Raw genomic sequence first — 72,089 nt, 5'->3', positions numbered from 1 at the left:
CACACACATCCATGCCCGAGGCAGGAACCGTAGCGGTCGCGTGGTTCCAGACTGAAGCGCCTAGAACCGCTCGGCCACACCCTAATTTCAGTCATGATTCCAGGTTTTCAACAATAAGAAGACTACTGAATTTACTCTTCTAAGGTTGACGATTGAGAATGATTGCTCTCATCCATTTCTATTCCCGAATAATGAAAGAATAGAAACCGCTAGTTTTTTCAGCTGATTATAAGTAAGAAACACTATTCTAGTTCTCAAAAATCAACATGTCTTCGTTTCACCGCACTCGCCCAAAGATATAGAGACATAAACAACAACTTCTTATGCAGAAATAGAAATAACAGAAACCAGTCATATCTGCCAGCCGACAAACCTGGCATTCCTCGGATATTCATTTTGCCAATTTTCTATTAAATAAACAAAAGATAAGCTGCGTTTGTAGTATAATACACTGGATAGTTTCTGTATACTAGGCGGAGGTTTGAGTCCTCCCTCGGGCATGGGTGTGTGTGTTTGTCCTTAGGTTAATTGAGGTTAAGTAGTGTATAAGCTTAGGGACTGATGACCTTAACAGTTAAGTCCCATAAGATTTCACACACATTTGAACATTTTTTTGTATGCTAGGCGTAAATGCTTGTCGCGTCTATATCGCGATTTGTAAGCGTGTCTATGGCAAGATCTCTTCATAGCTCTATAGATAGAGATCGTTTTCGTCCACTGCTGTTTGCTCTTCGCAGCTGAAAGCTGTCAAAAGCAATTCCAGGTGTCATGGCCTTCCTTCAGTTGACTCAACTGTCTTAGCAGTAAATAATAGACATATTACAATTTCACGCACGATGCGGCGTTTTTTTTCAGGCGTCTCAGTATTTATGAGGTCATATCTCTTGAACTATTTTTCTTACAGAGATATATTTATGGAGGTATGTTCAGCGGCATGTGTGGATACCGTTCGGAAAATGTGTTACAAATACACTCCGTAGCAAAGAAGCAATGAATTTAAAATCGTACAAGATGCGGCAGTTTTTCACGCATCTCATCGTTTGTGACGTCGTATCTCCTGAAGGTGATTCTTACCACGACGGCGTTTGTTGCGAGCCGGCCGCTGTGGCCGAGTTGTTCTAGGCGCTTCAGTCTGGAACCGCGCTGCTGTTACAGTCGCAGGTTCAAATCCTGCCTCGGGCATGGATGTGTGTGATGTCCTTAGGTTAGGTTAGGTTTAAGTAGTTGTAAGTCTAGGAGACTGATGATCTCAGGTGTTAAGTCCCATAGTGCTTAGAGCCATTTGAACCATGTTTTGCTTGCTGCGAGTGAGTTTCGTTGAGATTAGTCCAGCGGTTTAGGAGGAGATGTGGTCACACGCACATTTATTTTTATAAAATATTTGTATTACTTAAGCGTGTATTTCCTTGTCACTATCATCGTTTGTTCCCCTTATTTCCAACACGGATTTATTACGACATCGCTTTCTAAATGATTTCTTGTTAGTTCATGGCACAGTACACAATTATCTCCTCCTCTCACTGGATCGCACACATTTTTACACGTTTCACAAGAAACAGTTCCACACTTGAGCAGAATACAATTTTTTAAAATTTTTTCCCCAGACATGTGTCGTTGAAGTTACAGCATCATTAGTGGGTTTCATATTACCTTCTTTGTACCACCTGCAGTGGATTTCCGGGTTTTATGTAATTCAGTGCCATTGTTTTGCTTCAGAATTTGTCATTATTGTTGGCTTCCACTTTATCTTCACTGCGAAGGCCTGGACGAAGTACACAAAAAGTTACTCACTGCAGGCTTTTACAGTGCATGATCAGACATGGTGAGATTTGCTGATGATCTCGCAGTGTAAGTGAAGATGCAGAACAGTTAGAAGCGATGCAGGCCCAGATGGAAACTATTTCTATAACATGAAAATATAAAGGTTAAACAGAAATCTTAGTGGTGAGCAGACAACTCACCGTTGCCCATTTCTCACTTAACAGTCAGCGACTGGAGATAGTCGAATCCTTTGGCTATCTATGAAGTAAAATTAAATCAGACATAAGGTCTAGGAAGCATATTGCAAGCCGAATCAACCAGGCAAAAGCTGCTTACAACAAAAGAAGTATCCTTTTCACGTCTAGCAGCATAGACAATCCGAGGAAAGAGCTCTTAAAGACGTTTGTTTGGAGTGTTCTGTAGGGAAATTAAACATGGACACTCGGAGAACCAGAAAAACATAAAATAACAGCCTTCGGGATGAGATGCTACCGCAGAATGTTGAAGATTTCCTAAGTGGACAAGATGTCAAACGAAGACGTGCTCCAGAGAGTGGAGGAAGAAAAGCCTTGTCTCTAGAAGGGTCACATGTCTCGGCCATCTGCTGAAACGTGATGGTATCATTAAAAATATCGTTGAAGGGATAGTAGGAGGGAAAAATAAAAGAGGTAGACCGAGCCTGGAATACACGAACCAGACCACTGAGTACACCAGCTGCACCACCTATGCCGCTCTCAAGAGGAAGGAGAACTGCTGCTAACAAATCGGATGGTTGAAGATCTAAGAAGAAGAAACTAACTGATTACACCATGTCTCTTCAGAAAAACATCTTTTTACAGTTACAATACAGCGAAATATGCTTTATTGGTCCCTGAAGGACTTTCATAATTTGTTTTCCATTCACATCAGTGCCCATCATCAACATTGATAAAAAGTGCGCAAACTTTTCTTTCTGCATGGCTTCTGTTTCATCTGGCTAACCATGTGTGGCAATCTTTTCATTGCTGTTGGTTTGCATATTTTGTTCCTTGTATACAATTACGTGGTGAGGCGACAAATCACCGTTACCCATTTCTCACTTAACAGTGAACGACTGGAGATAGTCGAATCCTTTGGCTATCTATGAAGTAAAATTAAATCAGACATAAGGTCAAGGAAGCATCAGTGTCCGACATCAACATTGATAGATTGTGCGCAAACGTGTTAGTCGTTGCATCGGTGCACTAAGTCTGTTGTAATTTTTGTAATGCTGCAGTCCAATAAATGTTTGATTTGGCTTTTTTCACAGCAGTGTGAGGATCGTGACTGTACCCCAAGGAAAGTCTGCGACTCATCGATACTTCTGTTCTAACTACAACTCAATTGGCGACTTTATCGTTCCTTTTTCAAATATTCCAGTGGTGTAAACGTTTACATACAGATGTAATATGCAGTGTGGTTTCATTCTAATCTCCATATTATTCACACATATCGTCCATCGAGGGCACCTGTAGGGTACAGTTGATATACCTCCTTTGTCACTGTGACCTGATCTTCTATCGCTGTCAGTAATCCTTCAGTGTACGGGCAGCGACCTATGTGCGTTAACCATTTTTTCGGTGCTTGCTAATGTAAACCCCACATTCGTGGCCGATGTAAACTACTATCTCCACCTTACCGAAATGGACGCTACCACGAAAACCAGCCCGAATAACCGCTGGTGTCAGCACGTCGCTTTCGGGGTTCGGGTAGGTCCTCCAGCCCCGAATCGAATGCGATGAGCGTTCTGCAAGACAGGCACGTAAAGTTGTAGTAAAGGACAGCAATAATTTTGTGGAATTTAGTCACAAGTGAACGCAGAGAGTTGAAGAGGAGCAATGTGTGTGGAGGAACGTGTAATGGCATTTGTTGGATTGGTTGGTGGCTGGACTCGCAAGGGGCGCGCAAAATTACTTTCGAAGTCACTAAGAGTGAATTATCGACGCGGAAGATGGTGTTAGATGATCTTAGACTATCAGAGGTTCAGGTGTAAGAGTAACAAGTACTTACTACAGACCCTAGACTCCTTCAGAAAAGGATTCGGAAGGGTCTCTACAATATAGTGCTGTGTAAGGAAGAAAATGTAAGTGATGGCACTGCCAGTACGTTGTAAGTACAGTTTTTGCGGTCAGCAACCTACCAACAATTGCTCATTTGCACAAATGTAAACTGCGTGTATGATCTTATTGAGCCGTGAAGCCGTTTAGTTAGTAGACCTGTCGGGCGCCACTACCTTAAGGGAAGAATCGACTATCCCTCTTCTTGCGGCCCCCTTGCCAATAACTATGAGGAAGAGTCGGTATCTGTGGGCTGTGTCCACAGAAGCTCTTTGCTTACCTATATACACTCCTGGAAATGGAAAAAAGAACACATTGACACCGGTGTGTCAGACCCACCATACTTGCTCCGGACACTGCGAGAGGGCTGTACAAGCAATGATCACACGCACGGCACAGCGGACACACCAGGAACCGCGGTGTTGGCCGTCGAATGGCGCTAGCTGCGCAGCATTTGTGCACCGCCGCCGTCAGTGTCAGCCAGTTTGCCGTGGCATACGGAGCTCCATCGCAGTCTCTAACACTGGTAGCATGCCGCGACAGCGTGGACGTGAACCGTATGTGCAGTTGACGGACTTTGAGCGAGGGCGTATAGTGGGCATGCGGGAGGCCGGGTGGACGTACCGCCGAATTGCTCAACACGTGGGGCGTGAGGTCTCCACAGTACATCGATGTTGTCGCCAGTGGTCGGCGGAAGGTGCACGTGCCCGTCGACCTGGGACCGGACCGCAGCGACGCACGGATGCACGCCAAGACCGTAGGATCCTACGCAGTGCCGTAGGGGACCGCACCGCCACTTCCCAGCAAATTAGGGACACTGTTGCTCCTGGGGTATCGGCGAGGACCATTCGCAACCGTCTCCATGAAGCTGGGCTACGGTCCCGCACACCGTTAGGCCGTCTTCCGCTCACGCCCCAACATCGTGCAGCCCGCCTCCAGTGGTGTCGCGACAGGCGTGAATGGAGGGACGAATGGAGACGTGTCGTCTTCAGCGATGAGAGTCGCTTCTGCCTTGGTGCCAATGATGGTCGCATGCGTGTTTGGCGCCGTGCAGGTGAGCGCCACAATCAGGACTGCATACGACCGAGGCACACGGGGCCAACACCCGGCATCATGGTGTGGGGAGCGATCTCCTACACTGGCCGTACACCACTGGTGATCGTCGAGGGGACACTGAATAGTGCACGGTACATCCAAACCGTCATCGAACCCATCGTTCTACCATTCCTAGACCGGCAAGGGAACTTGCTGTTCCAACAGGACAATGCACGTCCGCATGTATCCCGTGCCACCCAACGTGCTCTAGAAGGTGTAAGTCAACTACCCTGGCCAGCAAGATCTCCGGATCTGTCCCCCATTGAGCATGTTTGGGACTGGATGAAGCGTCGTCTCACGCGGTCTGCACGTCCAGCACGAACGCTGGTCCAGCTGAGGCGCCAGGTGGAAATGGCATGGCAAGCCGTTCCACAGGACTACATCCAGCATCTCTACGATCGTCTCCATGGGAGAATAGCAGCCTGCATTGCTGCGAAAGGTGGATATACACTGTACTAGTGCCGACATTGTGCATGCTCTGTTGCGTGTGTCTATGTGCCTGTGGTTCTGTCAGTGTGATCATGTGATGTATCTGACCCCAGGAATGTGTCAATAAAGTTTCCCCTTCCTGGGACAATGAATTCACGGTGTTCTTATTTCAATTTCCAGGAGTGTATATATACGGGTTCGCTGGCCCGAGAGAGGAGGCTCCAAGTTTGGAGACTGGCGTTAACGTGGCGACAGGAGGCGGTCACGATTGTCATCATTATTATTTGTATGTTTTCATGTGTTGCAGAAGGGCATTGAATAAGAGAAACTGCTTCACCCGATAACGGGCGGGCTGCAGATCCAGGCCCTTGTAATTATTGTCATATTGTTCTTGTTTTGATTTGTCTTGTAAAAGCTTATTCATTTCACAAATTTGTTAATCTGTAAAGAAAACGGATTTATGATTATGTATTGTTAAATAAACAGGTTGTGTGGAAAGATTCAAATGGTTCAAATGACTCTGAGGTCATCAGTCCTCTAGAACTTAGAACTACTTAAACCTAACTAAACTAAGGACATCACACACAGCCATTCCGTAGGCAGAATTCGAACCTGCGACAGTAGCGGTCACGCGGTTCCAGACTGAAGCGCCTAGAACCGCTCGGCCACATCGGCCGGCTGTGTGTGAAAAGGAAGTAACATTGGTGGGTCCTCCCTTCCACGTTTTCCTTAATACCAGCAAATACCACGTCTCACTTACATGAACGAAAGAGAGGTCTGTGTGCTCCATTGCGTCTGAACGTCCGGTCATAAACAGTTCTACGTATATCTGATTTCCAGAAACTATTATAGTAGAGGAATCTGTTAATCATTCAGCGTCAGCAATTATTTTAATGATAAATTACATAATATTTAAGACGAAGGAGTTGCCATTTTAGATAAAGCGGAAGCTCTAATGGCAGCATTATTAGGCATCTTCGTACGTCACGGGGCAGTTGCAGTTTTTTTGAATGCATGTTTGGTCACAGAAAGCGAAGACTGACAATATTATGAAAAGGATAGATCGCTACTCACGTCTTTTGGCCAGGAGGCCTTCTTCTGAAATGGATAGCATACAGACACACACACACATTCACGTAAACACAGTTCACAAACACATATCCACTGTCTGTCGAGGCCAGACATAAACAGGAGTAGAGAATCAAAAATAAACTGAGTCACGTGTGCAGTAAGAGTATAATAGGAGTTCTTATTTTGAAATAATGACCAGATTAAAGGTATCGTTCTCATACGTAATGAAACAAGTTTTCTTCAAAGCATTTTCGCAAGGGAAATTACTTGAACAGTAGTTATATATTAAGAAAAGAAAAAGAGAGAGAAGTTGCTATCATTATAATATCTCTAAATCCAAAAAGGGTGACTCTTTTGAGGCTGTTATTGTTCTTAGTCTTCCCTTTAAGAAACATTTAAAACTCAGGTTAGTTTTCTGTGTAACAATTAGTCTCAATTAATTATTAGAGAACTCTAAATTTCAGTTATCATTGGTGTTTAAATACCAAAAATTTACTGTCATTCGTTCAGGACACTTCGTGCCAGTCCTATGGAAAGAAAAATAATATAAAGTATTTATTCTCGCTACAGATCAATCTGCATTGCTGCAACAGAGCGGCGCGACCACAGCTCTCTCTTATATTGCAAGTTTGGGTTTTCTCTCCGTTGAATCCTGCTTAGTCGTCGAATGTGGAGTGTCTAGGAAACCTGCTTTCTCCGATCGTTAGACAAACAATTCGAACAAATCCTATTAATTAATTTTATTGCGAATAGTAAATGACAATACTTAACTTTGAATATTACACAGATGTGTAGCAAGCAAAGGGTGCGAGACAAAATAAACAAGCTTCTTCAGTATATACAATTCCTAATACAAGTGAAATACTGCAGTTGGCTCTGCTATTCAGGTCGCTTGACGCTTCTGTAGAAATGGTCCGCGGTCAGCCGGGTGCGGCGCTTATGTCCTCTTCACATAGGGGCCACGGCTGTTGCGTTGTCGTCCTGGAGAGGGGTCGGTCAGGGTGTGATTGGGAGACGTCTGCTCACAGCCCGCTCTGCTCTATCGTGCCGACGCTTGACTTTACGCCGTAAGACACACTCAGGGTTCAACAGGAGCTTGAACACCGACTGGGCACTTCTTCCTCTGCTGGATTGCAGCTATCCCAAAGGATGCAAGAGCTAGCGCGACATTTCTTTCCTTGTGCAATTGTGCCAGTAGCTAATTAAACAGAAATGTCTCTCCAGCGTCCTCAAGTGTGTCGAAGAAGTAATGAACAACTTCTCCGTTCTCCAAGCGACTCCCAGTTTTATAAAAAATATGCCTTTGCTCTGGTAACAGCTGGGGCTCATTTTGGGCGACTTGAGCCGCCAACGCTGCGCGATGTCGCAACTGGGCTCCCTGAGCAAATCAGTGGATAACTCTCCACTCGTAGTGGGAGCGCCTGCCGAAATCAGACAGCTGTTTTCCCACCATTGAGAACATTTTGTCCTCAATAAGTTTCAGCGCTTCGTTGAAGTATATGTCGTCGCTGGCCAGTGCTGTCCTTTGGTACCAGTGTGAGGTTTCATATTTGCTGCAAAGTATCGAGAGTCGGCAGGTGCTCAGCTTGATAGCGAACAGCTTTCTGAACTTGGCCGGTGACCGCCACAATATGGCGTCCTCCATCGTAGAGTCTCAGTGGTCGTCATCTTCCAGTAGTCCTGTCGCTTCACTTGTTCCCTGGATCGTGGCTTTCGACATTGAGGAAAGCAAAGGCGTCGGCTTGACGCTTATAGGGACGCGAGAGCGGTAGTTCCAGACGTGGCGCCTGCTGCCCGTACCATGTGGCGTCACTCGCCCACGAGATACAAAAGCCATGGCGCGTACGTCACAGCACGTGACACCGCAGGTCTTACGAGAGCCAGCAGCCGTCTCCGGCAGGGAGCGAGTAACTGTTTCAGACGAGATTACAAATTCTTGACTGCATGTTGAAATGCATACAAGTTCTCGATAGCACACGACGAAATTAAGACCTTTAGTGGACACCTTTCCAATTAAATGTTGATTTCCCGTGGGCACTGCGCGAATCCGAGCGTTCCTGAAGTGTGGCGGACAAGTCGAATAGTGTGACGTCACAAGTTCGTTGCGAGACCCGTATACCTCGTGGGCCCAGGTCCCGCGGAGGGACGGAGCCGCTAGAAGCTCCCCGACTTGCCTTCCGCGCATGCGCCCCTCCGACCCTCTCTGGAGGTAGCAGACTCTGCCATTACATCCATATAAGCAGAACACCATGCCAGCAACGGAACTCACTGATTTCAACTCTTGATGACGTTGCCGGAGAAAGCTATCGAATTAAATAAAAATTTAGTTTCGACAGGGAATCATAGCTTTCTTGTCAAATGCCTTTTCGAGACTGATGTCTGAAATACTCCTCTGTGATACAGACAAGAGGGAGATTGAGTCAATAATTAAATCACTGAAGACTGAGGACTCTCATGGTTATGATGGCGTGTTTAGCAGAATATTAAAGTACTGTGCTGCAAATGTTAGCCCTGTATTTAGCCATATTTGTAATTTTTCCTTTAGGAATGGTCAGTTTCCTGAGCAATTAAAGTACTCAGTAGTAAAGCCGCTTTATAAAAAGGGAGAAAGGGATAATGTAGATAATTTTAGACCTATTTCTATGCCATCAGTGTTTGCAAAAGTTATCGAAAAGGCTATGTATCTAAGGATAATTGATCATTTTATATCACACGATTTGCCATCAAATGTACAGTTCGGCTTTAGAAGTCGTTTAATAACTGAAAATGCTATATTCTCTTTTCTCTGTGAGATACTGGATGGGTTAAACAAAAGGTTTCGAACACTTGGCATATTTTTTGTTTTAACTGAGGCATTTGATTGTGTTGATCACAAAATATTGCTCCAGAAGTTGGACCATTACAGAATACGGGGAGTAGCTTACAATTGGTTCACCTCTTACTTTAGCAACATGCAGAAAAAGGTCATTATTGACAATGTTGATATCTGCTGTGATGTGGGGTCTGAGTGGGGTACTGTGAAGTGGGACGTGCCCCAGGGATCAGTGTTGGGGCCACTCCTTTCCTTATTTATATAAATGATATGCCCTCTAGTAATACAAATAACTCGAAAATATTTCTGTTTGTTTTTGACACCAGCTTCGTTGTAAAGGATGTTGTGTGCAACATTGGCTCGGTTTCAAACAGTGCAGTACATGACGTCAGTTGGCTTATAGAAAATAAACTAACGCTAAATCACAGTAAGACTCAGTTTTTACAGTTTCTAACACACAATTCAACAAGACCTCACGTTTTAATTTCACAGAATGGACATATGATTAGTGAAACTAAACAGTTCAAATTTCTAGGTGTTCAGATAGGTAGTAAGCTGTCGTGAAAAGACCACGTTCAAAGATTTAATACTGCCATTTTTACTATTCGAACGGTATCAGAAGTGAGTGATCGTTCGACACGAAAATTAGTCTACTTTGCTTATTTTCATTCGCTATTGTCGTATGGTATTATATTTTGGGGTAACTCTTCTAATTCCAAAAGGATATTTTTGGCTCAGAAACGGGCGGTTCGGGTAATAAGTGGTGTTAGTTCACGAACATATTGTCGACCTCTGTTCACGAGTCTGGGTATTTTGACATTGGCCTCTCAATACGTATATTCCTTATTGTCGTTTCTTGTTACCAATATGAGTTTATTCCCAAGAATAAGCAGCTTTCACACGGTTAATTGTCGGCAGAAATCAAACCTGCACTTGGATCGGACTTCCTTAACCCTTATGCACAAATGTATCCAGTATACTGCTGCATCCATTTTCAATAAGCCGCCACTCGAATTCAAAAATCTTAGAAGTAATCCACGCTCTTTCAAATCAAAAGTGAAGAGTTTCCTCATGTGTCACTCCTTCTATTCTGTCGAGGAGTTCCTTGAAGAATTAAGCTGATTTTTATTGTATTGCTGATAGCGTTTACTTAAACTTATGGACTGACTTTTTTGAGGTTCATGAACATTTATGTTTATCTGTTACTACGTTTATGTTGTAATTTCATGTACTGAAAAGTTCCATGACCTTGGAGATTTGCTCCACAATTTGGTCCTACGGAACTTGACGAGTAAATAAAATTAAGTAAATAAAAAAGCTTGAATGTTTGATTCGAAATGAAGTCGCTTGTAAACCGAGATGATTTTATTGATGAATTTACTTTTCTTTTATATGGCCTACGAACCATTGTGACTCATCAGTCTCGCCAGAAAATAATTCTTTTAACGGATCGACCGACTAGTCTAATGTGGGAACGGATATCTTGTCCCCAGAGTAGCACATTCCTGCCGTTTCCTGCTTCCATTTCAGTACATCACAAAAGCTGCATGCCTTGTTCGCACGGTCAGTTTTGATGAGCCTGTGGTTAGTCATATCTAAAGTTGAATCATAGACGCAAGCACATTTTTTTTTTAAAATCTCCAGCTATTCATTGGAAATACTTGCCGATCTACATCTACATCTACATCCATACTCCGCAAGCCACCAGACGGTGTGTGGCGGAGGGTACCTTCAGTACCTCTATCGGTTCTCCCTTGTATTCCAGTCTCGTATTGTTCGTGGAAAGAAGGATTGTCGGTATGCCTCTGTGTGGGCTCTAATCTCTCTGATTTTATCCTCATGGTCTCTTCGCGAGATATACGTAGGAGGGAGCAATATACTGCTTCACTCTTCGGTGAAGGTATGTTCTCGAAACTTTGACAAAAGCCCGTACCGAGCTACTGAGCGTCTCTCCTGCAGAGTCTTCCACTGGAGTTTATCTATCATCTCCGTAACGCTTTCGCGATTACTAAATGATCCTGTAACGAAGCGCGCTGCTCTCCGTTGGATCTTCTCTATGTCTTGTATCAACCCTATCTGGTACGGATCCCACACTGCTGAGCAGTATTCAAGCAGTGGGCGAACAAGCGTACTGTAACCTACTTCCTTTGTTTTTGGATTGCATTTCCTTAGGATTCTTCCAATGAATCTCAGTCTGGCATCTGCTTTACCGACGATCAACATTATATGATCATTCCATTTTAAATCACTCCTAATGCGTACTCCCAGATAATTTATGGTATTAACTGCTTCCAGTTGCTGACCTGCTATTTTGTAGCTAAATGATAAAGGATCTATCTTTCTGTGTGTTCGCAGCACATTACACTTGTCTACATTGAGATTCAATTGCCATTCCCTGCACCATGCGTCAATTCGCTGCAGATCCTCCTGCATTTCAGTACAATTTTCCATTGTTACAACCTCTCGATACACGACAGCATCATCTGCAAAAAGCCTCAGTGAACTTCCGATGTCATCCACCAGGTCATTTATGTATATTGTGAACAGCAACGGGCCTATGACACTCCCCTGCGGCACACCTGAAATCACTCTTACTTCGGAAGACTTCTCTCCATTGAGAATAACATGCTGCGTCCTGTTATCTAGGAACTCCTCAATCCAATCACACAATTGGTCTGATAGACCATATGCTCTTACTTTGTTCATTAAACGACTGTGGGGAACTGTATCGAACGCCTTGCGGAAGTCAAGAAACACGGCATCTACCTGTGAACCCGTGTCTATGGCCCTCTGAGTCTCGTGGACGAATAGCGCGAGCTGGGTTTCACATGATCGTCTTTTTCGAAACCCATGCTGATTCCTACAGAGTAGATTTCTAGTCTCCAGAAAAGTCATTATACTCGAACATAATACGTGCTCCAAAATTCTACAACTGATCGACGTTAGAGATATAGGTCTATAGTTCTGCACATCTGTTCGGCGTCCTTTCTTGAAAACGGGGATGACCTGTGCCCTTTTCCAATCCTTTGGAACGCTACGCTCTTCTAGAGACCTACGGTACACCGCTGAAAGAAGGGGGGCAAGTTCCTTCGCGTACTCTGTGTAAAATTGAACTGGTATCCCATCAGGTCCAACTTGTCTTGAATAACAGCGACTTGGTGCTCTTCTGCCTCTTCTACTGTGTCAGAGGCAGTCAAGGAGACAATGCGTGCGGCATTCTCCTGGCGATGAGAAGCCACAACTTCGGCTGTGTCAGAAGCACCCTGACAGACCGTGCGCTCTTCCGTATACTGTCGTTGAGCAAACGACTGCCCTGCTTTCTCAACTACACGTCGAGACGCCGTGCGTTCAGCGTTCTGCTGACGCCGAGCATCAGTCTGCGCCGACGTTTCAGTCGTTCGAGATTTTGGCTGACGCTCTGCGTGCCCAGTTCTCCGCTGTTAAGTATGAAGTAACGGTTGTTGCCATCTAGCTGTCCCATAGCTCGAACTCGTTGTGAGCTCTGTGAAAGATTCCACTTGCGTTTGCCAGTCATTAGAAAATGGGATTGAACATCTGAGGTCATCAGTCCCCTAGACTTAGAACTACTTAAACCTAAATAACCTAAGGATATCACTCACACGCCGGCCGCGGTGGTCTACCGGTTCTAGGCGCACAGTCCGGAACCACGAGACTTCTACGGTCGCAGGTTCGAATCCTGCCTCGGGCATGGATGTGTGTGATGTCCTTAGGTTAGTTAGGTTTAAGTAGTTCTAAGTTCTAGGGGACAGATGACCACAGATGTTAAGTCCCATAGTGCTCAGAGCCATTTGAACCATTTGATATCACTCACATCCTTGCCCGAGGCAGGATTCGATCCTACGACCGTAGCAGCGCGGTTCCGGACTGAAGCGCCTGGAACTGCTCGGCCACAGTGTCCGGCGCCAGTCGTTAGAAGTTTAAACACTAATGCCTAAACTTAGGAAGTGATGTAGTAAGATATCCGACATAAACAACCTAACAGAATAACTAACCGCGCTAACAACAGTACAACCGAATGGATGACACAATCGGTTATCCAAAACAAATGCCAACTAAACGAAGGAAAGAAACGACAAACTTAACTGAGAAACAGACTATCGAGGTCATACAAACAACGAAACTGCCAAAGAAACTATGAATCACTCAAATGTAACCGGAAAAGCCGCGTCAGTGTCCGAAATTCAAACTTTCGATATGCTAGAAACAATCAAAATCACCAAAGAATCTGTCCATAATTGAAATCCAAAAATAACAACAAGTCAGACTTCAAGATTCACGATAATATCGCAATCCAATACATTTCCGCAATGTAGGTCCTCAACATAAATTCTTCTGAACTATTGAGACCATAGAAACAAGTTAAATCTACAAAAAAAAAATTGTAAATCGTTCAAATCCCAATAGAAAAGCCAAGTCAACATTTTAAAAATCCCTATCATATCACAACCCAATATACTTCCCAAACATTCTACGTGCTGCAAAATATTTTCATGCTCATAAATTACATTTTTACGGAGTTGGTGATGATTTTATTCTACAGGAATATTTCTGCTGTCCTAGATTTACACTGACAAGCCAAAACATTATGACCACTGCAAATTTGGATGCCGCCTGGTGGTCTTGAGGACACGTGATGCGGTAACAAATGCATGTAAGCGGAGCCGACACGGACGGGGATCACCCCAGCGAAGATATGGGCTGCTAATGTGAAAATCCACTGAGGTGGGCTACTTTGACAAAGGACGGATTATTATTACGCAGAGCCTGTGAACCAGTATCTCGAAATCGGCGTAGATGTCGAACGTTCACGTGCTACTGTCGTGAGCGTCTACGGAAAGAGCTAGGAGGACAGTGAAACTACCACTAACGCCAAATGGTTGGACGTCCACTACGCTTCACAGAACGTGGGCTTCGGAGGCTTGTCTGCTCTGTAAACTATGATAGATGGTGATGTGTGCTATCTCTGCAGAAAGAGCACTGTGTTGGTCCACACACAAGTGTTTCGTACGTGTTTACATGTTGACCCAACGACATAGTCAGGTACGATTCCAGTGTGCGTGGGACTATAGGAATTCGAACACCTTTTTATAGAAACGTGTCGGCTCTTCGTGTGAATAATATTTTTGCTACACAAGTGGTCGTCTCCACAAACGCCGTCATGGAGGTTAGTGGCGGCTCGAAACGTGTATCGTGCCACGGACGCAGACAGATGGGAGCAGTATTATGCATGAGAGACATTTTCTGCGCTTGTATGGGACTTGTGGTAGTAATCGAAGACACAATGACAGCTGCGAACCACTTGCATCCCTTCGTGCTTAGCCGGCCGCAGTGGCCATGCGGTTCTAGGCGCTTCAGTCTGGAACCGCGCGACCGCTACGGTCGCAGGTTCGAATCCTGCCTCGGGCATGGATGTGTGTGATGTCCTTAGGTTAGTTAGGTTTAATTAGTTCTAAGTTCTAGGGGACTGATGACCTCAGAAGTTAAGTCGCGTAGTGCTCAGAGCCATATTTTTGTATTCATGTGGATGAACTCACACTTCTCATTACTGAGAGACATTTGTCAGAAGTTAAAAACTAATCTCTATGCTCAATTTAATGCATTCATTTGACAATTAGCTTTCATGGATGACTTTTTAGTCACTCTACGCATCCCGTGGTAATATTAGCCAAGTTGACAATCCCAATGGAACAGTGATTTTTTTTTTCAGAATAAAAGGTAGCCTATGTGTTAATTCACGGTGCATGCTGTCTCCATTCCACAGTTCATCCAAATCCGTCCAGCCGCGTTGTCGTGAAAGATAATAAACGATTTCTAGATTGGTGCAGCGTACGTTTTATAACATTTGTATGTGCAGCAACGTCATCTACCCTCACGTGTGTGCATATTGGCAGCGGATACGATCGCTTATCGTAGCCACACTAAAAGCCTACCACATCTGCCTACGTGTAAAGGCATGACGTGTCTCTGTCGTACAGCATTTAAATGCGTCTCGTAAGCTAACTTATGAAATACGCCTGATGCTCAGCCGAAAATGTGCAACGGGCTTGTTTGGAAACATGAATTAAATATTTTGAGGATAAGCATTATATTTATTACGATCAATCGCATTATGTAGGACATATTACGCAATAAAGTCATTTTCACAAATACGACACAGTTCAAAAGTTGAAGCGTAAATAACGTTTTGTAAGAATAATTGTTGTTCCACATTTCGCGTTGTATTCTTCAAATCAATAAATCCTTCTACTGCACACTTTTAAAACTAGCCTGTGTGTTAAAATTCGGGCTATAAGCTAATTTCATTCCGGTCTTTTTTCCAAATCCGTCCATTCGTTTCAGTGTCTTTCATCCACGCACTTCGATAATAAAATAGACGAGAGCGCAGGAGAGAAAAATAAAGCCTGAAATTATCGCAGTGTACAACTGCACAAAAGCAGAAGTCGATACGCTGTATAACATGTTCGCACCTTCTCCACCTTCGCACAAGACGCTGGCCATGTGCAATATTTATTCGTATCCTGGATATTTCTGGAATAAACGCTCAAATGGCATTTACTAGAAATAACGATACCAATAATAAGGCCAGAAGACTGTTTGTACGAGAACCAGGAGATCAATTAATAGAACAAGTTATACACAAGAGAGCAGCTACGACATTCACAACCAAATCCATCAAACAGAAAGTGGCCAAGATGATAACATAAGAAGATGAAAAGTAAATATCTTCAGCAGAAAGACGACAGTTTGCAAACAGAAATGTGGACGATGAAAGAAACAGGAAAGGAAGAAGTAAAAAGTTCCCACAAAGTAAAGACGAAAGAACAAAAAGTTTCCGAGTGAATTACATAAAAAATGTGTCCAAGTAATATCGTGATACAGTGTAGAAAACGCTGAAACTATATGGAACAATATTGTTTAAATTAATATTAACAATGCATAAAAGTGCATAAACTTGTGGTAGAGATAAAGGTTTCAATACAATAATATTACAACATGATTTTTTGCACTATAACATTATTTAGGCTGTTAAAACTTTGAGTGTTTCTAACAGCCCGGTGACAGTACTAACGTTATAATAGAGACGCCAGTCCATGATGGTTAATCCCCAAGCCTGCATTCGGGCACATAGCTCATCATCAGTGCCATCTCATGTAGAGGACAAACAAATGAATGTATACATATCGATGTCTACAACACAAGAAAATTTTTTGTACAGTACCATCCAAGAAAAGGTTACCTACATATTGTGTGCGTCTATATGAATGGCGTGTATGTCAAGTATGAACTCTTTATGAGATTAAAATTCGATGTGGATCCAGAAAACATCGAACCCCAAAGATATTTAAACTCTAATTTTCTGTGTTAGCTCGGTGATACACATCGCATAATGTGTACGTATTGTACCAGTTAAATGCTAAACGGCCACACATCTCGATCGTATTGAACAGTACTGTAACGGAATGAAAACCGGAAGCTGGTGATAAGGGCATAGAGCCTTCTATTACAGGTCTTGCAATATTTCTGGTATCATGTTCAAATGAGTGTGAATTCCCAAGGGACCAATCTCCTGAGGTCATCGGTCCCTAGACTTACACACTACTCAAACTAACTTATGCTAAGAACAACACACACACCCATGCCAGAGGGAGGACTCGAACCTTCGACGGGAGGGGCCTCGCAATCAGTGACATGGCGCCTCTAACCGCGCGGCCAATCCGCGCGGCTGGTATCATGTATAGATACATACGTGACATGCCTTCACTATGTATACTGAATACAGCACTTGGACAAATGGCACATAAGGATAGAATATATCAAGTATACAAGGCTAGAATATATATACTGGACAGATAAAACTAAGTTTAACTGTCACGAGTAATGCTCTGAGGTACATGGACCGAATGCAAAAAAATCTGTCTACACCACCCAACGACGTTTTCAACTCGGGCACATGGATCTAAGGGTGAGCCAACGTACCATGTGAAATTTAGTCAATGCAGGAAAACTGAGTAAACTCTAATCCGAAGCTATTCTGTATATACGTCTTATTTCGTAACTCTCTCTGTTTATTAACGACGTTGTCCGGACTTTTCTTCGTGTGAGTTTCAACTCTATTTCCTCTACGACATTCAATAATCTGCCTCTGGCAATTAAATGTTTTTACGTGCACCTCGAGGTGTACAGCGTTTTAACAACACAAGCCATGGAGTACCAAGCATTTAAGGTTTTCACGGTTTTTGTTGGAAAAATCAGTTGCACAAAATAAATTTTATTTCTTGGTCGGTTTCAGTCACCTAGTGTCCTTCTTTAGAAGATTAGAATTATCCCATTATTAGCGAATGTCAAAAGCAATCAGGTATATGCAGCATATTACTGTAGTCCGAATATCAGTGCTCCAGCTAGGTGGTGCACTGTTATTCAGACCACAGTAATATGCTGCATATACCTGATTGCTTTTGACATTCGCTAATCTTCTGAAGAAGGACTCTGGGTGCCTGAAACCGGTGAAGAAATAAAATTTCTTTTGTGCAGCTGGCTGAAAATATTATCAACAAATATTCTTACAGTTGCTGAGGATGGATAAAGTACTAAGTTTTCACAGTTGTTATGTTTATTTAGTCGTTCTCCAGCGCAGCGTTTGAAAGTAGCTAACAGTTAAACCCATTTAAGACTCGCGCCGTAACAATTCGACAAGCAGAAACTGTTTAAAATTGCGAAAATTTTACAGCTGCGTAAGTCGTATTTTTGAATGTTTATAAGGGCTTTTGAAGGCTACTTTAAGATGAAGTAAATATTAGCAGCGGGAGTGCAGTCTTGTCAAAAGAGGAAAGAGGAGCGTATAGAGATACAAAGCAGTCTCTTGCCCTTGGAGTGGGAAACTGCCCCTAAAGGCAAAAGAATAAGCAATGATCAACGGTATGAGGATGCAGAAGGCAATGGGAACCATTGAATTAAAGACACAATACGTGTATCAAATGGTTCAAATGGCTCTGAGTACTATGGGACTTAACATCTGTGGTCATTAGTCCCCTAGAACTTAGAACTACTTAAAGCTAACTAACGTAAGGACATCACACACATCCATGCCCGAGACAGGATTCGAACCTGCGACCGTAGCGGTCGCGCGGCTCCGGACTGAGCGCCTAGAACCGCTAGACCACAGCGGCCGGCATTACGTGTATCCACAGGACATGTGGCCTGTAATTGAAAAAGTGTCCTGATGATCTCTCCATTGGCAAAAGACTCCGGAATGGTCGCCCATTCGGATCTCCGCAAGGGACTGCAAGCGGAGGTGACCATGAGAAAAATATCGAATAACCAAAGAAAGGATAACGTTCTACGAGTCGGGGCGTGGAATGTCAGAAGTTTTAATGTGGTAGGAAAGCTAGAAAATCTGAAAATGGAAATGCAAAGGCTCAGTCTAGGTTTAGTAGGGGTCAGTGAAAGGAAATGGAAAGAAGACAAGGATTTGCTCAGATGAGTATAGGGTAATATCAACAGCAGTAGAAAATGGAATAACGGGAATAGGATTCTTTATGAATAGGGAGGTAGGGCAGAGAGTGTGTTACTGTAAACAGTTCAGTGATAGGGTTATTCTTATCGGAATCGACAGCAAACCAACACCGACAACGATAGTTCCGGTATACATCCCGACGTTGCAAGTTGAAGACATAGAGAAAGTGTATGAGGATATTGAAAGGGTAATACAATACGCAAAGGGAAATGAAAATATAACAGTCATGGGGAACTGGGATGAAGTTGTAAGGGAAGGAGTATAAGAAAATGTAACAGCAGGATATGGGATTGGAACAAGGAATGAGAGAGGAGAGAGACTAATTGAGTTTTGTAATAAATTTCAGCCACTAATAGCGAACAATCTGTTCAAGAATCACAAAAAGGGAGGTATACTTGGAAAAGGCCGGGAGATATGAGAAGATTTCCGGTAGATTAGATCATAGACAGAGATTCCAAAATCAGATTCTGGATTGTAAGGCGTACCCAGAAGCAGACATAGACTCAGATAACAATCTAGTAGTGATGAGGAGTAGGCTGACGTTTAAGAGATTAGTCAGGAAGAATCAGTACGCAAAAAAGTGGGATACGGAAGTACTAAGGAATGACCAGACACGCTTTAAGTTCTCTAAAGCTGTAGATACAGCAATAAAGAATAGGAGGAGAAGAGGAGTGGACATCTCTGGAAAGGGCAATGACAGAAGCTGGAAAGGAAAACATATGTACAAAGAAGGTAACTGCGAAGAAACCTTGGGTAAAAGAAGAAATACTTCAGCTGATCGATGAAAGAAGATAGTACAAAAAAGGCATTAGAGAGGTAATTCAGACGTTGCGGTTAATAATGGAAGCAACACTAAAGAAAAATCAAGACCTGTTCATAGGACTGTCGACCTAGAAAAAACGTCTGACAATATAAAACGGTTAGAATTGAAAGGAAAATCACTCCATGGAGTCGCCAATCAATATAAAATGGAGCAAGATGTTCGAAATTCTGATAAAAATTATGGGAAGCTATAGGGACAAATGGGTAATATACAATATGTACAGGAACCAAGAGGAAATAATAAGAAGTGACGACCAAGAACGAAATGCTCGGATTAAAAAGGGTGTAAGACAGGGATGCAGTCTTTAGCCGCTACTGTTCAGTCTACATGGAAGAAGCAATAACGGAAATAAAAGAAAGGTTCAATGATACAACGTTGATGACATTGCTATCTTGAATGAAAGTGAAGAAGAATTACATGATCTGCTGAATAGAATGGAGAGTCTAAAGAGTACAGAATATAGATTGAGAGTAAATAGAAGAAAGACGAATGTAATGAGAAGTAGTAGAAATGAAAACAGTGAGTAACTTAACATGAGGATTGATGGTTACAAAGTAGATGAAGTTAAGGCATTCTGCTACCTAGGCAGCAAAATAACCAATGACGAACGGAGCAAGGAGAACGTCAAAAGCGGACTAGCACTGACAAAAAGTGCACTCCTGGCCAACGGAAGTCTACTAGTATCAAACATAGGACTTAATTTGGGAAGGAATTTCTGAGAACGCACGTCTAGAGTACAGCATTGTATGGTAGTGAAACACGGACTGTGGGAAAACCGGAACAGAGGAGAATCGAAGCATTTGAGATGTGGAGCTACAGACGAATGTTGAAAATTAGGTAGACTGATAAGGTAAGGAATGAGGAGGTTCTGTGCAGAATCGGAGAGGAAAGGAATACTTGGGAAGGGCAGGATGATAGGACGTTTGTTAAGACATGAGGGAATGACTTCCTTGGTTCTGTAGGGGGCAAAAACTGTAGAAGAAAACAGAGATTGTAATACATCCAGCAAACAATTGAGGACGTAGGTTGCAATTGCTACTCTGAGATGAAGAGGTTGGCACTAGAGAGGAATTCGTCGCGGGCTGCATGAAACCAAAGACGGATGACTTTTTTTAAAAAAAAAATAAAATAAAAGGGGGGGGGGGAGAATGGCTGAAGCTTCAACACTGGAGAGATTGTTGTGTGACCTGTCAGCCCAATTACGAAGTAAAAAGACATTATAAGAAACGTAAACTACTCTGTGGTTTGTGGGATGTGAATGCAACAGTGCCGGTGCCCCGGGGAAAGACAATGGGGGCCGCATTCGGACGTTCAGTGGCACAACGTCTGTCATTACATACCTCACAGACAGACCTCAGAGCTCGACACTCAATACGCTAGCGAAGGCTGCTGCTTCACCTTACTCCAGTTGCGCTGAATAGTCTCCAAACACGCCTCTAAGAGGCCGCAGCAGCAAGTCGCCAGGGGTAACGTGCGGTTCTGATCTTGTAGGCTTTCACTAAATTTTACAACGAAACTTAGCCGGGTGTTGGCTTGCCATGCGATAGTACGTGTAGTGTCTTAACAAGAAGAGGGGATGGCACGCTAGGGTATTGTTTGCTTCAGCGAGAGTGACGAACTGTCAGAGAAACGTATTCAGCAACTGCACTGTCGTTTTCAACACGTTTCAGACTCTACTCGTTCCATTTTCAGGTGGCAAAGAACGGTCCCATCTCAGCTATTTCTTTCTCCCACGCTAAATTATTATGCTCTGATACCCCTAGAGGTTGTGACATCTAGACAGAATATAATATATACAGGTTTTGAGATTACATCTGTGTGAAAGTGACTAAGATTAAATTTACATTTTGCGGCACGCCTTAACCTCAATTTATCGGAGATTTTTCACTGTTGGGAAATAATCACACATTACCACTTATGTGCAGCAGTTTTGAAGTATATATACTGCCGCTATACTTGCAAACCGGTTTGGTCCTTGCATTTCTACTCAATATCTCTTCTGTTACCTATAAGAGTGCATATAAATCTGAAAAATGCATAGTTCATAGTATGTCCAATAGCACCATGCCTAGTGAAGCACTGTGGTTTTTAAATGAATCTTTGAGGTGAGAATAACACTATTTTTACCGTAAAAATATCACTATTACATTACTAGCGACTCAACGTAGGGTTATAGGCACTGATTTCATGTGGCTAGAAATTTGGAAAATTAAGAACTTTCCCTTTAAAGGAAGTCAACATCAATCAATAAAATTATGGAACCAGGAAAAAAGTAAGCGAACTCTGGGAAAAAGTTCTCATATGGCCAATTTAAAAAAATGAAAAAAATAACAAAAAGTCTGCCTTACCACGTGTTAAATACAGGATACAAAGTATCAGATAATGTACTCTTGTGAAGACTTGCATGTTCCTGATGAATGAGGTGCACTGCGATTCACATACAGGACGTTTAAAAAAAACTGCCCATGTTAGAATAGGGCTCGAGCAGTGAGGGCTCCTTACAAACTTTGTTATTTATGTGGAGAATTCATCCATTCCTGGAATCGAGGACAGTGCCGATTTTTGCCTGTCATCCACATTGACACTGTCAATATATCGGTCGCAGGGATTTTAAAACTTTTGAGAATGATTTCATTTCAAGTTTATAGTCGGATAACAAATGAGAAAAGAAATAATTTTTTCGTATGATATACACTACTGGCCATTAAAGTTGCTACACCAAGAAGAAATGCAGATGATAAACGGGTATTCATTGGACAGATATGTGATTACATTTTCACGCAATTTGGGTGCAAAGATCCTGAGAAATCAGTACCCAGAACAACCACCTCTTGCCTTAATAACGGCCTTGATACGCCTGGGCATTGAGTCAACCAGAGTTCGGATGGCGTGTACAGGTACAGACACCCATGCAGCTTCAACACGATTCCGCAGTTCAACAAGAGTAGTGACTGGCGTATTGTGATGAACCAGTGGCTCGGCCACCATTGACCATACGTTTTCAATTGGTGAGAGATCTGGAGAATGTGCTGGCCAGGGCAGCAGTCGAACATTTTCTCTATCCAGAAAGGCCCGTACAGGACCTGCAACATGCGGTCGTGCATTATCCTGCTGAAATGTAGGGTTTCGCAAGGATCGAATGAATGGTAGAGCCACGGGTCGTAACACATCTGAAATGTAGCGTCCACTGTTCAAAGTGCCGTCAATGCGAACAAGAGGTGACCAAGACGTGTAACCAAAGGCACCCCATACCATCACGTCGGGTGATACGCCAGTATGGCGATGACGAATATACGCTTTCAATGTGCGTTCGCCGCGATGTCGCCAAACACGGATGCGACCATCATGATGCTGTGAACAGAACCTGGATTCATCCGAAAAAATGACGTTATGCCATTCGTGCACCCAGGTTCGTCGTTGAGCACACCATCGCAGGCGCTCCTGTCTTTGATGCAGCGTCAAGGGTAAACGCAGCCATGGTCTCCGAGCTGATAGTCCATGCTGCTGCAAACGTCGTCGAACTGTTCGTGCACATGGTTGTTGTCTTGCAAACGTCCCCATCTGTTGACTCAGGGATCGATACGTGGCTGCACGATCCGTTATAGGCATACGGATAAGATGCCTGTCATCTCGACTGCTAGTGATACGAGGCCGTTGGGATCCAACACGGCGTTCCGTATTACCCTCCTGAACCCACCGATTTCATATTCTGCTAACAGTCATTGGATCTCGACCAACGCGAGCAGCAATGTCACGATACGATAAACCGCAATCGCGATAGGCTACAATCCGACCTTTATCAAAGTCGGAAACGTGATGGTACTCATTTCTCCTCCTTACACAATGCATCTCAACAACGTTTCACCAGGCAACGTCGGTCAACTGCTGTTTGTGTATGAGAAATCGGTTGGAAACTTTCGTCATGTTAGCACGTTGTAGGTGTCGCCACCGGCGCCAACCTTGGGTGAATGCTCTGAAAAGCTAATCATTTGTATATCACAGCATCTTCTTCGTGTCGGTGAAATTTCGCGTCTGTAGCACGTCATCTTCGTGGTGTAGCAATTTTAATGGCTAGTAGTGTAATTAAAAATTAACAATTTCGGAATGTTCTCGCTTTGAAATCTTGTTGCTTGCCAAATTTCATCATTCTAGGACAACGGGACGCACCCTATAGGTCTCTGAGCTTTCGAGTATCATAACATGTCACATAAATGGCTGTATCTTTTGATTGCATTGACTTAAAAGCTTAAAATTTTAAATCGTCAAGGGAGAATACACCTGAGTATGTCACATAAATTTTAAGTTGATATGCGAAACTGTTCCAGAAAGAAGGGGCCTCAACAGAGAAACAGACAAAGGAGAAGAAATAAGAAAAAAATGTTCGTGTTATATAATTACAAATTAACAATTATGAGGTTTTTCAATCTGTCTTTAGTTTTGGTCGCATTTTTTGACTGAATTGACTTAAAAGGTTAAAATGTTTACACTTCAGGGGGACCATAAACCTTGATATATCACAGAAATTCGAACTTGACACGTCTATTTCTTGTTGAGAAAAATGGTTCTTAATAGTCGGACAGACAGACGGACAGGCCATTATAGAATATAAGGTTTCTGTTTGTTATAGTTTTAGGAATGTAACCTCAAAAAAGGAAGTGTCACATATTGTTACAGGAGGCAGCGCTGGCCAGACAAGAAGTAAAGTTCCTGCAAGTAAGTGTCCGGAAACCAGTAGCTGTCGAGGTACGGGCCGTTTTACTTTCGACCAGTAACCTCTACTATTCGGTATTTACATGCCATACTATTGCTGCAGTTCACTGCGCGTGTCTGAGTGGTTGTAATGGGCAGGACACTCATAGTAGCGCTGATACGACTGTAACGATGTGTTACACTGGTGCGCCAAACTTAAGAACGAAAGTTATTTTCACATGATGTGTCACAGCCAAGTAACACATCTTTATGATACTTGAACCTCAGGTAGAAAGAACCGTTACAGTGTAGTGCAGAAGCTGAGAGGAACAAATACACAATGAAACGAACAGAAACGTCACTTTTACCCAAAGACGATGACTGCACTGAAGTCGCCGCATCTACATCTACATCCATACTCCGCAACCCATCTGACGGTGTGTGGCGGAGGGTTCCTTGAGTACCTCTATCAGTTCTCCCTCCTATTCCAGTCTCGTATTGTTCGTGGAAAGAAAGATTGTCCGTATGCCTCTGTATGCGCTCTAATCTCTCTGATTTTATCCTCATGGTCTCTTCGCGAGATATACGTAGGAGGGAGCAGTATGCTGCTTGACTCCTCGGTGAAGGTATGTTCTCGAAACTTCAACAAAAGCCCGTACCGAGCTACTGAACATCTCTCCTGCAGAGTCTTCCACTGGAGTTTATCTATCATCTCCGAAACGCTTTCGCGATTACTAAATGATCCTGTAACGAAGCGCGCTGCTATCCGTTGGATCTTCTCAATCTCTTCTATCAACCCTATCTCGTACGGATCCCACACTGCTGAGCAGTATTCAAGCAGTGGGCGAACAAGCGTACTGTAACCTACTTCCTTTGTTTTCGGATTGCATTTCCTTAGGATTCTTCCACTGAATCTCAGTCTGGCATCTGCTTTACCGACGATCTACTTTATATGATCATTCCATTTTAAATCTCCTAATACCTACTCCCAGATAATTTATGGAATTAACTGCTTCCAGTTGCTGACCTGCTATATCGTAGCTAATTGATAAAGGATCTTTCTTTCTATGTATTCGCAGCACATTACACTTGTCTACGTTGAGATTCAATTGCCATTCCCTGCACCATGCGTCAATTCGCTGCAGATCCTCCTGCATTTCAGTACAATTTTCCATTGTTACAACCTCTCGATGTACTACAGCATCATCCGCAAAAAGCCTCAGTGAACTTTCGATGTTACCCACAGGGTCATTTATATATATTGTGAATAGCAACGGTCCTACAACACTCCCCTGTGGCACTCTTACTTCCTTCGGAAGACTTCTCTCCACTGAGAATGACATGCTGCGTTCTGCCATTTAGTAACTCTTCAATCCAATCACACAATTGGTCCGATAGTCCATATGCTCTTCCTTTGTTCATTACACGACTGTGGGGAACTGTTTAAACGCCTTTCGGAAGTCAAGAAACACGGTATCTACCTGGAAACCCGTGTCTATCGCCCTCTGAGTCTCGTGGACGAATAGCGCGAGCTGGGTTTCACACGATCGTCTTTTTCGAAACCCATGCCGATTCCTACAGATTTCTAGTCTGCAGAAAAGTCATTATACTCGAACATAATAAGTTCTACATCTGATCGACGTTAGAGATACAGTTCTATAGTTCTGCACATCTTTTCGACGTCCGTTCTTGAAAACGGGGATGACCTGTGCCCTTTTCCAGTCTTTTGGAACATTACGCTCTTCTAGAGACCTACGGTACACCGCTGCAAGAAGAGGGGAGCGGGGGGAAGGTCCTTCACGTAGTCTGTGTCAAATCAAACTGGTTGGACTTTAGAGTAAGACGGATATGTTTCTTTATAGGGTGTGTGGTCGTCGTGGATTGCAGTGCGTGCTCTGCAACCTACTACTAAGCTGCCCACGTGTTTAATAACGAGTTCTTGTGGTGGACGGGACGTCGTATTGCTTCCTCCACCAGCGCACTTGATAAGCGCCTGGTGGTCGTTGGTGCACGTGGACGTATTGCAGCATGTCTACCGGCACCAACAACCACCAGGCACTTATCGATTTCGTTGGTGGGGGAATGGCGCGCCCTGCCATAAGAATTCCTTACCAGCCTCGTGGTCAGAATGACAGGAAGTTGTCGTCCGTGGTGATCACAGGCCCTGCTAAGAACTACATCCCGTCTTTTGTAATGTCCAGCGGAACATCATAAATCGTGATGGCTTCAGTGTAATTATTGTCTTTGAGTAAAAGTGGCGTTTCTGTTGGCGATTTTCTTTCAGTTGTCCTCTGTACCATCAAGTTTCATCAAGCTATGTTACTTGGCAGCGACGCATCAGGCGAAAGCTACTTTCGTCCTTAAGTTTCGCGCACCAGTGTACATCAGCAAATTGAGATTATGCCGACCATGCTCTACGTCAGCAGAACAAGATTAGTCATTCAGTGCTGTGAAAAGAAACTGTGCTGTAAACAGTGCTGTGGGGGCCTACTATTGCACTAGAGAAGTGCTAAACATGGTATTACGTTATGATAGCAATCGCCAGGCTCATAAAGTGTTTGCCAAACAACATCCACAGTGCGTCATTCCATCTGGAAGGCTGTCCAGTGACTTGTAGAGACTGGACTGTTCGCAGCGAGGGCAACGGACCACGGTTGGCCTTGCACTGTTCGCAAGTGTGACATGGAGGAGCGTGTATTGAGAACTATACCCCTGGGTGGTGAGTTCTGCACAAGCAGTAGCTTTACACCGATGAAATGCAACTGTGCAAGGTCTTCAGCTAAAACACCACCTTGCCCGATTACGGATCTGCCATTGCCCCCTAAAACAAGCTGTTGCAATTCCACAGACTGGGTTTCATTTACAGATGGGGCAGGATTCGCAAGAGAAGGCGGATGGAAATCCTTGAGCAGTTAGTGAGGTGAGCCATCAGTGTATGGGCAGGAATTGTCACTGACAAATAGTTAGCCTCTTCCATCGCTTTACCATCCGATTAACAGGGGCAGCGTATCACCGATTTCTGCACGATGGAATACCAACGCATTTGCGATACGCTGCCCTTGCAGAAATATCTACATCTACGTCTACGTGGATACTCTGCAAATCACATTTAAGTGCCTGGCAGAGGGTTCATCCAACCACCTTCACAATTCTCTGTTATTCCAATCTCGTATAGCGCGCGAAAAGAATGAACACCTATATCTTTCCGTACTAGCTCTGTTTTCCCTTGTTTTATCGTGGTGATCGTTCCGCCCTATGTAGGTCGGTGTGAACAAAATATTTTCGCATTCGGAGGACAAAGCTGGTGGTTGGAATTTCGTGAGAAGATTCCGTCGCAACGAAAAACGCTTTTCTTCTAATGATTTCCAGCCCAAATCCCGTATCATTTCTGTGACACTCTCCCATATTTCGCGATAATACAAAACGTGCTGCCTTTCTTTGAACTTTTTCGATGTACTCCGTCAGTCCTACCTGGTAAGGATTCCACACCGCGCAGCAGTATTCTAAAAGGGGACGGACAAGCGTAGTGTAGGCAGTCTCCTTAATAGGTCTGTTACATTTTCTAAGTGTCCTGCCAATAAAACGGAGCCTTTGGTTAGCCTTCCCCACAACATTTTCTATGTGTTCTTTCCAATTTAAGTTGTTCGTAATTCTAATACCTAGGTATTTAGTTGAACTTACGGCTTTTAAATTAGAATGATTTATCGTGTAACCGAAGTTTAACGAGTTCCTTTTAACACTCATGTGGATGACCTCACACTTTTCGTTATTTAGGGTCAACTGCGACTAATCGCACCATTCAGATATGTTTTCTAAATCGTTTTGTAATTTGTTTTGGTCTTCTGATGACTTTATTAGTCGGTAAACTACAGCGTCATCTGCAAACAACAGAAGACGGCTGTTCAGATTTTCTCCCAAATCGTTTATATAGATAAGGAACAGCAAAGGACCTATAACACTACCTTGGGAAACGCCAGAAATCAATTCTGTTTCACTCAATTACTACGAACTGTGACCTCTCTTACAGGAAATAGAAAATCCAGTGTCATAACTGAGACGATATTCTATAAGCACGCAATTTTACTACGAGCCGCTTGTGTGGTACAGTGTCAAAAGCCTTCCGGAAATCCAGGAATACGGAACCGATCTGAAATCCCTTGTCAATAGCACTCAGCACTTCATGTGAATAAAGAGCTAGTTGTGTTTCACAGGAACGATGTTTTGTAAACCCATGTTGACTGTGTGTCAATAGACCGTTTCCTTCGAGGTAATTCATAATGTTCGAACACAATATACACTCCTGGAAATTGAAATAAGAACACCGTGAATTCATTGCCCCAGGAAGGGGAAACTTTATTGACACATTCCTGGGGTCAGATACATCACATGATCACACTGACAGAACCACAGGCACATAGACACAGGCAACAGAGCATGCACAATGTCAGCACTAGTACAGTGTATATCCACCTTTCACAGCAATGCAGGCTGCTATTCTCCCATGGAGACGATCGTAGAGATGCTGGATGTAGTCCTGTGGAACGGCTTGCCATGCCATTTCCACCTGGCGCCTCAGTTGGACCAGCGTTCGTGCCGGACGTGCAGACCGCGTGAGACGACGCTTCATCCAGTCCCAAACATGCTCAATGGGGGACAGATCCGGAGATCTTGCTGGCCAGGGTAGTTGACTTACACCTTCTAGAGCACGTTGGGTGGCACGGGATACATGAGGACGTGCATTGTCCTGTTGGAACAGCAAGTTCCCTTGCCGGTCTAGGAATGGTAGAACGATGGGTTCGATGACGGTTTGGATGTACCGTGCACTATTCAGTGTCCCCTCGACGATCACCAGTGGTGTACGGCCAGTGTAGGAGATCGCTCCCCACACCATGATGCCGGGTGTTGGCCCTGTGTGCCTCGGTCGTATGCAGTCCTGATTGTGGCGCTCACCTGCACGGCGCCAAACACGCATACGACCATCATTGGCACCAAGGCAGAAGCGACTCTCATCGCTGAAGACGACACGTCTCCATTCGTCCCTCCATTCACGCCTGTCGCGACACCACTGGAGGCGGACTGCACGATGTTGGGGCGTGAGCGGAAGACGGCCTAACGGTGTGCGGGACCGTAGCCCAGCTTCATGGAGACGGTTGCGAATGGTCCTCGCCGATACCCCAGGAGCAACAGTGTCCCTAATTTGCTGGGAAGTGGCGGTGCGGTCCCCTACGGCACTGCGTAGGATCCTACGGTCTTGGCGTGCATCCGTGCGTCGCTGCGGTCCGGTCCCAGGTCGACGGGCACGTGCACCTTCCGCCGACCACTGGCGACAACATCAATGTACTGTGGAGACCTCACGCCCCACGTGTTGAGCAATTCGGCGGTACGTCCACCCGGCCTCCCGCATGCCCACTATACGCCCTCGCTCAAAGTCCGTCAACTGCACATACGGTTCACGTCCACGCTGTCGCGGCATGCTACCAGTGTTAAAGACTGCGATGGAGCTCCGTATGCCACGGCAAACTGGCGGACACTGACGGCGGCGGTGCACAAATGCTGCGCAGCTAGCGCCATTCGACGGCCAACACCGCGGTTCCTGGTGTGTCCGCTGTGCCGTGCGTGTGATCATTGCTTGTACAGCCCTCTCGCAGTGTCCGGAGCAAGTATGGTGGGTCTGACACACCGGTGTCAATGTGTTCTTTTTTCCATTTCCAGGAGTGTATGTTCTAAAATCCTGCTGCATACCGACGTTAACGATATGGGCCTGTAATTTTGTGGATTACTCCTACTACCTTTCTTGAATATTAGTGTGACCTGTGCAACTTTCCAGTCTTTGGATACGGATCTTTCGTCGAGTGAAAGGTTATATATGATTGTTAAGTATGGAGCTAATGCATCAGCATACTCCGAAAGGAACCTAATTGGTATACAGTCTGGACCAGAAGACTTGCTTTTATTAAGTGATTTGAGTTGCTTCACTACTCCGAGGATATTTACTTCTACGTTATGTTGACAGCTGTTCTCCATTCGACTTCTGGAATATTTTCTTCGTCTTCTTTTGTGAATGCATTTCGGAAGGCTATGTTCAGTAAATCTGACTTTCGTTTATGTAGTCCCATTTTCTACGGATTGTGTGAAAGTACCTCACCGCAGCGTTTCATGATCTATGGATTAGTAGCAGAAGTCCGGTAGCATGACCTTCCCATTCAAGGAACGTAATTCCGTTGGATTTCTGGCTATGGGGGCACTTAAAGGTACTGGTGTATGCTCAACCCACCGACAATATGCAGACGTAACAGGAGCGCGTGTCCAGTGCATGTGGCGCAATACGACTGCAACCACAGACTATGTGAGTCTGGTAAGAAAGTCTCAATGATGCGTGGTAAAACACGGAGCACTGCCTGTAGCGTCTGCTAACGGGCAGATGGGAATGAGAGGACAGATTGGCTCATATCTTATCAGCATTAGTTTCCTGAAATGTCATTATAATTACTTTTCTTCCAGTTTTGACCATTACTATCTCCTATAGCAATACACACTTCTTTTCAAACGCTCGGTATTTACGCTGAGAATTCTGTCTGACCGCAGATTTTTGAAGATGCGACAGCAGAAGGATAAATAATGGCCTAATATTTATAATTGGTAAAACGACGTAAGTATACACAAGATTGGCTAAATGTTCCGAAATCTATATCAAAGATCTTGCACAACTCAAAATTACTGTATAATAGTAATCCACACTTATAAAAAAACTGTAAAACCGTCGTGTCTGCCTGTTTGCCTTTGAATACGCTGATCTCCAAAACTACTGGACTAATTTTAATGGAGCTGTCGCAGATAACTTGAGCACAGTTTGGGGCCCTGTAGAGGCTACAGTTCATCAAAATCGAATCTCGAAAGAAAACAAAGACATGATCTAAAATTTTCCTAAAACTTTCACGTCTCGTTGTCCGTCAGTCTGAACACGCTACTCTCCAGAACTACCAGACGGATTTTTATGGTTTTCACTGGTAACTTCTGGGCAGCTAGCCGCACTTTATATGATATATTTCATCAAAATCGGGTCACAGAAAAGATATTCTTATACATCATAAAAATGTACCGGGTGATCAACAAGTCAGTATGAATTTGAAAACAGAATAAATCACGGAATAATGTAGATAGGTATAAATTGACACACATTCTTGGAATGACATGGGGCTTTATTAGAACGAAAAAAATACAAACGTTCACAAAATGACCGACAGATGGCGCTTCATCTGATCAGAATAACAATAATTAGCATAACAAAGTAAGACAAAGCAAAGATGATGTTCTTTATAGGAAATGCTCAATATGTCCACCATCATTCCTCAACAATAGCTGTAGTCGAGGAATAATGTTGTGAACAGCACTGTAAAGCATGTCCGGAGTCATGGTGAGGTATTGGCGTCGGATGTTGTCTTTCAGCATCCCTAGAGATATCGGTCGATCACGATACACTTGCGACTTCAGGTCACCCCAAAGCCAATAATCGCACGTACTGAGGTCTGGGGACCTGGGAGGCCAAGCATGACGGAAGTCGCGGCTGAGCACACGATCATCACCAAACGACGTGCGCAAGAGATCTTTCACGCGTCTAGCAATTTTTTTTTGGTTCTAATAAAACCGCATGTCACGCCAAGAATGTGTGTCAATTTTTACCTCTCTATCTACATTATTCCGTTTTCAAATTTATACTGACTTTTTGATCACCCGGTATGCATTTACATTTATCCATATCTCCTCTGAAAACACTGCACCGATTTCAACCAAACTTGGTACACATTTCACTTACTGTCTGGAAAGAAGCACTGAGGGGACAAAAACATCTACCTATCTTTTGTATCCCGCCTGGAATGTGGCACGCGGGTCTGCTCCTGTAAACTGAAGGGTAGGCCGAATGTAGGAAGTGAGTAGGAGCAGGAAAAGGTGAAATGCTTCGGTACTGCTGGTAGATTTGACAAGTTAACTATAGCCAGAATTTGGATTCTGTAAGGTTTACTTAACTTTGGCTGAGATGAGTACGTAGGTGCGAAGCCGGATATATCAAAGCTCACCAAAGTTACACAGGCAAAATCTGTAGTGGCTCGCCCACTACGAAAATGAAACAATGTTGCTTGATCGTCTACTCGTAATCGGTAGAATCACCGAGCGAGGTGGCGCAGTGGTTAGACACTGGACTCGCATTCGGGAGGACGACGGTTCAATCCCGCGTCCGGCCATCCTGATTTAGGTTTTCCGTGATTTCCCTAAATCGCTCCAGGCAAATGCCGGGATGGTTCCTTTCAAAGGGCACGGCCGACTTCCTTCCCCATCCTTCCCTAATCCGATGAGACCGATGACCTCGCTGTCTGGTCTCCTTCCCCAAACCAACCAACCAACCGGTAGAATCTGGAGCGGCGCTCGTAGAGCTGCACAGCGCCAGCTTGAGGGCGCTGTCGTCGGTGTCTGTGTGTTAGTGCCAACCTAAGAACTTGTACCTACGCCATGGCATCGTAGCTATCGATACCACATCCCTCCCACTTAAAACCCCTAAAACGACGCGCCGTCGTTGAGTATGGCTTCCGATGGCGGGTGGAGGGACCCAGGGGCGGTGCAACTGAGGGGGCGGACAACGGAACTGCCGGTGCACGCTGTCCACCCGCGTCCCCGAATTGCTCGCGAGGGGGCGAGGAAAACGCCCCGTGGAAAACCTGCCCAGGCCGCGCACCGCCACTGGGTATGTTCGGACGAGAAGGTGGAGCAACGACCTCCATGGGCGACAGCGGCGGCGGCGTGACAGCAACCTCAGCGTCCATCGGTTCTGCCACCGCGGAGGAACACGGCGGCGGCGGAGAAGGCGGCGGCCGGAGGTGGGCCCGTGGCGGCGACGGAGGGGCCCATCCGGTGCAGGTGACAGGACCAGCAGCAGCGGCGACGGCAGGAGCGCCAGCGGCGGAGGCGGCGTCGGTGGAGTCGTGGGCTGAGGCGGCAGAAGCTGCGAAGCCTCCAATTCTGCTGGAAAACAACCAGCGGCAGAAAACCGAGGATGGCACAAACGGATCTGGTTCCGGTGTCGCTTGACAGAGCCGGAGGGATCAGAAATGCTCACGGATGCGGTGACCCACCACATTCTGCGCAATAGTGTCTCTAATCATTATATCTGCATATGAGCGTCCACATGAGCAATTAAAGTCACAATGATACATTAGTCCCTGAAGGTCCACTAACCAAGATTTATTGGACTGAGTAGGGCCATGCCGGAGACGAAAGAATTTGTAGTGAGCAGCTACCACATTGACACTATCATGGAGGTGGGAATTCAAAGTGTCAATCACTTTGTGGTAAGGTTTAGTTTCTGGGCGGGTGGTGGGAAACAATTTTACGAGCACACGGTGTAACACAACTCCCGCGTTGGCAATGAAAAAGGCAAGCCACTCTGTATCTAATATGTTGTATGATGCGAAGTGTGCCTCAAGCTGGGCGATGTATTCTGGCCAGTGTTCAAAGTCAGGATTGAAGGCACGAAATGGCAGCGCTGGAGGCGTCGTCTGCGTCGGAAAGGTAAAAATTTATCGCTTGCTATATTCTCGTTTTTCATGTAGAAAAACTGCCACATCTGGTATGACGTTTTAATTTATTACTTCTTTGCTACTAAATTTATTTGTGACATATTTTGCAGACAGTCTTCACATATAACACTGAACGTACCTGCAAAATTATGTCGTCGTACGACACATACTTAATGATATATGACGTCATAAACACGAAGCTGCGTGAAAAACTGCTGCATCATGCATGACGGTTGAATTTATTACTTCTTTGCTACTAACTCTATTAGCAACACATTTAGCAGACACAATCCAGTATATGCCGCTGAATGTAACCACAAAAGTATATCACTGTACAGCATAGAGAGAGGGGAAGGAGGTGACAGACAAAGGAAAGAGGAGGAGATGAACAGAGAGATGGGTAGGAGGAGACGGACAGAGATTCTTTGGCGGCGGGGGGGGGGGGGGGGGGGGTGTAGAGTGGAGCTGGTGTACAGAGGGAAGGGGGAAATGAGATGGACAGAGAGGGGAGGGGCAGGAGAGATGTACAGAAAGAGGAGGAATGAGGAGACTGACTAATAGAACTGAAATAAATACATACGAGGGAAACACCGGGTACTCAGCCGGTAGTAAGTACGAGAAACTGACAAGAGGAACGCCTCACATGCAGCCAACCAATTCGGCTCATATTTGATATGTCGCTTATGTATAACTTAACATGAATAAATAAGATTTTTTCGTTCAACACCTCCGTGTTTTTGAGTAAACCTCCCCTAAAGTTCATAATGTGGAATCGACTCAAAATTGACGGGATGGATAGATAATAGAACATTTTTCATAATGATACATGGGGCCCATAAATGCACAGTTTCTCAGAAATCGAGGAAAGTAACTTTTTCTACTGCCGTTTATGTACCCATAAGGCAAAAGCGGCTTCACAAAAGCTCCGCTCGGGTAGCGATCAAGGCCTCTGGCCGCGAAACAAACAGCCTGTGCTCGATTCCCAGATGCAGTCTTCGGTTTGTTTCTTCATTTGTATTTTTTCCGCAACGAAATGCTTAGGAATACGAGAGTTAATAAAGTAAGTAAATCAATTTAATGTGCTCGTACTCCGATTAAATTATGTTTTATATATTGTTTCAAAATGTGTTAACATTTCAATTTGTTACTATTATGGTGATTAAATAGCGCTGTTATAATGTCGGTAAAATTGTCTATATGTGGCGTAACATTGCTACAACTGATAAAACAATAAAAACAATCCAGCATCGTTATGCAAATTCAAAGCCGCATACGATCGTTATCTCACGAACTCGTTAAAACACAACCAAACTCACCGTGATAATTATTCGTGAAAATAAATATCCTCCTTTACACGCAGTACAGGCCAGGGCCTAATTCCACACAGTACCTTAAAATGACTGACAAATTCGTCATTGAACTACCAAGTCCAGGCCTCCAGCTTTGCTATAAGAAAAATTATTAAATAATCTGCTCTGACAGTATCGCGCCTGTAAAACAATGACGTAAATTTTAAACGTGCCCCGTAATGTCGGGGGACTGCAGAGCTAAAGCGATGCTGCTTTCTCTCCGCGGCAGACTATGCTATAATTGTGAAAATTGGGATTATTTGACGTACGTTTTACACTTCTACAAATAAAATTCAATTCACACTTTAACTTATTACCTATTTGACATCGGCTCAGTAAGTTACGTTGCATTACATTACAGACCTGTACAAGTAAAATACATGATAACGCTTTTCGGAAGACAATCATAGAGAGAGAGAGAGAGAGAGAGAGAGAGAGAGAGATCCTTTACATAATATAAATAAATCGGTTGAAGACTGCAGATGAACACTTATCAGTACTATGACGTCGTTTATTTTTAAGATCTATCATCATTGTATTTCTTTTTTAAACTATTATTTTCGTAGTTATTCGCGTGAAACACTGTTTTACGTGTTTCAAAGGCACACTAGATTTTTTATAGTTCATCTATTCCTCATTTCACTCGCAAAAAATATTACTGTTACATATTGGTATAGGGACGTAGTGTCACCAATAATAGGTAAGTACGCAAATCAGTTTCTCAAACGACTTGAACTATTAAAGAATTAAAATTTTGAGCCTCATTATATGAAAACAATTCCGAATGAGACTGCTTCGAAGACGTGCATTCGACGCACGTCATCACACGAGGGAGAAACTCTAACCCTCGTCACAGTTGGTAGTACATACAAAATAATACTTTCGTATACGGCGCAACATTCCATCGTATTGTCTGGAAAATTTTTGCTGAAAACTTAAGGTACTTATAAGAACCTAATGATTAATTTGGTCCTCTGGTACAGAAGGGGCTAATCGTTTAACCGACTCGTTAAAAAAATGTCTACGTCGCTTGGAAATCAGAGAAATCGAGAATTCAACTTACAAAACATGAGAACGTTTAAAACGATACGTTGCTGATAAAAAAATTTGACATTGGATTCCAGGTGCGGACAAACTAACACCGTCATCTATGATAGCATGTTTATAGATCATGATGGTAACCGACATGTACGGTAGAAGCAATACAGCCAAACTAACCATCTGCCTACTTTTCAGACTCATCGGTACTTGCAATCCATACGTTATTAGACTAGGATCAATGAGAGTATAGCTGAGGCGGAGAAAAACCACAAGAAAGATTACTGGTCTGAAACGCAAGACAGCAGCAAAAACTACCCACGTCATGTTTATTTTCGTGACCATATTAAAACGTTTTTTCGAGGCTTCAAAATTGCAGTCTGACTCAGTGGGAATTGCACTACCGCGTGGATGCGAAAGCGATTCACAGTATAATTCGCGATCAACTTACAGTCCTATTTTTCAGGCAATGTTATCATATGTTTGACATGCACAAATCTAATTCTCGATAAAGGAATGTTTTGAAATGCAAATCAAGTCTGTTTCCAGACGAATTATCGGAAGGAATTATGTAGTTGCTCGAAGACTGTATTCATTAGATGTTCTTGCTGTCGTGACTAAATTTTCTTCGAATGTTTGTACTGCAAGTACCATCCACCGAGGTGTACAAAAGATATTGAGGATACGTTACCCAGGGTGCGGAAAACCCATTGTAAAGGGAACAGGATTAAATCTTTATTTCTTTACTACTCCAAGTATTTTGAGAATTTTAATTGCCTACCTTGTTATTATTGCGTATTGATTTACTTACATTATTAACCCTCTTATGCCTACCAGTTTCGAAACGGAAAAAAACATAAATAAAAAAGCCTGCAGAATGCAATAGAAAACTGAACACGGGTTCTTCGCTCTGCAGCAAGATGCCTTGGTCGCTAAACGAACTGCGCTATCGTTGAACAGCACTTACCTTAGTGGTACATCTTAGTGGTACATTAGCGGCAATAGAAGTTTTTTTCGATTTCTGGGAAAGTATGCGATTGCGGACACCATATATGATGATGAAAAATGCTCAGTTTACATTTATATCTCGACCACGTCAGTTCTGAGCCGATGGCGTGTCATGAACTTTAGGCGTCGTCTTCTAAAAACGGAGGGTTGTTGAGCCACAGTGTCATATAGTATTTCATGTCAGGTTGTCAAATTTGAGCCGAATCGTTTAGCCGTGTCTGAGGCCCTCTCTTATAGAGAATTGTTAGGTCCAGAATGTTAAAGATCTAGATAGAACTTCACGTCTATACACGTGTGATGAAATTTGTAGGATGATAAGCGGTGTGTTACGCGTGGTTGAGGATAAGAAGCTTCAAAATCACTTTCAGGATGAATCTTCCACTCTTCAGCGAAGTGTGGCCTCTTATGACACTTCCTGGAAGACTAAAACGGCATACGGAGCGGAAACTCGAAATCCGGTTTCTAGTCTTTCGAGGGAAATGCTCTTCCCTGAAAAGCTAGCCACGGTCGACTCATGACACTCCACAGCTTCAAGTCCACCCTTGCCTCTCGCCTACTTTTCAGACTCATCGGTACTTGCAATCCATACATTATTAGACTAGGATCAATGAGAGTAAAGCTGAGGCGGAGAAAAACTACAAGAAAGATTACTGGTCTGAAACGCAAGACAGCAGCAAAAACTAAAACTCTCAAGTTCTGCCCAGTGCTCCAACAGTAAGAACGTTTCTTGGTTTTTTGAGTGTGTAGAATTTTTATTTTCGAGAATTCGGATATTTACTTTCGAAAAAAGAAACAATCTCTTAGTTTGCAACAAGGTTGAATTTATTTTGGTTACAGAACGTAATCAAGATAGAAGAACTTCTGGTTTTCCAGGAAAGGCGATACAGGAAATGAGTTGTGGACCTGGGAGCCGACGCCTACGAGCACAACAATTTGGCGAGCGTAACAATGAGCTGAAGGGATGGAAGGAAACAAAAATATAAAAACCAAACTGAAGATAGCTCAGTCAGTAAAAGAACTGCTAGTGAAAGACAAAGGTAGTTCCTTCTAATATCTATGGTTTTAATCTGTCACAGTGATATATCACGACCACCTATCACTCTTCCTTCGTATCCACTCAACAAAAAACGTTAGAACCGTCGAACGAGTATTTTATCCCGTTCGAACTTTACATACCTTAACCACTCACAGCGTGTACTCGTCGGTTTTCCACACGGGTGGAAGAGATTCGTGGTGGTCTATTGACCATTCCATGACACGTTGTTCATATTGGTTTTCATCGCGATAAATTTACTTCACGAAGACATCATTTTGCACCAGCGCCGTGAAGTTTATTAGACCTTCTTGTTGGTCTCGTCCAATACACACTCTACACAGCTATTTCGAGGCGTAAACATACTTAAGGTACTGTATGAGCGTCAAAATACCATGTCGGATGTCCATAGTGATCAACTGTTGCAGGAAATAGTAACAACGAACACAAATGGATCGTGACGTCATATACAGGGTGTTTGACTATTACCGGTGGTAACAAAAGTGCCGATTAGAGGACAATGAAACAAGCAAACAGTCCTAACGAACGTAGGTCCGGAAACCAAGGGTTTCGCGATACGACACTTTAGGACAGTGTATGAACACCTTATGATACAGTGCCAGAGGATCCGAACTATAGATGTGCACCCCAGGACAAACATATGATAAGAAGTGATGTGTCGGCAGCTGGGCCAACACCTTGTAGATAGAGGTGGCTTTAAAAAGGCACGCTAAACTAACGCAGACGGGCGTGAAGTACTGGAACAGGATACATAATTAATGCTATGAAGAAAAGAACGGAGCTTCTCATATACTTATCTTTAATTTCTTCTTGTACATCGCTATGGTGAACACAAGTGAGACTCTAATTACAATCACTGTAAGGCTAATGGCGCCTTGCTAGTTCGTAGCCATTAACTTAGCTGAAGGCTATTCTGTCTCTCGGCTAATGAGAGAGAAAGGCTTAGTACGTCTAGTCGCTAGCTCTGTCGTCCGTACAACTGGGATGAGTTCGAGTCAGTCTCTCGAGACCTGCCTTGTGGTGGCGCTAGGTTTGCGATCACACAGTGGCGACACGCGGGTCCGACATGTACTACAGGACCGCGGCCGATTTAAGCTACCACCTAGCACGTGTGGTGTCTGGCTGTGACACCACATTCCTCCCCCGCAAATCGGCGAACGGTCGTGAGATAAGGCTTCCGCCCGCCGTGGGGAGGACCCCATGTTGACGTATGCGATGAGGTGGGGAGCCTAACAACAGGCGAGGCTGTGCCACCCGCACCCGGCCATTCGGTCCGAGGGGAGCTAGGAAACGCCTGAAAACCTAGTCCAGGGTGCACGTCAACATGCGGTGTATGCGCCCGTAAAGAGACAGGAGGGGCCGAAGGGTCGACCTCCATGTGGTCGGAGAATCCGACGCGCGATGACGACATCTGGTCCGGAGCGGGCAAGAGTTCCATGGCGGAGGACAGCTGGTCACGGGAAGCGATCGGCGGCGCGTGACCCAGGGAGGCGCGTGGCGCTGCAGCGAAGCGTCCACTGCGGGCGGCGCCGGAGGCGGCTGCGGCGGCTGCGGCGGCTGCGGCGGCTGCGGCGGCTGCGGCGGCTGCGGCGGCGGCGCGACGCCATGAGGCAAAATGGAAGGCAGCGTCGGTAACACCTGGGGATGAGGCAAGCCAGTAGATGGGTCCCCAGGGCGCTGACCTGACGGCTCCGTCGCTGAAAGCAGACGGGGAGCGGCAGAACCCAGGCGACGACAGAGGCGCAGCTGATTGAGATGCCGACGCACCTCACCAGAGGCCCCCAAAACCAAATACATCGCGCGGCCGAGGCAGCGAAGGATGCGCCCTGCGAGCCAACGCCGTGAACCGCGATAGTTGCGATAATAGACAACGTCGCCAGGAGCAAAAGCAGGAGTCTGGCGCAGCACAGGAACCTGATGTGGCGGATGCAGCAAAGACATCAAGGTTCGATGAGAACGACCATGGAGCAACTCAGCCGGCGAGCGACCATCGCGGGGCTGAGAGCGATACGAGGACAAAAAAAGCAATACTGCGTCCTCTCGAGAATGCGACTCTTTCAATTTCAACATCTGTGACTTGAAAGTCCGGACCAATCGTTCCGCGGCACCGTTTGACTGAGGCGAAAACGGCGCGGATGTCAGATGTTGAATACCATTGGCCTTGCAGAAAGACTGAAATTCTGCAGACATGAATTGTGGGCCATTGTCGGAAACAACAGTCTGCGGAAGACCTTCAATGCAAAAGATAGCAGAAAAGGCTTGGATTGTGGCAGAAGACGTCGTGGAAGACATCCGGACAACAAAAGGAAAATTACTGAAAGCATCGACCACAACCAACCAACGAGCATTCCAGAATGGACCAGCAAAATCGATGTGCAAGCGTTGCCAAGGGGAAGTGGCTTTCGGCCATGCGAAGAATTTCCGCGGCGGTGCGGATTGTTGTTCGGCACACGCCACGCAAGAGGAGCACATATTCGTAATCGCAGCATCGATTCCGAACCAAGTACAGTGCTAACGAGCAAGTTGTTTCGTTCGCACTATACCCCAATGTCCTTGGTGAAGAAGCCGTAAGACAGAGGACTGTAACGAACGTGGGACCACGACTCGAGACTGATCATTATCAGAACGCAACAACAAAACACCACGTCGTACAAAAAGTCTCTCCTTGTGAGCAAAAAATCGGCGAACCAGCGGATCCTCGATCCGTGACTTGGACAAGGGCCATTGCGTAGCAACAAACCGCAAAACGGGAGCAAGGACAGGGTCAGCAGCCGTGGCTGTAGCGACACGACGAAAATCAATCAGAAACGATGCGACCACGTCATCGGTTTCCGCATCAATGAACATGCAAGCAAGTTCGGAAGAATCGAATGCTTTATCCTCAGCAACAGGCAAACGGGACGACGCATCAGCGTTTCCGTGCTTAGCAGTGGACCGATACAAGATATCGTAGCAGTACTGCGAGAGGAAAAGAGACCAGCGAATGAATTTTGGCGCCGTACGCGGGGGTACCGGCTTGTTCGGATGGAAAAGCGATGTCAAAGGTTTGTGGTCCGTGATGATGGTAAAGTGACGACCATACAAGAAATCGTGAAACTTAGTAACACCAAACACGAGAGCTAAAGCCTCTTTCTCTATCTGTGAATAATTTCTTTGCGCAGATGAGAGCAATTTTGACGCAAAGGCAATAGGGCGATCATGCGATCCATCTTTGTGCGCAAGCACAGCACCGATCCCGAAATCCGATGCATCTACCATCAACAAAAGGGGTTTGCGGGGATCGAATGGCGTAAGGCAAGTATGTGAAAGCAACGCCGATTTCAACTGGCAAAAGGCGCGTTCGCATTCCGTCGTCCAGACGAACGGAACAGCTTTACGGCGTAAGCGATGAAGCGGAGCTGAAATGGAAGAAGCATTGCGCAGAAATGTATGATAATAATTTATTTTACCCAGCACACTCTGCAGCTGTTTCAAGTTCTGCGGTGACGGCAAATCCTGTATGGCACGGAGGTGCTCTGGACTCGGATGTATTCCTTGGGCATTGAGGACATGGCCCAGGTAGGGTAAATCCAGAGCAAAAAACACACATTTGTCCTTCCTCAAGCGAAGACCATTTTGTCGCAAGACCTGAAATAATGTTTGGAGATTGTGCAAATGTTCGGCTTCTGTCTTTCCGGAGATCACAATATCGTCCAGATAGTTCGCAGCAGTAGGGACCGACGCACAAACAGTTTGTAAATATTGCTGAAACAATGCAGGTGCGGACGCATACCCGAATGGCAGTCTTTTGAAGCGATACAAACCAAGATGCGTGTTTACCACCAAGACGCGCTGGGATTCTTCGTCCACAGGTATTTGCAAGTACGCATCTGCTAGGTCCAACTTTGAAAAATATTTTCCCGGGCACAGTTTGTCAAAAAGATCTTCCGGGCGGGGCAAAGGAAAAGTAGCAGTTACTAGTTGTGGATTCACAGTTGCTTTGAAGTCCACACAAAGTCTCAATTTTCCGGAAGGTTTTGGCAAAATTACTAAGGGTGAGGCCCAGAGAGAAGCCTGCACACGTTCAAGTACACCTTGAGATTCTAAATCGTGTAATGTTCTTGCGACCTCATCACGCAATGCGTGGGGAACATTGCGCGCTCTGAAAAACTTCGGTTGCGCGTTTGCTTTCAGTTCCAAATGTGCTTCATAGTTCTTAGCGCAACCAAGGCCCGGTGCAAAAATGTCCGCAAATTCTTCACATAGACTAGAAACACTGGCGGAAGGCACAGTCTGAATCACGGAAAGGACCTGATTTACTATAGACAAATTAAACAACTGAAATAAAACTAAACCAAACAAGTTCACTGCAGTAGAAGAACGAAGAACGTAAAATGACACAAGTTTTGTTTGTCCCTTGTATGTTGCAAGAAGGCTGCACTGTCCTAACACTGGTATGTTCTGGCCTGAGTAACTATTGAGCTGAACATTTGCGGCACGCAACGGAGGTTTGCCCAGTTGGTTGTACGTGTCGTGATTGAGCAATGAAACTGCAGCTCCGGTATTGAGCTGGAATGGTATCACTTTGCCTGCAAAGTCTAAGTCAACAAAAAGTTTATTGTCCTGCTGACGACAAAAGCGACTGTGTTGTGCAACTGGAACAGACACTGGGACAGAATCACGTGCGACGTGACGGGACTTCCGTCGACGTCGACGCACACTTTTTGTGGAATGAACACTGTCACCGGACGGGGTGGAATGAACTACATGAATATCCATGGGCGAAGGTTCACGAGCCTGAGTTTCCTTGGTTCGATTCCGGCGCGAAGCAAAGGGCCTGGAATTGGCGTGAGTGTCTGATCTGAGCTTTTTCTGGCAAACACTTTGGACATGTCCTTTCTTATGACAGTAAAAGCAAATAGCTTGGCGTGACGGGCAATTGTCACGCGAATGTCTAGTGGCACACCGCGGGCATGATTGCACTGCTTTAGCTTGCTTACGCGGCGCACGTGTTTGCGAGCTAGGCTGCCGCTGCTCTGACGGGCGGGAGGGCCGCCTAGCGTCCCGTGCAGCGGGCCCGGCGGGCCGGTTAATGTGACACACTGCTGGCGAAGTTTCAAACGAGTCCTGAGCAAAGTCAAGTGTGTCTTGCCTGTCCAATATGTCTATCACTTGTTGAAGGGAGGGATTAACTAGTTTCAAAATCTGTTCCCGTATGCGAACATCAGAAACGTTCTGTGCTATTGCATCATGCACCATAGTATCTGAATAAGGCAGGCCACATTCGCATTCAAACGCACACTCCCTAGTAAGTCCTTGCAATGTCGCAACCCACTCCCTATTAGTCTGACCGGCCGTACGTTTTGTACGAAAGAACGTATACCTTTTTGCAACGACATTTACTGTTTCCTTGAAATAGGCATCTAAAGCAGACAAAAGTTCTTCGTAGGACAGAGTTGCTACGTCGCGCCGGGGAAACAACTTCACTATCTTTCAAATAACTTCCGGGAATTCAGCCAGGTAACACTTTCAGCGACCGCCGATATTTCGGCGGGAGAACACCCCGCCATTTTCAAGGCAAACTGCAACGGACAGGCGGCGTGCATGCAAATTTAATACCTCGGTTCTGCGACAGAAGCAGGAAAGATAACACACACACTGAACACTAGTGCCACCAAAGATGACCAAAGTCAGAGCTATCGATAGTGAGACTATGAATTCACAGGTGAGGCAGCATTGACTCTGTTCCTCTGTTTTTTGACAAGGGAGAGAGCCGGATTCCAAACAGAGTTTAAACAGAAACCTCCATCCCTGTTAACGAGGTTGCTCGCTAGTTTAATCTCAACTGCCTCCTTAATGACACTGTCCCAATAGCTGGACGTGCATGCCAATATCTCGGTGTTATTATATAACATGGGGTGACCAGTATCCAAGCAATGTTCGGCAATAGCAGATCTATTTGGCTGCTGTAATCGTGTGTGCCGTTTATGCTCAGTACATCTGTCCTCCACGGTCCTGATAGTTTGACCAATATATGCCATACCGCAGCTACAGGGAATACGATACACACCTGCCTTACGCAATCCAAGATCATCCTTAACGGAACTCAAAAGTGCTCTAATTTGTACTTACAAGCTAATAGTTGTCACCATTCGGCTCAGCGTGAAGGGGTACTTCGTACCTTGGTACACAGGGCACATGTCGTTTCTGACGCTGAGACTTTGCCAGCTGAGCTGTCCCATCTTGAAGTTACATTTCGTCAAAATGGTTATAGTGATAGACAGATTGAACGTGCGTTGCGCTATCGACCAACTGTACATCGGGTGATTGATGATAATTCTGAGTCAACACCCAAGTCTACTGCCTTTTTGCCTTACGTAGGAAACACGTCCAATAAGATCGGTCGTATTTTACGGAAATACGATGTGAAATGTGTTTTCCGACCTCCATCTAAAATTAGAGCACTTTTGAGTTCCGTTAAGGATGATCTTGGATTGCGTAAGGCAGGTGTGTATCGTATTCCCTGTAGCTGCGGTATGGCATATATTGGTCAAACTATCAGGACCGTGGAGGACAGATGTACTGAGCATAAACGGCGCACACGATTACAGCAGCCAAATAGATCTGCTATTGCCGAACATTGCTTGGATACTGGTCACCCCATGTTATATAATAACACCGAGATATTGGCATGCACGTCCAGCTATTGGGACAGTGTCATTAAGGAGGCAGTTGAGATTAAACTAGCGAGCAACCTCGTTAACAGGGATGGAGGTTTCTGTTTAAACTCTGTTTGGAATCCGGCTCTCTCCCTTGTCAAAAAACAGAGGAACAGAGTCAATGCTGCCTCACCTGTGAATTCATAGTCTCACTATCGATAGCTCTGACTTTGGTCATCTTTGGTGGCACTAGTGCTCAGTGTGTGTGTTATCTTTCCTGCTTCTGTCGCAGAACCGAGGTATTAAATTTGCATGCACGCCGCCTGTCCGTTGCAGTTTGCCTTGAAAATGGCGGGGTGTTCTCCCGCCGAAATATCGGCGGTCGCTGAAAGTGTTACCTGGCTGAATTCCCGGAAGTTATTTGAAAGTTGTATACGCCAGGAGAAACTCAGGTCTCACAACTTCACTATCACTTGGTAGGTGGACACACCGACACAAGAAAGCAAAAACGGCTGCCGCTCATTACCTTGAATTCTGTAGGCTGCTAGGTGGAAGTCGAACTGACGGGACCACTCTTGCCATGACTCGTGGGTGGCGTCAAAGGGTCTGAATTGAGGTGCAACAGCAAGTTGTGGCGGCGGTAGCGAATAAGCGGCGGCGGCCGCATCGGTGTGCAGCGCACGTTGACCCTGGACGAGCTGTCCAAGAGCATCCAATAACGCCTGCGTCTGCTGATTCTGCAAGCGATAAAATTCGGACAGTACATCTGGAGATTGTGGCGAAGCCATGACACAAAGAAATTAGGGCAAAGTAAAACACAAGAGCCGTTGTAGACTCGTCGCCATGTGATGTGTCGGCAGCTGGGCCAACACCTTGTAGATAGAGGTGGCTTTAGAAAGGCACGCTAAACTAACGCAGACGGGCGTGAAGTACTGGAACAGGATACGTAATTAATGCTATGAAGAAAAGAACGGAGCTTCTCATATACTTATCTTTAATTTCTTCTTGTACATCGCTATGGTGAACACAAGTGAGACTCTAATTACAATCACTATAAGGCTAATGGCGCCTTGCTAGTTCGTAGCCATTAACTTAGCTGAAGGCTATTCTGTCTCTCGGCTAATGAGAGAGAAAGGCTTAGTACGTCTAGTCGCTAGCTCTGTCGTCCGTACAACTGGGATGAGTTCGAGTCAGTCTCTCGAGACCTGCCTTGTGGTGGCGCTAGGTTTGCGACCACACAGTGGCGACACGCGGGTCCGACATGTACTACAGGACCGCGGCCGATTTAAGCTACCACCTAGCACGTGTGGTGTCTGGCTGTGACACCACAAGAAGTATTCCACACTGAAACCTTTCACGTGAAGGCTGGCTGTAGCACGTCTCCTCATTGATGGCCACACATGTTCAAAAATCCCAGTCGCGTCCGGATGCGCTGAGAACAATCCAAAATTGATTTCCGTATTCATCAACGCTAACAGTAGGATTAGAATATACCTCACCCTTTAAATATCGGCACACAAAAACATCCAACGATTTCAGTTCGAGTGACCCGAGAAGCCATGATACTGTCGAGCCACTACCGATACACTTGTTGTCGAATCAATGTTTACCAGTAATTATGGATTCAGAATGATAATAAAAGCAAACTGAGGTAATTTATGATTTTGCAATTTACGCCTACTTGCAGTGTTTCGAAATAACCGTAGCGTAAGAAATTAACAGTGTTGTAGTACTGACAATGACTGCAGTTGTGGATACGTCTTATTGGGGAAACTATTGCTTTCTGCACTATCTTTATTAGCATTATCTGCTTGGTTCATTGCTCCCTACTTGCCGCTCTCGTTAGTACTGTAGTACTGATAGTCAAGCCAGTGGCTGGTTTTTATGGCGGTTTTCCATCTGTCACGGCGAATGCGGGCTGGTTCCCCTTATTCCGCCTCAGTTACACTATGTTGGCGATTGCTGCGCAAACACGGTCTCCACGTACGCGTACACCACAATTATTATGCCACGCAAACATCTGGGGTTACACTCGTCTGGTATGAGACGTTCCTTGCGTGGGGTCCACTGGAAGCCGAACCGCACAATAACCCTGGGTTCGGTGTGGGGTGGCGGTGGGGTGGGTGGACTGCTGTAGCCTGTTGTGGGGTTGTGGACCACTGAGGGCTACGGAGGGACGAAGCCTGAAACTTCCTGGCAGATTAAAACTGTGTGCTGGACTGAGACTCGAACTGGTACCGAGTTCGAGTCTCGGTCCGGCACACAGTTTTAATCTGCCAGGAAGTTTCATATCAGCGCACACTCTGCAGAGTGAAAATCTCATTCGGGGACGAAACCTCACCGTCGTTTCTAGGTCCCCGGTTCAATATGCAACACACACACACACACACACACACACACACTGATAGTCAAATCCCGTGTATGTTAAGATGACAATTTACAAACGGCTTCATGGGGTTGGGGAAATTATATGGGGTGCACGTATTTTCACAAGTGATACCTTAATATGTACAAACATCTGTGTCTTCGTTGCTTTACCAGTGTATCTAACAGTCTTTCCAAAAACATGTCGCGAACATAACAATCTGAATTTTTCTGGACGGATGTAACTATGCCACCAAGTGAACTATGCCTGTCAGTATAGACTAACCATTTTGCTTCCACGTATCCGAACTTCAACATCTGACCTGCTGCCCAGGGGAAAATAAGCATTTATGGCTTGCTCTTGCCACATGTACTTCCATGTACTAACCAAACTAAAAACATATGTCCCTCAGTAGCTATAATTACTAGTCTGCAAATGACGTAAATAGTAATGTAATACTGTTCTGTACACCATCCTCAGACACCAACAGAAATATCTGCACTCATATTCTTTTCACCCTATATATTCTTGAAGACATTGCTGTTACTAGACTTAACCACATCCTGTAATGCCTCGCATGGACGTCCGTCTATGCATCCCAGCCGGTCGTAAACCGATGACTACCACAGTATGGTTTCACCATTTCCCCTTCCCACGCGCCTCCCTCTCTCTGTCACTCATCTGCTTCTGATCGGATACATGCAAATAATAGTGAAGTGGGTGTCCGTGAGAGCTGAGCACACGTTTTCTCTCTTGCGCTAGGTAGAGTTTGCACGACTCCTCCTGTAGATTGTAAACTGTGAATTTCTTACCTTACTTTCGGCAGGATGCAGTCGCCCCAACTATTGAGTAGTTGAATTAATTCCCGCTGTTGACGAAAAGAGGGCAGTATTTGTACTAGTGCAGCATAACGACACGAGACCTATTCTGCAATAGAAATATTAGACTCTCAGATATGTGTGCGACTGTCGAGTGGAGTGAAAAGACATACCTATTTAACGCACTGAACATGTCTGATTTTGTACCTACAGAACAGCATTTGCGAGAATTAATAGTCGTCTGCTTTCATCTCAAAAAATCTACTGCGGAAAGTCATAGTTTGTTAGAACAAGCATATGGAGAACATGCTCTATCAGAAACAATGAGCAGATATTGGCTTCGACGATTCAGAGACAACGATTTTGAAGTGAATGACAAAATGCGCCCTGGTCGGTGTGGGGTACCATGCACTGTTGCGGTCGGGTTAGACGGTGAATGCTGAACGCTGCGAAGCTCAAGTACTCGGTCTGAACCGCGCATTTACAGATAAACGTTCGTAATATGCTCGCATATATGACACAGTCATTCTGCTTCATGAGAATGGCAAACCACGTATTGTAAGGCGAGTGATGGAAACCCCGAAGAAAGCTACAAGGGAAATCCCATCCTGTCTGCTATTCTCACCACTCATCACATCTGCGGATTACCGTTTGTTTAGGTCCATGCAGCATGGTCTACCTGAACAACACTTTACATATCTTAACAATCTCGAAAACTGGCTCCATAAGTGGATTTATTTTTGTTATCGCGGAATCCATTTGTTACCCGAAAAGTGAGAAAAGGTTGTAGCTAACGAAGGACACTACTTATACTATTCTATTAAAACAAGTGGGTTTTGTATCCAATAAAACAGAGAGAATTAATCCAAATACCCAATAAATCCATAATACATCCTAAAAATTTCGCATGACTTTACTCATCTAATTTAGCTTTATTAGTTTAGAATGTAGGTATAAAATCAGCTGCGAGTTATTCTCGTATGATATTTACCTCATACAATGTAACAATGTATACAATGCTCATTTCTTTCCTAGCTTTTTTGGCAAAGTCTTAGCTGTGTTACGCTGGTTCAGAAAAGTCACTATCTGATGCAGTATCATATTCTTTGTGTAAGGCCTCAAACGTTTTTATTTTGTAATTATGGTATGGTTGATCGTAAGATATTGCCTAATCTACAACTTCATTTGTAATCTCTTGTTGTATAAATTGTATACATACTTCCATAAATGTATTTTACAACATCGGTAACTGAACAGTGGGACTTTCCGATGCGTGTGGAAGGTTAGCCTGTAAAAGTACAGATAATTTCCAGACGAAAGTTTTTCTTCCCATTTTTTGACAATAGTTCAATCAACAAATAATGCAATTGTTTTTGTTCACAGAAACGGCTTTCGCAATACCAGTACTGACCGGAAGAGGGAACTGCAGACAAGTGTGGAAGATATTTCCTGTTTTCCGTTGAGGGTAATCGGTGGATGTTCAGAAATGGCTCTGAACACTGTGGGACTTAACATCTGAGGTCATCAGTCCCCTAGAACGTAGAACTACTTAAGCCTAACTAACCTAAGGACATCACACACATCCATGCCCGAGGCAGGATTCGAACCTACGACCGCAGCGGTCGCACGGTTCCGGACTGAAGCGCCTAGAACCGCTTGGCCACACTGGCCGGCTCGATGGATGTGTCCAATGAAAAGAATGCCGTATAAGCTCGAAGGAGTTCATCAAACAGATCTGCCTGCCAGACCTAGAGGAAGTATGGAGTTTCCAAAGTTGCGACACTCTTGTGCTTGGATCACCACTGAAAGTTGTAATGCATCCAACAATCAATGTGCTTCCTCTAGGTGATAATCTGGACAGCCCCCTTAGATTGTTTGCAGATGATGCTGTAATTTACCGTCTAGTAAAATCATCAGACGATCAACTCCAATTATAGAGATAATTTCTGTATGGTGCGAAACGTGGCAATTGGCACTAAAAAAAGAAAAGTGCAAGGTCATCCACATGGGTACTAAAAGAAATCCGATAAATTTTAGGTATACGACAAATCGCACAAATCCAAGGGCTGTCAATTCGACTAAATACCTAGGAATTACAATTACGAGCAACTTAAATTGGAAACACCACATAGATAATATTGTAGGGAAGGCGATACACAGACTACGCTTTGTTGGCAGAACACTTAGAAGATGCGACAAAGCCACTAAAGAGCACACATTACACTTGTCCGTCCTCTGCTGGAATATTGCTGCGCGGTGTGGGATCCTTTCCAGGTAGGAATGACGGAGGACGTCGAAAGAGTGCAAAGAAGGGCAGCTCGTTTCGTGTTATCACGCATTAGGAGTGAGAGTGTCACTGACATGATACGCGAGTTGGGGTGGCAGTCACTGAAACAAAGGCGGTTTTCTTTGCGGCGAGATCTACTTACGAAATTTCAATCACCAACTTTCTCTTCCGAATGCGAAAATATTTTGCTGATACCCACCTACGTAGGGAGAAATGATCATCATGATAGAATAAGAGAAATCAGAGCTCGAACGGAAAGATTCTACATCTACATCTATACTCCGCGAGCCACCTTACGGTGTGTGGCGGAGGGTACTTATTGTACCACTATCTGATCCCCCCTTCCCTGTTCCATTCACGAATTGTGCGTGGGAAGAACGACTGCTTGTAAGTCTCCGTATTTGCTCTAATTTCTCGGATCTTTTCGTTGTGATCATTACGCGAGATATATGTGGGCGGTAGTAATATGTTGCCCATCTCTTCCCGGAATGTGCTCTCTCGTAATTTCGATAATAAACCTCTCCGTATTGCGTAACGCCTTTCTTGAAGTGTCCGCCACTGGAGCTTGTTCAGCATCTCCGTAACGCTCTCGCGCTGACTAAATGTCCCCACGACGAATCGCGCTGCTTTTCGCTGGATCATGTCTATCTCTTCTATTAATCCAACCTGGTAAGGGTCCCATACTGATGAGCAATACTCAAGAATCGGACGAACAAGCGTTTTGTAAGCTACTTCTTTCGTCGATGTGTCACATTTTCTTAGAATTCTTCCTATGAATCTCAACCTGGCGCCTGCTTTTCCCACTATTTGTTTTATGTGATCATTCCACTTCAGATCGCTCCGGATAGTAACTCCTAAGTATTTTACGGTCGTTACCGCTTCCAATGATTTACCACCTATGGCATAATCGTACTGTAATGGATTTCTGCCCCTATGTATGCGCATTATATTACATTTATCTACGTTTAGGGAAAGCTGCCAGCTGTCGCACCATTCATTAATCCTCTGCAGGTCTTCCTGGAGTACGTACGAGTCTTCTGATGTTGCTACTTTCTTGTAGACAACCGTGTCATCTGCAAATAGCCTCACGGAGCTACCGATGTTGTCAACTAAGTCATTTATGTATATTGTAAACAATAAAGGTCCTATCACGCTTCCTTGCGGTACTCCCGAAATTACCTCTACATCTGCAGATTTTGAACCGTTAAGAATGACATGTTGTGTTCTTTCTTCTAGGAAATCCTGAATCCAATCACAAACCTGGTCCGATATTCCGTAAGCTCGTATTTTTTTCACTAAACGTAAGTGCGGAACCGTATCAAATGCCTTCCTGAAGTCCAGGAATACGGCATCAATCTGCTCGCCAGTGTCTACGGCACTGTGAATTTCTTGGACAAATAGGGCGAGCTGAGTTTCACATGATCTCTGTTTGCGGAATCCATGTTGGTTATGATGAAGGAGATTTGTATTATCTAAGAACGTCATAATACGAGAACATAAAACATGTTCCATTATTCTACAACAGATTGACGTAAGCGAAATAGGCCTATAATTATTCGCATCTGATTTATGACCCTTCTTGAAAATGGGAACGACCTGCGCTTTCTTCCAGTCGCTAGGTACTTTACGTTCTTCCAGAGATCTACGATAAATTGCTGATAGAAAGGGGGCAAGTTCTTTAGCATAATCACTGTAGAATCTTACGGGTATCTCGTCTGGTCCGGATGCTTTTCCGCTACTAAGTGATAGCAGTTGTTTTTTAATTCCGATATCGTTTATTTCAATATTTTCCATTTTGGCGTCCGTGCGACGGCTGAAGTCAGGGACCGTGTTACGATTTTCCGCAGTGAAACAGTTTCGGAACACTGAATTCAGTATTTCTGCCTTTCTTCGGTCGTCCTCTGTTTCGGTGCCATCGTGGTCAACGAGTGACTGAATAGGCGATTTAGATACGCTTACCGATTTTACATATGACCAAAACTTTTTAGGGTTCTTGTTTAGATTGTTTGCCAATGTTTTATGTTCGAATTCGTTGAATGCTTCTCTCATTGCTCTCTTTACGCTCTTTTTCGCTTCGTTCAGCTTTTCCTTATCAGCTATGATTCGACTACTCTTAAACCTATGATGAAGCTTTCTTTGTTTCCGTAGTACCTTTCGTACATGATTGTTATACCACGGTGGATCTTTCCCCTCGCTTTGGACCTTAGTCGGTACGAACTTATCTAAGGCGTACTGGACGATGTTTCTGAATTTTTTCCATTTTTGTTCCACATCCTCTTCCTCAGAAATGAACGTTTGATGGTGGTCACTCAGATATTCTGAGATTTGTGCCCTATCACTCTTGTTAAGCAAATATATTTTCCTTCCTTTCTTGGCATTTCTTATTACACTTGTAGTCATTGATGCAACCACTGACTTATGATCACTGATACCTTCTTCTACATTCACGGAGTCGAAAAGTTCCGGTCTATTTGTTGCTATGAGGTCTAAAACGTTAGCTTCACGAGTTGGTTCTCTAACTATCTGCTCGAAGTAATTCTCGGACAAGGCAGTCAGGATAATGTCACAAGAGTCTCTGTCCCTGGCTCCAGTTCTGATTGTGTGACTATCCCATTCTATACCTGGTAGATTGAAGTCTCCCCCTATTACAATAGTATGATCACGAAACTTCTTCACAACGTTCTGCAGGTTCTCTCTGAGGCGCTCAGCTACTACGGTTGCTGATGCAGGTGGTCTATAGAAGCATCCGACTATCATATCTGACCCACCTTTGATACTTAACTTAACCCAGATTATTTCACATTCGCATTCGCTAATAACTTCACTGGATATTATTGAATTCTTTACTGCTATAAATACTCCTCCACCATTGGCGTTTATCCTATCCTTGCGGTATATATTCCATTCTGTGTCTAGGATTTCGTTACTGTTCACTTCCGGTTTTAACCAACTTTCCGTTCCTAATACTATATGCGCACTATTTCCTTCAATAAGCGATACTAATTCAGGAACCTTGCCCTGGATACTCCTGCAGTTTACCAATATTACGTTAACTTTTCCTGTTTTTGGTCTCTGAGGACGGACGTTCTTTATCAACGATGCTGATGTTCTCTCTGGTAAGCCGTCAGGTATTTTATCGTTTCGCCCAAGGGGGGGTCCCTCTAACCTAAAAAACCCCCGTGTGCACGCCACACGTACTCTGCTACCCTAGTAGCTGCTTCCGGTGTGTAGTGCACGCCTGACCTGTCTAGGGGGGCCCTACAGTTCTCCACCCAATAACGGAGGTCGATGAATTTGCAACCATTATAGTCGCAGAGTCGTCTGAGCCTCTGGTTTAGACCCTCCACACGGCTCCAAACCAGAGGACCGCGATCGACTCTGGGCACTATGCTGCAGATATTAAGCTCAGCTTGCACTCCGCGTGCGATGCTGGTTGTCTTCACCAAATCAGCCAGCCGCCGGAAGGAACCAAGGATGGCCTCAGAACCCAAGCGGCAGGCGTCATTCGTTCCGACATGTGCTACTATCTGCAGCCGGTCACACCCAGTGCGTTCAATAGCTGCCGGAAGGGCCTCCTCCACATTACGGACGAGACCCCCCGGCAAGCACACCGAGTGCACACTGGCATTCTTCCCCGACCTACCCGCTATTTTCCTGAGGGGCTCCATAACCCGCCTAACGTTGGAGCTCCCTATAACTAATAGGCCCGCCCTCTGTGACTGTCGGGACCTTGCCGGAGAATCGGCCACTGGCCCAACAGGCGAGGCATCCTGTGGTGGCTCGGAAACGATGTCATCACCACTAGGAAGCACCCCGTACCTGTTGGAAAGGGGTAAGGCAGCTGCCACGCGGCCAGATCCCACCTTCGCCTTTCGGCCAGGCACACGCGAGCCCACCACTGTCCGCCATTCACCCTGGAATGATGGCTGACCGGTAAGATGCTCACTGCCGGAAGACGCAGCGACATCAGGGGTTCCATGTGATTCCAAGGCCACCGAAGTAGGCATAGGTCTCACCACAGTTGCCCCAACGCCACTACGAGCCGACGCCTGCGCCTCGAGCTCGATGAGCCTAACAGACAAAGCCTCCACCTGCCCCCGAAGAGTGGCCAATTCTCCTTGCGTCCGCTCACAACAACCACAGTCCCTACACATGACTATGTTTACCCTACTCTATACGGTGACAAATTCCCAAGATAATCTTCTGATGAGCTACTCTGATAATCAAGAAACACTCACTGAAATACGAGACGCGAAAACTACGCTAGGTTTTCCCAGAAAAACTATTTAAAAGCTAAGCGCAGCAAATAAGTACAAAATAGGTGTTCCTTTTTCCCACGCACCACTCTAAAGTGGAATGGTAGAGAAGTAGAATGAAAATGGTTCGATGAACCCTCTGCCAGGCACTTAAGTGTGAATTACGGAGTAACCATGTAGATGTAGATGTAGACATACGGTCAATGCAGTCTACTGCTGCAATTTCTTGTGACATCACCTTGAGAATAAAGCGAAAGCATCTACTGGCACTACAACCCATCATCCCTCATGACAAAGCACGACGCCACCTGGAAAACCCCGTGCAGGAGCTCGCGAGTGCGTTCAGGTGGGAGATACTGGAAAATCCACCATATTCATCCACTATGAGTCCACGCAAACTGAATGAATTTCTTCGTGCCACGCGTTGCAACACAAGACATAATCTGAGCCCTTGTGCCATAGACTGGTCCTTGTCAGACATTGACAGGGATGTACTCGCTGACGGTGTACGACACCTCCCACTTGTGTTGGGGAAGCTAATCGAGATGAGGAACTATTAAATTGTGTGGTGTCACGTATCGATACTACCTAGTCGGCGTAAAAGTTAGCAACAGAACTGCAAGTTTCCATCAGACACCGACAGCTGTTGTGCAGGATCTGGCGGACCCAATGGAGCACACCTTCTGTAGCTCCGTACCATGAGCGCCCTCTGCCGCCACAGTTTGGGACAGTTAGCGGCGGCCAGAGTCCCTCTTGCGTTTGGATGTGCTTCGCCACGTGATGCTATGCAGACGCCACCTAGCCACAGCTCCGGACTGCGTCGTTCGTGTGTTAGTTCAGAGAGATCATCCTTGTTGTTACTGTATGAGCTGGACTCTAATTCTTGCTGCCTTATTTTTAATGATTCTTTTTGAGTCGTGGTTGGCTCGTGCTATGCGCTGGGTTAAACCTCTGTTGCGATTCTGTGTTTAGTCTCCCGTGGATATCGCGATTATGCTGTTATCCTTCCGCGGGTGGCAGCAGCGGTGTGTATCGATATTCGAATCTTAGACTATCTTGAACCTGGCCCTTATACTTTCCGGCTGGGCGGTGTGCGACGAGTCGGTCGGTGGCGTGGAGCAGCGACGAATTCTCTGTGGCGTGTGGTTTGGCCGGGGCCGTTGGTGGTATCTACGCGGTGTGGGAGTGTGCAGGGTTGTTCCCATTGCTACGAGGTCCGTGGCTCACCGACCCTGGACACGAAAGTTGAGTTTTGATTTAATTTACCAGCAAGTCAAGATTGTTCACATTGTGCCGTTTGGAGTTCGTTGTCAGCTGTTGGGATATTCCCGTGAACAACAACGTGGTTTTCACGTTGGAAAATTCTAGCCACCCTCTGGTGGAGTTCCATTGTATTTGGTTATTTGAATTGAAGTGCACCAGCGGAATCTTCTGCTTGTGGCCGTTAACGCTCCGGCCGTTAACGCTCCGGTTACCTGCCCTGGTCGTTGACGTAAATTTCAGACAGAGTAGTTTCCTCATCGTGTTGTTGCTGACCAGCACGGTGTGTAGTTTGACAGCTCCATGTATAATTGGTTGTGGGCGCCAATATCTTCTACGTTGTTCCGTTGAACTCCCTGTTGTTCCGTGGTCGGGTGAAGTGGAAGTTATCTTGTCGGTGGGTCCGTTGACTGTCTGTCGGTTGGGTTGTCGTCGGATCGTGAATGGTTGGCCCGACTGCCTGTCTCACCTAAGCGAGCGTTAGTGTTTGAATTCCAGGCCGACCCTCAAACATCTGAGCGCCCTTGGGTGTGCTACCTCTTTTTTTATTTGTTCTTGTTGTTTTTTACTTGTATGGCTTCTAGCCGATTTTTTAAATTAAGGTTGTTTTGCCCTTAAGGAGTAAGATTCTTTAGGCCTTCAGCCTAATTTAAAGAACTGTTTCACGTAAGACCCTAGGCATTTTAAAGGTTTTAATGATGTTGAATTTTGTTGGGCCTTCAGCCGCTTTTGAGTTTGTGTTGTTTGCTCTTCGAGTGTGTGATCCTTTGGGACTTCAACCTAACTAAACAACTGTTTTCAGATAAGGCTTTGCCTTTTAAATTTCTGTTTTGGTTGAGGTTTGCCTAATTAAGAACTGTTTTACATAAGGCCTTTCTTTTTTTAAAAAAAATTTAATGAGGTTTAGCCTAAATAGTTGGGCTTTCAGCCGATTTTCAATTCAAATTGTTTGCTCTGAAAATCTCAGATTCTTTGGGCCTTAAGCCTAAATAAAGAACTGTCGTAAGATAAGGCTTGCCTTTTAAATTTATGATTGTGCTTGCATTTTAATTTATTGGCCTTCAGCCGTTTCTAAATTAAAGTGGCTTTTAGCCAGTAATTAAGTCCCAAAGATTAAAGCTGTGTGTTTAAAAAGAAAATTGGACTCTTGTAATGTTTGATCAAATAATAACGTTGTATGTTCGAGTGTAACTGACAGCCCCTTATTTTGGCTCCTTTCCACAATTTAAAATATCTGTACTGTCCTGCGGGTTTAGCGGGACGTCTCACTTTTGTATGCTTGGAGAAACACAAGTTAAGTAAATCTTCTGTTCACTTGTTGACTTGTTTGCTAATCATTTCTGCTACTGTACAGCTTTCCTGTGACGAGGCTTGCCACACCACTCCTTACCATTGCGTACGAAGCCGTACACAACGTATTGAGGGCGTGTAATATGGTGAACGTATGAATTACAAGTGTTGCCACTACTTTTCATCAAAGTCATGCATGCCAGCTGTGATATTGGACATGTGCTTGTTGCTTGGTAGGATTACTACGAGTATTTCATCATATTATCCCCTTTTGGGTTCTGATAATTTCATTCTGATACAACATGCATTAGACTTTAGAATTCATTTCTTGGGTAATTTGTACCATATTGGCTGCCGTCCACTACCATAACATTTCTGCTTCTGGTATTTTGTCCACTGCACGTGTGTACCAGTTTCATGGGTTTCCTAGCACTGTTCGGACTGTTGCCTGCACATAAATTTAAATCCATATTTTTTGCGGTACTGCATGTTTTGTCCAAACATATCCTGGAACGAAAATGTAAATGTGATCTGAGGAATATATCATCAGAATAATAGGTGCTAGGAAACCTTCGGAAATTCTAGGTACTCACGCTGGCGAAACTTGAAGAAGTAATGTTAGTGGACGAGGGTTAATGTGCCCATCAAACAAATAATATACTTGTGCCTTATGATGACCTGATACGCTTGGTAATGTATAAGTAGATTAACATACCATGTACCTGAAAATGAAATTATCATTTCTTACTTCACACATCAGAGGAACAGCGGTGAGTCACACATACATGCTACACATCTCCATTGTTCTCATGACAAATAGAGCTGCCCTAGCACCGTAATCCTGAATCTAGCGACATCTGGTCACTGCCACGTACGTGAACCTAAAATATTGGAATGAGAGTGAATGTGTTGCAGTGTTGTTCATAAAAAAATTAATTTTGTATGAAAAGGGCTACGACCGTACAAATTGAAGCTACTTTCCTCAGGTAAATGCTTTGGCCAAAACTGGACTTGTGATCTAAAAACCCTCATTTCGAAGTTTTCTATGAACGACTTAAAATTTTTATGTTTACGAGATGCAGAGCCGCTATGGACATGTATGAAAAGACAGGAAATCAACAAAATGCAGTAAATATCTTCAGATAATTTCTGCTAAGTTTACATCAATCGAACGTCATTGTAGTTCGTTTTTATCGCAGACGGTACAATGCTTTGCGTTTTCCGTTTACGCCATATGCGCAGAATGTATGTTACGGGAGATGTTACATAAATGGTTGTAATTAAACAGTGTATAGTAGATATGTCGTGCTTGTTTCCAGAAGGTACTAAATACGAAAAATTCAAAAAATGACTAACAGATGGTAGTCCCTACCTAATAGCTTACTGGATCTAACACGCAAATATTTTTTTTACAAGAAGTACCAAATCTCTTCCAGAGATCGTCTAATCCAGCATTTTACACAAAATCATACCAAATCCCTTTGAACGTTCACAGCAAGAAGTACCAATTGCTCTTGCACTGTAATATGGATTTCGGACTGAGTGGTTCTCCCCTGTATGTGCTCGTTCATACATGCCTGCAGATAGTTCAGAAAAGAAACTCCGTAAACTTTAATCCGTAATGAGCCCAGAGGAATATGACAGTGTATTTGAGACAGTAGGAACACTTCACCTCTGAATTATGTTTTTTGCTTGGTGAATTGGCAAGAACGCACTCAAATATCAGTTTCAAACTCAAAACCTACAAAAATAGTGAAGTGTCTCACTACTCATCATATGTCAGCTGTAGTTAGTCTGCACGCTAGAAATTCAATGACACCACTCCGAAAACACAAAATGGTTAGAAGTGGGATAAGGTATGATCGTATTTTGCCTGAAGTAAAAGATTACCAAATAGTAGTCATTTACAACAGGCAAAGAACATGACATGGTATCCTTACATTTTACGGGGGGCTACGAATTCATCCAAATCCCTTTCTGCGAAAGTGAGGCGGAGAATAATGACGTACTAGTACTTAATGAGGAGACAATGATAACACAGATGTTCTTTATAATGACTGATATTTTGAACCAAATATCAGCAATATTAGAAAAAAATTAGTTCCTATATGTATAGTCATTATTAATCGAGTATCTCTTAACAACTTAAAGAAAATAATTAGGTATGAATTGAACTAAAGCCCAATCTAGAAGGTCCAGTAGAGCATTAATATATGATAAATTATGCTCTAAGTAAGACAAGCATATGTTATGTTCTAAGTTGTTTATTGCTCAATATATCCTCTAAAGATGTTTGCAATAAATTTCACAGGATATGTTAGTATTGAGTGTTACTTTTCATGAAATATAATCTGTACACTTTTAAAATAATTTTTATGATAAAAAGTACCAAATACAAAATTAAATTCGTAATAACTGTACAATAAGAACGAGAAATACCTTAATTTTTTTTCTAAAAGACGTATCAGTGAGTGCCAGACAAACTGTATATTAACTGTGGTTTGCAGACAAGAACTATTGCGGCTGCTGGAATTTTTTCTGCTCTACTCAATAATTTGTTCAGATGTATTTGGTAACTTTTGGAAACAAGTTCCACACATTGTAAGGTGGTCATGACATTTTGGTTTTTGTATGTTATCAATGTGCACGCCAGGGAGAGAGCAAGTTCCGTTATTGTTAAACAATCTTTGTTCTTGTCTTGGCACAGTCTTTGCCTCTGCGCGGTCTGATTCATTTTTACTTGAAGTGTGGCAGGTGACGTGATTGTTAGTGCTGTATGAACTTGTGCTTGTATCTGTTAGATGAAGAAAAATTTATTGTAAAGGACAGCAAGGATGAATAAGATGCAAACATCAAAAAAAGTTCTGCATCAACCCTGTCCCCAGAACTCCTGAAGATAGATTTCATTCTGAATATTGTATCACAGACATAGTCCCTTTCACTGTTCAGAGATGCCACTAAACCAGCCCAAAGATGTAAACAACAACGCATGAGCAGCGCCTATTAGACGATCAGTACCAGTACCAGTCATTCTACCAGGAAGGAGGTACACGGCCCGTTTTGTCTGTAGTTCGACCATGCCTAGAAGGTCAATACCGCAGTTCGATCGCTTCTGTATTGTTACTCTGTGCCAGGAAGGGCTCTCAACAAGAGAAGCGTCCAGGTGTGCCGGAGTGAACCAAAGCGATGTTGTTCGGACATGGAGGAGATACAGAGAGATGGGAACTGTCGATTACATGCTCAGGCCGCCCAAGGGCTACTACTGCAGTGGATAACTGTTACCTACTGATTGTGGCTCGAAGGAACCCTGACAGCAACGCCACCATGTTGAATAATGCTTTCCGTGTCGTGCTACGACTCAAACTGTGCGCAATAGGCTGCATGATGCGCAACTTCACTCCCGATTTCCATGGCGAGGTCCATCTTTGCAAAGACACCATGCAGCGTGGTACGAATAGGTCAAACAACATGCTGAATGGATCGCTTAGGGTTGGCATTACGTGCTCTTCACCGATGAATGTCGGAGACGTGTTTGGAGACAACCCGGTGAGGATGAACGCCTTAGACACACCGTCCAGCGAGTGCAGCAAGGTGGAGGTTCCCTGCTGTTTTGGGGTGGCATTATGTGGGACCGACATACGCCGCTGGTGGTCATGGAAGGCGCCGTAACCGCTGTACGATACGTGAATGCCATCCTCCGACCGATAGTGCAATCATATCGGCAGCATATTGGCGAGGAATTCGTCTTCATGGACGACAATTTGCGTCCACATCGTGCACATCTTGTGAAGTTCTCCAGTCATGAACCCTATCCAACATGCCTGGGATACGCTTAAAAGGGCTGTTTATGGACGACGTGACCCACCAACCACTCTGAGGGTTCTATGCCGAATCGCCGTTGAGGTGTGGAACAATCTGGGCCAACAGTGCCTTGATGAACTTGTGGATAGTATGCCACGACGAATACAGGCATGCATCAATGCAAGAGGACGTCCTAATGTGTATTAGTGGTATCGATGTGTACAGCAGTCTGGACTATCACCTCTGAAGGTCTCGCTGTATGGTGGTACAACATGCAATGTGTGGTTTTCATGAACAATGAAGAAGGCGGAAATGATTTTATGTTGAGCTCTATTCCAATTTTCTGTACAGGTTCTGGAACTGTCGGAACCGACGTGATGAAAAACTTCTTTTGATGTGAGTATATATGTTACAAAGTGAAGAGGATATAAATTTTGAATGATGTTATTATTTTTAGAAGAGAAGAAGCTTGAGATAAGACTGCAGCACTGTGCAACTAGTTTGTCAGGAAGACTATTGGCAACTAGTTAAATGGTTCAAATGGCTCCGAGCACTATGGGACTTAACAACTGAGGTCATCAGTCCCCTAGAACTTAGAACAACTTAAACCTAACTAACATAAGAACATCACACACATCCATGCCCGAGGCAGGACTCGAACCGGCGACCGTAGCGGTCGCGCGGTTCCAGGCTGAAGCACCTATAACCGCTCGGAGCTAGTTAACTTTGTACATTTGCTCAGAGCTGAGAGAAAGACCACCTCACTTTCCTGAGTCATGCATTAACACATTAACTTATTAAGCTGTCTGTGTTTATAGAAATTCCATGTTAAAATTGTACCCTCTTTAAATCATTGTCCACTTTGCTGAGCATAGTATTAGTCGGACCTACATTATGTGTGAAGATGACCTGAAGTTTTACTGTGTCTTTTTGAATGTTTACTTTATTCTAAAATCGTTGTCTTTGGATTCATTTCATAGGAATAGGTACTCTCAGCACCTCACTGTTTATCATTACGCATTACAACATGTGGTATGCAACAATTGGAAACTTTATTTAGAAACAGAAATCTAGCTTAACCGCCGCCTGCTTGCTGTCTGCTGTTATGCTGTCGAGAAATCTGCAACAATGTTGTGAAGGCGCTATGTAAGTGGAAATTTTGATTAGGGGCAGATAACTGGTTTCCTTCATCTGCGCATTTAATATAAAGACAACTTGCATTGAGATCAGTTCAGTTCAAATTCGGTTCTGTTTAGTTGAATAACTGTTTGTGGGCACAGAGTTTTGGTAATAAGTAGACTTTTATAGAGTGGGAGGTGAAGTTGGGCTATATTTCAGAGAGAAACAATCATAGTGGGGAGGTTACAAAATACATATTAGGCAGATTTTAGTGTAAGAGGTTTTTTTGCAGGTGTCCCGTGTCACAGCAACAAAAGGAAATTGGTAATTTGTAGAGTAACCTAGCCGTTACAGAAAAAAGATAATGTTGCACAAAGAGGGAAAGAGACAAGAGAGACATGACGTTAAGTGTGCGCTAAAATTCTTTTTAACATGAGTACTTAATGGTAAGGAAGCTGAACAAATAACTTTCTTTCAATGTTGTCGTGTTCCCCAAAGTAAAAGTTTAAAGTTGTAAGTCTCGATGGTGAAATGATGGGAAGAATCATGTGCCGTTTGTGTTGGGACTACTACAGTTGGTATTTCTGTTTCACTTGAAAAGTAATAAGACAATCGGCTATGGGGCAGCGATGTAGATAATTCTTACTGTATGAGATTTCGTGTCCTGTTATGTTGAAGCTGTCTGATTATGAATATTTGTGTAAGAAAGTAGATCTAATATAAATCCATGAGCTGCATCAGTCTTCGGACTGTAAAGCAGAACAATAACAACAACTTAGCAGTAACTGCCTACATTTCGCAGTGACAGTGACGTTATTCTAGGCTTTGGGCTCAAGAAAAATTGCAAATGACCTAAACATCATTCGATAAAAAACATGTATGTTGGGAAAAGGAGAAAATATGTAGCGAGGTTTCGCCTAGTATTAACTTCATATTAAAATTCATTTTAGTATGAATGGTTAATGGTTCAGTATCTAACCCAACAATTTTAATACAGTGTTGTCGCGTTCCTGCAACTAATAACCCAAGATCGGATCAGTAGCAAATAATGAGAAGGATCTTATGCCGTTTCTTGCTACAACTCTTACAGCTTTTAGCTTTGTTTCACTTGATACATAAGTATAACAATCGGTTATTTTGCTTTCGGCTCAAGAAACATTACAAATGACCTGAACGTCATTAGATAAAAATATGTATGTTGGGAAAAGGAGAAGTATATAGAGAGGCTTTGAATGATATTAAATTCATATTAAAATTCGTTTTACTATGAAAGCGTAATGGGTCTGTAGCTAACCCAATAATTTTAATACAATGTTGTGATGTTCCTCCAACAAATAACCCAAGATTGGATCAATAGCAAATAATGAGAAGGATCGTATACCGTTTCTTGGTACAATTCTTACAGCTTTGAGCTTTTTTTCACTTGATACATAAGTAGAAAAATCGGTTTTTTGGCTGTAATGTAGGCCATCTTTAGCGAATCAGATTTCGCGTCAATTTACTTTTCCCACTAAACGTTTTCAGAAATGACTGCAACCAGTCGCCTTCCGTGGTGGTAGATCTTTTCTGTCTTGCCACAGCTACGCAAGAACCCCGACAATGCTGTGAACGATCTCTGGGAACTGTACCATGTGATGATGAGTCGACTAGGCGACTCGATACTGGTGATGAGAAACTGAAAATTCTTCCATCACGATGGCGTACTGGTTACAGTCACTACTGAAAATCTTTATTCACCACAAATCGTAGTGTTCCATATCTAAAATAGATAAAAGGTGTGGTGTCACCGCCAGACACCACACTTGCTAAGTGGTAGCCTTTTAATCGACCGCGGTCCGTTAGTATACGTCGGACCCACGTGTCGCCACTATCAGTGATTGCAGACCGAGCGCCGCCACACGGCAGGTCCAGTCTAGAGAGACTCCCTAGCACTCGCCGCAGTTGTACAGCCGACTTTGCTAGCGATGGTTCACTGTCTACATACGTTCTCGTTTTCAGAGACGACAGTTTAGCATAGCCTTCAGCTACGTCATTTTCTACGACCTAGCAAGGCGCCATATTCAGTTACTATGAATGTATTCTGAAACAGATAATATTGTGAATCATGTACCGTCAAGAGCGACGTTCATCATTAATGGATTAAAGTTAAGTATCAAACTAATTACGTCCGCTTTCTGAATTCTCATTCCTTGTCATGTTCCAGACCTCACGTCAGTATAGTTCTTCCCTCCTCACGCCAGCCTGCGTGAGTTAAAACGCGTGCATTTCGGCCTCTACTAGTAACACGGTGTTGGCTCTTCTGCCAACACAACAAAAGGCATCTTTTTTTACATCTTTCACTATCAAACGATGACTGTTGAACCACGAAAGCATATAGAAATTGATACTTTTTAATGTCGTCGATTCCAGGAGTTTAAGGTTAGAGGGCAAATTTTGTATGGAGAAAGACGCGTCTTGGAGCCAACAAAGTGGGAGGCTGTCTCTCACCTCGTCTTCTGCCAATGGTTGAACTCTGCGCAGCCACCGCCATCTCCCCGTGTCCTGAGCCCTCGGTCTTGCCTCCCACCCAAGAGGCTGCCGGCCGTAATTTTGACCTTTGCTGCCGTCCAGTTGCGCTGTGGCCTGGCGGTTCGGTCACCTTGGCGCTACCGGCGGCCTTGGCAGCGTCCGACCTTGCGGCAGACCCGAACCCGTTGTTCAGCAAAAAATGGCGGCGCCCCGCCGCCGGGTTCTCGACCCACGGCGGACCGCGGGCCACTACCAGCCGCTGCTCCTCTGTTCCACGACCGCGCCCTCACTGCGGAACTCGACGCTGGCACTTTGGTCCTCACCCGACAACCGTGAAGCCACACGTACTCGGTGTCAGCACTTTCTCGATTCTCCTTCTGCCTCGTGTCGCTGGTTCTGCACCTGAAACAACGAATATGGTCACCTGTATTTGCAGAAGTCCTCGGTCTCTGATGTATACTCGCTTCCGTTTCTCTCTTGTCGGCCTCCTGCTACGAGAATTCGAGAAGCATCCCCTCGCTTGCTACAAGAAATTAAACGTTACACTGAAATCGGGTCTACAGTGGTGGGCAAAACTTAAGGAGTAGAGTACCATTCGCATGATGTGTCACTGGAAAGTAACGTAGCTGATGAAATTTTCACCATACATAGAAAGAAATTATACAATATGGTACAGAAGGTAACTGAAATAAATGCATAATGAAACGACCAGAAATGATACTTTTATTTAAAGGCCGTAATTACACCGTAATCTTGGTAGGACACAGTTATTAATGGGGTATCTGATCACTACGCAAGGCAATGAATGCTCTTTACAGTGTTTCAATGTCGGCCATGAAGTAGGGTTGTCGATGAAGTAACGATACATTGATACATTCTGAAAATGGCTCTTAGCACTATGGGACTTAACTGTTGTGGTCATCAGTGCCCTAGAACTTAGAACTACTTAAACCTAACTAACATAAGGACATCACACACATCCATGCCCGAGGCAGGATTCGAATCTGCGACCATAGCGGTCACGCGGTTCCATACTGAAGTGCCTAGAACCGCTCGGTCACGACGGCCGGCTGGGTATTAGCAGGCTGGTAGCTTGTTGATGTACAGAATATCTAATAAAAATCCAATACTTAAATACAGCTGGGAAACCACTAGTATATTTACAATGTCCAGTGGATATTTTTATAGGCCTGAATGTCGATACTATCTTCTTCGATATATCGTTGCGTCTTTTCATACGTCGAGAGCTGATAATAGTATTTGTTTAAATATCCATATATCGGATTCTGGATGTTTTTAAAAATATCAACAGTCGTAAGTCGGTAAGTCGGTAAGGCCAGTATTACACTATCAAATTTCTTTGTCAAAGATTTGATCAAAGATGTGATCAAATATTCGTCAAATATAATTGACAAAGATCTTTGACGTGGCGCTAAAAAGGGGTATTACACTGTCATCATATTTTTCGTCAAATTCAAGATGGCTGACAACAACAACTTGTTATTAACCGCAGTAGTTGCATGTACCACAATTGCACTGTGTGCACATGCGGAAAAGAAGTGGGGAAAAAAAGGAAACGTACCTGAATGAAACCATGGATTTTAGGACGACACGATAAAAGCATTCAACGAAACTTGTTACGTGAGCTTATAGTGGAGGACGTCAAGTCTTACATCAATTACCGAGAATGGATGAGCATACATTTCTGTATGTGCTCAGTGAAGTGTATCCTCATACCACAAAGCACAATACTCACTTAAGAACTGCTATATCTGCAGAAGACAGGCTCACTGTAACACTCCGATTCCTTGCTACAGGAAAGAATTAGGTTAGGTTAGGTCAGGTCTCCAATCTTCTTAATCTATTTTTGTATGCAGGGTGCCTCACATTGTAAAGCGCTTCATCAGCTTCAAACAACTCTATTAATTTTGTAGTTATCGGTACTCACCAATTGTATTTACCGGCAATGTTTATAAAAACACTACAGATGACAGAACGCTGCAGCGATGCTAGCGCTCTGGGTGGTAACATGTCACTTTGCAGTGAACAGAAGACAAGCGACTTCTTTGATCAAATCTACAGCGAGGCGCTAGATTTGATCAAATTTTTGACGAGATTTGACAAAGTTCCCTATCACACCATCAAATTTCTTTGACAAAGATATTGGACAAAGAAATTTGTTAGTGTAATACCGGTCTACGTTCTTGCTATAGTGCGCTTCGTTCTTCCATCAGTGCGGTTGACAATTGCTGGATGGTGGTTGTGCACGTGCTGCAGTCCGTCTCCATGTGTGTACTACGTGCCCACACCACTCGCCATTTTACGTCCAGCTTTTCCGAACATGCTCATTTGGTGGTCCGGATGTTATGGTGTGGGAGGCATTATCATACGTGGGGCTACTGGCCTCCGAATCTCTGAAAGCAATACAGACACCTGTCAATTTATTGTGACACATTCTCCATATGCGCCTCTTTGGAGGTACATGCGTGCGTGACTTCATTTTTATCAAAAATGGCTCTGAGCACTATGCGACTTAACTTCTGAGGTCATCAGTCGCCTAGAACTTAGAAATAATTAAACCTAACTAACCTAAGGACATCACACACATCCATGCCCGAGGCAGGATTCGAACCTGCGACCGTAGCGGTCGCTCGGTTCCAAACTGTAGCGCCTAGAACCGCACGGCCACACCGGCCGGCTTCATTTTTATCCATGACTGCATCAAAAGACGAAGGTGCAGGACCTCATGGAACGAGAGGATTTTCGGAAAACGGACTGACATTCTCATTCGTCTGACTTAAATCACACCGAGCTTGTGTGGGATGCATTGGGGAGACATGTAGCAGCTTGTCCACGTGCACCAGCGACCATCCAGCGGTTGTCAGCTGCACTGCTGGAGGAGTCATCGTCTTACCTCATGAACTCCCTGCCAACCCCGAGTCCAGCATGTCAGTGCCTTGCAGATCATGCATGGCCGTAAGTGGAGTTGACAAATCCTAATAAGAAACCATATCCCGCGTTTTTTAATGTCCATCCGATCATTTTCAATGCGGTCTCTTCAGTTTTGTTACTATATTTGAATAAAAGTCTCATTTCTCTTCGCTTCATTGCGTATTTCTCTCACTTGCCTTGTGCACTATACCGCAGCAGTTCTTTCTATGTATGGCCCAAGTTGTGGCACATAATTCGAAAGTTACTTTCACCCGTAAGTTTGGAACATCAGTGTATCTATTTTTGAAAGAAAACAAATGTACGGTTTCACAGCGATGAAATCTTCACGAGCTTCATGCCGCGTGAAGTGGTTAAGTACCCCCGAGCTTTCGAACGAGTGATCCTGAGCCATTGTCAACCGACGTCTCACGTGTCACTGCTGTTGCTGTCCTTACATAGCTAAGCTACCGTCTGTGATTTGCGAGCGGTTGCTGCGCAAAAGTGTGATCTCACCAAATATTCACAGATAAGAAGAACTCGGCTGTAAACCACGGTGTGGGTCAAGTTCGCTTTTTTCACGTACTGCACCGTAAAGTTACAATAAAATGTCATAAATATTTTAAGCAGTCTAGGCTAAATGCAATGGGATTCTTTTTAGACATATAAGTCATTGTTTCGTAATATATTGCAGCAGCGACACATTTTTAAAATGGTAAAACTGTGCAGAATTTTATTGTTAACCCTTTAGCCACCATCAGGCCTCTGATGCCCGTCCCTAATGCTTCATATCTTCTCTATTAATGATACACATTTCATTTTAATGAAATATTATGGATTTTGCTAATTTGTCCAATCACTCATAATTTTAGAAAGAAATTATAAAAATTTACCTATGGCTTTTTGTTAAAGTGTTGGTGCAAGTTTCCTCCAGTACAGCCCTCGTAGGCCCGTGTGGTTAGAAGCAGTTTTTCAGCAACCAGACGTCTGTCTGCGCAGAGTCTGTTACGTCATTTGCCATTGTTGACTCGCGCTGTTATTCTTTCAGTGTTCAACAGCCCTACATGTTATAAGCACATGTTTAGTTTTTGTGCATTAGTTCACAGTTGTCTGTTCTAGAAACTCAAAACGTTATGGAGAAGAGGACTATCAGTTGAGAAGAAGGGAATTATTGGTTCAGTCTTCCGATTCTGAAAACCCTTCTACAAGTCAAGAAACGAAGATATCAGTCAGCTACGGAATGTTGAAAATGGTCGACCATCATGCAACGAAATTATGTCTCGGAACAGCTTTCATGTTATCCTGAAGGTGTTGAGCTGTGACAATGCAGCAGCCTGACGTGAAAATAGGTCAAGTGAGAAATTGGAAACAATCAGAAAAGGTTTTGAGATGTGGGAAGCTACCCTTAAGAATGCCTACATCCCAGGATGGAGCATGACCATAAGTGAACAGTTGGTCACATTTCGAGATCGCTGTCCATTTCGACATGCCATCAAGACCTAGTAATTATGAAATAAAGTTCTGGGCAATTTGTGACAGTGTAACAAGCTACTGCTGGAAGATGAAAGTGTATTCCGAGGAGGTAGGCATAAACCAGAGCGGTGTGACTTGGAGAGAATGTTGTGAAAAACCTGATGATTGAACCTGTGATAATTATTTTACATCTCTCGATTTAGCTCATTACTTGTTGTCAAAAGATCTGACGCTAGTCGGTACTATCCGAAAATACGCTGGTGAACTACCCGCTGTACACCTGAAAGACGTAAAGTATACTCTACATTATTTGGTTGCCAGCCAGATGTAATGATAGCCCCATATTTTCCCAAAGAATTGTTACCTGACACCATGGACAAGAAGACGTGATGCTACTGTGTGAAGAGGAAAAACGAGGCGCTGGCCATTAGTGATCGATGTAAGTATAATGAATGCATACATAATTGGAATGATGCTGGCCAACCGTGACATTATACTTTCATCATTAGTTTATGAAAGCGACTAGCAGGGGTAAAGGAGTTAGTGAATTCATTAGTAACAGCGGGTACAGGAAGAGCAGTGAAACTACCAGCTAAGAAAGGAGAAAGTGTGCATATTGTGTAGAGAGGAAAAATAGATGAAGTTAAATTAAATGTTATAATGAAGTCAAATTAAATGTTATATGTCCACCAAACCTATATGCTCGGAACATTCTGCTGTTGTCTGTAGATCCTGCGCAAATTTGCAGGAGGAATAAAAGCCACCATTAAAAGTATAAAAATTTGTTTTTTAAAATGTAAACTCTGAATAAATAAAATTCTTCTAAAAGAATTTATACCGAAAAAGTCGTTCACATTATAAGTAGTCAAAATAGTGTCAGTTTGTGTCAGTTTAAACAACTCAGGCCTGTGAGCACAGCCTGGCTGGCAATGCTATACGGATTTTCTGTTAAGCAGAGGGTTAAGAATTCGCGAATGGGTACTTAACGTTGTTTAATTGCAAACTTAGTGCACTTAACATTGGTTAGCATTGACTTACCACTGTTTACATGCCAGGCGAATTAACTAAGGTTTACTGTGAAACATTTCAAAAATACAAGTATAAAAGATCCGAATCGTTTAAGCTTTTGATACTAAGGTTTGCATTAACAATTTTTGCAATAATAAAATAGAAAAATGAGTTTCTGCAAGCACCATACTAAGGCACGTAAACAATCTTAACGACAGCCGTTAACATTTGTAACATCACCTTGTCAGGTAAATTCGCGTAAACAATGGTACGGGACACAATATTTTTTACTTGCTCCGGAAGACGGCGAGCCCTTACGCCTATAGATAGATTGACTTACCTTGGACAACAATTTCAGCATGGTGCAGAGTGTTCTCTGATGTAACCGTGCAACCAGTTATCTATTAGGATAGTGTTACACTATAGCTCCATACGTTGCAGTTGGTCTGTGGGTATTTTCAGTAATGCGCATCAAACTAGACGTAATCCTCTAAAGTCGCCAATATGCACCATGGCCGTCACGTCTGGTGACAATCTCAACCTAGAAAGTATAACGAAAGCTTTGGGGAGTTGCCTGGGTAGCCCGGCGAGTTTGTACTCGGTCATTTTCTGTTGGAAGAGCACACGTCTCTGAGCTTGCAGCAACGGTCTGCCGCAAAGTTCTGATCAATGGTGCTTCAACGGGCACCAGAGGGACGCGTGTGCTTTGCTCTACTGCTTCCTCGCACTGTGTTACCTGCCGTCGGTTCTACACGTCACTGCACTACAAAATCTGGTGGCAGGTGGTCTGCTCCTTGACGCTGCCCTCACAAACGATAATCGCCGGTGCCAAAGCACAGAATCCTATCATCAGAAAACACGACCCTGCACCAATCACTCCGTCACTTTGCAACCACTTGTGTGATCAGAGCAAAGGACGAACTCAAGCAGCTTGGCGAGGCAGACCTGGATGTTCTAACACAGAGCAGATTTCTTTACTGGTTGATAGTAAGGACTTGCATACTTTTTTAAGTCTAGCACCGTACCCGTAATCTTTTGTACTAGATTTTGTTTTAAACAATGTTGATCACATTTTTAGATGAGCATCGGAACTTAACAATCATATACATCGATGTGACTAAGAAAGGGGACATCAGTTCCTCTGTAGATTCTTTTCCCCTTAACAGTGTTTATAGGAATCGGTGTCTAGGTAACGTACAATCTTTGACACAGAACTCCATGCAGCCATGGAGCAGAAGAGATATGCTCAAAGGAATAGTTTCCTGATCTGGCATCCTTTCGTAAATGCCCTACTTTTGGCAGACGTTCCTAGCACACAAATTCGTACAGAATGTACAACATGTCATTCATCTACCACAACGGCACAACCTCAAGGAGTGGCGGCATTAATGTTTTTAGTCATGATCAAATGGAATTAATCAAGACGAATTACTGAGATTAAAAATTAATGAAAAATATTAATGAATCGATAAGTGCGACAATTTGAAACTAAATTGTATTTCTATTTAGACGGCGCACGAGAAATAACAATACGATGACGTTTCACAGCCATACACTATGTGATAAAAAGTATCCGGACACCCCCAAAACCATAGATTTCTCATACTAGGTGCATTGTGCTGCCACCTACTGCCAGGTACTCCATATCAGCGACCTCAGTAGTCATTAGACATCGTGAGAGAGCAGAATGGGGCGCTCCGGGGAACTCGCGGACTTCGAACGTGGTCAGGTGATTGGGAGTCCCTTGTGTCATACGTCTGTACCCGAGATTTCCACACTCCTAAACATCCTTAAGTCCACTGTTTCCGACGTGATAGTGAACTGGAAACGTGAAGGGACACGTACAGAACAAAAGCGTACAGGCCTACGTCGTCTGTTGAATGACAGAGACCGCCGACAGTTGAAGAGGATCGTAATGTGTAATAGGCAGACATCAAAAATGGCCGAAATGGCTCTGAGCACTATGGGACTTAACATCTGAGGTCATCAATCCCCTAGAACTTAGAACAACTTAAACCTAACTAACCTAA

Source organism: Schistocerca nitens, chromosome 6 (assembly GCF_023898315.1).
Source record: "Schistocerca nitens isolate TAMUIC-IGC-003100 chromosome 6, iqSchNite1.1, whole genome shotgun sequence".
In the NCBI taxonomy this organism is placed as follows: Eukaryota; Metazoa; Arthropoda; class Insecta; order Orthoptera; family Acrididae; genus Schistocerca; species Schistocerca nitens.
Note: the sequence above shows the minus strand (reverse complement) of the source record.